At 36.7% G+C, this 64,113-nt stretch overlaps 3 protein-coding genes across 21 annotated transcripts; 2 read left to right on the forward strand and 1 right to left on the reverse strand.

Annotated features, from left to right (window-relative positions):
• The first annotated feature begins 2,796 nt into the window (after positions 1-2,796).
• On the forward strand, positions 2,797-21,785 carry LOC18428725 (RNA polymerase II C-terminal domain phosphatase-like 4). 18 transcript variants are annotated; one of them, XM_088856504.1, is made up of 10 exons: positions 2,797-2,997; positions 3,082-3,153; positions 3,899-4,130; positions 9,967-10,043; positions 10,246-10,391; positions 11,201-11,399; positions 12,484-12,773; positions 15,475-15,663; positions 15,977-16,015; positions 21,142-21,785. In XM_088856504.1, the coding sequence occupies exons 3-10, from the start codon at positions 3,928-3,930 to the stop codon at positions 21,457-21,459; spliced, it is 1,461 nt and encodes a 486-aa protein (XP_088712630.1). In that variant the 5' UTR covers positions 2,797-2,997; positions 3,082-3,153; positions 3,899-3,927; the 3' UTR covers positions 21,460-21,785. The 18 variants fall into 18 exon arrangements, with proteins under 18 accessions (XP_088712630.1, XP_088712629.1, XP_088712638.1 ...); XM_088856503.1 differs by having other exon boundaries at positions 3,088-3,153; XM_088856512.1 differs by having other exon boundaries at positions 2,797-2,869; positions 9,967-10,105.
• Positions 21,786-25,772: 3,987 nt separating this feature from the next.
• On the forward strand, positions 25,773-60,325 carry EDA25 (CCAAT-binding factor). Of its 2 annotated transcripts, XM_006838023.4 has the most exons (16): positions 25,773-26,662; positions 38,645-38,720; positions 40,607-40,726; positions 41,289-41,364; positions 47,455-47,523; positions 47,679-47,759; positions 48,232-48,303; positions 49,639-49,731; positions 50,554-50,703; positions 51,441-51,524; positions 51,696-51,839; positions 52,274-52,363; positions 52,464-52,546; positions 52,683-53,093; positions 55,647-55,884; positions 59,257-60,325. In XM_006838023.4, the coding sequence occupies exons 1-16, from the start codon at positions 25,948-25,950 to the stop codon at positions 60,049-60,051; spliced, it is 3,297 nt and encodes a 1,098-aa protein (XP_006838086.1). In that variant the 5' UTR covers positions 25,773-25,947; the 3' UTR covers positions 60,052-60,325. The 2 variants fall into 2 exon arrangements, with proteins under 2 accessions (XP_006838086.1, XP_088712627.1); XM_088856501.1 differs by lacking the exon at positions 48,232-48,303.
• LOC148778963 (uncharacterized) lies at positions 29,776-32,325 on the reverse strand. The gene has a single exon (XM_088856516.1). The coding sequence runs from the start codon at positions 32,301-32,303 to the stop codon at positions 31,350-31,352; it is 954 nt and encodes a 317-aa protein (XP_088712642.1). The 5' UTR covers positions 32,304-32,325; the 3' UTR covers positions 29,776-31,349.
• Positions 60,326-64,113: the final 3,788 nt, after the last annotated feature.

Below are 64,113 nucleotides of genomic sequence, written 5' to 3' on the forward strand. Positions count from 1 at the left end.
TCAAGCAGATCTATGAACACTAGAAAATTGATGGTCCGAAATGAATTCTAGGATGCACTATGTCCAAGACTTGAAATATATATTTTCTCAAGTCTATACATCTTGAGGTCGAGATGATCAATTGAGGATTTTTGGGCATCAAAACAACGTCTTTTAGTAAATTTTTGTTCTCCACCTTAATTTGATTGTTTAGGGTCTCACCCTTATATAAACTTTTCCATTTTTTTTTTTTACACATGGAAGTCACAACCATTTTCGAATCATTAGATATCAAATTGGATCTCTGATCCGGACAGCCGATATGCCGATCTGGATCGGTTTGGAAATACGTGATATGAGTCACCATTATGTTTTTCCAAGCCTTGAAATAGACTATTAAACTTTGTTTCTGGATCATTCATCACCGTTCATTTTAATTCATTAAATCATCAAATCTTCATAATATTTTGAGCTTTAAAATCATGGATCTGAAAGCGAAAGTGCACGTACGGTGACCTAGGATATGTTTCCTATCCATAAAAAACATAGTTTTTTTTGGAAGGGGACTGAATATGAAAAGGATCTCATTCAAACTTGCCCCTCTTGTGCTTGGGTTTGTGTAAATTTATTGCCTTTTGTTCCTGTCCATGAAGGTAGAATATGGTGGAAAAAAGTCTCTCAATCTTAATGACCCAATCACAAGCTGGGACTCTTCACATCTCAAGGATGTGGAAGATGACATACGAGTTGGTGCTGTTTGGGTCCCTGGATACGTAAATTCTGGATATGCCTCAAAACCTAGTTATTGTAGGCTGTTTGGGTCTTTGTATAAACAAATCTTGAATATACCTGAAAACTTGGTTACTTACAAGATAGCAAGGTCCCTTTGAGAGGGTCACCTGGTATAGAGTTAATGCATATGGCCCTAATTCATGTAACATTTGACCTTCAAGAGATCAAGTTGATTGGAAAGAAGCTCTATTAAGGGTCATAGCTTCAGTGATGCTATAAATCTCCATATTCTTCGAACCACGTCCTTTTGTCCGTGCCTTTTATCCGTTTAATAAGTGTTGTACTGGGTCTGCACCACATTTGGCTAGCCCAACTTAAGTCTACCCTCTCTCATCTTATCACCTATCGGTGCTACACCTGAATTTTCTTGGAGTGTATTCATTTTGAATTCTATCCCTTATTGTCTTGTCACTCATCCATCTCAACATCCTCATATCCATTACATTCATTCTATGGGTATTTTGCTTTTTTAACCACACAACATTCCGAATATCTTTCATAATTATTTAATATTCTTTTTACTTTCGTAATTATCTATTACATTTTGTTTTTAGCCTATTTAAAACCCACATGAAAGAAATGGCCTTGAAAATAGGCTGTGCAACTCAAAACTTATTTGTTCAATGCATGTTTTCTCCTAAAAACTCTCTCTACACAAAATACTTATGTGAGTGTGACCTGAGCCAAAAGCAAAGCACATGGTCAGGTAGTGCGTTTTTCCCCACAAGAAAAAAGTCAAGTTTTTTGAGTTTTCCCTGTCATCAAGAATAACTTAACTTTTCTCTCCATCTACCTTGCTTGTGTCTGATGGTTCAATAAATATTTGGCTTTGTGCACTTATTTTTTTACTTGTTGGGAATACTTTAATGCTAGACTCTTTTTATTTTTATTTTATTTTTGTTGGGCATATCTTCAGGCTGAATTCTTTTTACTTATTTGATTTTTTTATTAACTTGTAGTTTTTTTGGGGTCGGGTTTATTAGCTAGAACAATCACTATTAAGTTCAAAATATCGCAAGAATGTATTCTTTATATATTTTGGATTGATTCAGATAGCATGAGAAATAATCTGAGTGTGGAATTGGGCTTTTATTGGCACATATTTCTCTATTTATTTGGATAACTAAGATATGTAAGATAAATTATTGATTGTAAAATAAATGTAATGGGCAACAAATACTAACATATGATAAAAGTTCTCAGTATTAACACATTTTTTATAAAATAATGAAAACTAATATGCAATATTACCATTTTTTAGAAACTAAAAAAAATATTCTTAAGGCTTATTATTATTGTTTTTTTGAAATTTTTTAAAGTAGGATTTTGCCGATCTGGCTAATTCTCCGATCCGGACCGTTGAATTGCAAATCTAACCCAATTTTCTAGATGAAACCATTTACTTTTTCACATTGATATCCCAATTATTTTTACTCATTCGAGGTGAAATCCAAGTCTCAATATTCAAACATTTTTATTTGGGTGCAGTTGGCATACGGATGTATCCGTAGGTGTAGAGGAGGTAAGGTGCACATTCAAAATTTATCATGGTATATAATTATGATGTAAAATGTTTTTGAGATTATCTCAAAATTTATTTTTATATTTAAATATAAAATTTTAAATTTCAAAAATGGTTAAAATCAAGTAGATCTATAAACATATGAAAATCTTGAAAATGGACGGTGTAAATAATATGTTGTAAAATGCACTATTTTTGAGACTTAAAATCTTTTAATTTTTCATGGTCATACATCTCGATGTCGAGATGATCAATCAAATGGTTTTGCAACATTAAAACTACCTTTTATGATGGATTTTTAAGGTGTACTCGTAGCTCTACATGATAAGGTTGAATCATTATATAAACTTTTTTTCCTTTTTATAAGGTTGAATCTTTATATAAACTTTTTTTCTTTTTTATTTTAAACTTTGTGCCTATCGAGCGGCACATCTTTCACCCCTATTTTACATCCAATAATGAACAAATCCATATATAAAAAAGTACACGGGCACTTATACCATGCTCAACGCATGCAAACCGTGTGATCCTTTCCCGCTCTCCTGACGGACAGCAACGAGCCTACTGATAGAAGCAGTAAGTCCTGTTCCTCTCTCCCATTTCTCTCACAGTTTCTCTCTCTAGGTTTCCCTCTCTCTGCAATTGCTCTCTAGCTTTCTCTCTCTACAAATCGCTGTCCTGCAATCCTTACATCTTACTGGACGGTGAGGTTTCGTGCGGGCATGCTATGCTGTTTCAATAGTAGACAAGCATGCTTTGTTTCACCTTACAATTGTTTTAATCTAAAGTTTCAGGATTGAAAAGTGAATTTGCGTGCCCTAAAAATTGAAGTTTTTGTTCCTGAATATCGCTTGATCGCGGTAAATCTTTTTCTATATCTCTTTTTCTTTTTTAATGCAACTAGGGTTAGGTATTTGTTCTTTCTCCCCTTTTTTTCTGTTATTATTATTTTTCTTTGGTTCTCCAATTGAATGCTAGACGCTAATTTTGCTGGTTAATAGTTTTTTGGTCTGTTTCTCAGTTTTTTTCGGTTTTTGTAAATTTTTTGATTTGAAGTTTTGAACTCCATGGCTTTACATATAGATGCCCTGATTTGACAGTACATTAAAACCCGTGTTATGAGCTCTTTCCATTGAGTTTGAAAATGAAGATATTTGCTGCCTATAATAAAATGGAGAAGGAAATGCGCTTAAGATTGATTATTTCTTTTTGAGAGGTAGTATGCTAAGCATATAGCTGCAATCTTGGAAAAACTTAAGACATAAATTGAAAATTAATTTTCTTGCAGTGACATTAACAGTTAAAATTTCCTCATTTTGTTGTTTTCAGTAGTTTATCAGAGGACTATATTGTACCTTAGTAATTGATTGATAATTTTTCGACGTAAAAGATGATTGCTTATCAGCTAAAATTCCTTTATCTTAAGTCACTTTAGATTGGCAATTTGAAAGTATAATCAATCAAATATTGATTGTTTATCACATGTAAAGTGTAAGTATTATATGATTTGGAGAATAATTACTCATTAGTTACATAATATCGGAGAACAATATTAGCGAGTAATTAGTTGGGTGAAATTGAATATTTGCTGCATTTATGGTGCAGTATGCGATAGTGTTGGGGTTTTTTCGGCCATGAGTTTGGCAGCTGAGTCTCCTGTTCACTCATCAAGTAGTGATGATTTTGCCTCATTGCTTGAGACTGATTTGCTATCAAATTCTTCTGGTGAATCACCTGAGAGAGATGAAGATATTTTGGATGAGATTACTTCAGAATCTGTCTCTGAGAGATCAGCGGTTTGGGATAGTACGGACTATGAGGAAATTGAACTAGAGAGGTATTTTTGTGAGTTTCTTTCATATTCTCCTGGACTTTTTTGGGTAGGTAAAAATTTCCTTATTTTTGAGTCCCATTTATGGGGGACTTCATCTTGTTTATTTATGTGGTTTTGTTCCATATCCATGAATGAGGGCATTGGTTGTTTTGGTGTTTGTTCATTTGCAAATGCATTGCGATTTCGAAAAAAATCGAGGTGATGAATATTGTAGTGCTCTGTTAAAACCTACTATACTTTGTGCTTTTATTCCTTTTCCTTGAAAGACAAAAGGGGTTGCTTTGATGTTTATTGATGCAAAAGGAGTTCGGAAAATTAAATCCGGCCTTCTTTCGATCTTAAAGAAGCAAAAATTTAACAATAATGGAGGAATAATATGGCTGTAAATCAAACCATGGGAAGAAGAAACTCTATTTCTTCATTCATAAAAAATCTCTATAAAATATCGAAGTCTCCCTCAATAGGGCGTCCCCTTTCCTTTTTATACAAGCAATGAAAAATAAAACAAAATAAAATTGAAAAGATATACATCTTTCTATCCCACTACAAAACTTTTAAGAAATATTTTCCCTCCTTTCTACATTTCGTACTACTTATGTACTCAATCTCTAACTCTCCTATTTTCTCTCTCCTCAATCCACTTTTTTAGAATCCCTCTCCCAACACCACGTCTCTCTCTCTCTCTACGATTCATTTAGTTGCCCATCCATACAATAGAGGAATGTGGCATCACGTGGCTTCCCCTCATACTACGTTTCCTAAACCGACTAACTTCCCCACAAATAAAGCACTCTAAATCTAAGCTTATCCCAACTATTAAGGAAAGGATCACGTTTACCCAAAAATAACATAAAACTTCTTAACTACCCAAGACAATTAATAAAACTCCTTTGAATCCCTTCACTCAATAAAAGATAGAAAAAACTTACCCATATCCTTAAAAATCAAAGTTTAAAATAAAAAATGTGTCAATCAGTTTAATTCTTGCAAGCCTCGATGCTATTTGCATCATACTTCTTGGGTTGGAAGAAAAACTCGTCTCGAGTTTTGCTGCGACATCATCGACTTCCCTTAGCTGATGGTGAAGTCCAACATCTCCACGCAAATGTTCAGGCATGAGATTGAACACTCTAAAGAATGAAGAAGTTCTCCATCCACCTAGCCAATTCCTGGACAAACACCCAAACACATTCAAATATGGGCGCACGGAATATGCTCTTTGACTAATTCTATCTGCCAATTGATTCCCTATGAAAGAAACATCTTTATTCCAACCAGCTTTCTTCATCTGAGGCTTCTTCTTTGTTTGTAACTCTTGTGATAACCATGCCTTGAGTTGTATTTTTATCAATTTGCTTAGAAGGTTGCAACTCCTATTGTAGATTTGACATGAGCCTCGTCATTTCATTGTATCCCATTCCCATGAGGCAAACATTACTATCAAGGCATGCAACTTCTAAGGTAGTTGACATGGTTTTGCTAAAGCCTGTGTAGCCAACTATCACATCAATTGTCTTAGCAAGCTTGTTAAGGGGTGAATTCCCTTGTGGAATTTCTAGAATAGATTTTCCCTGCAACGATACCATAAAAATCACATGACCATCTTTGGTTTTCACAATTATTAAACCCATGTTTTGTGGAGAATAATAACAGGGAGAAACTGTGTGAGTTTCTATAGTCCCCCCTTGAAAGTTAGCATCAATAACTTCCATGCATTCTCCAACCATACAACTGGCATGTGCACAAATATTTTGCAGTTTAGCACCAAAGGCTTTAAGCACACATCCAATAAACCCTTCCCATTCACATCGCAACCAAAATGTAGATGCTTAAAATTCATACGATTGTGCCTAAGCTGACAATCCTCCCCAAGGGAAAATTTTAACACATCAAGAGAAAATTTCAAAACATGCGTGGCACATGGAGATGTTATCTCCACAGTAGCAAGATCATTGTCTCTTGCAATAATTTTCTCAATCTCTACATAAGCACTTTTCATGTTATTTCCCATGGACATGAAGACTTTGATTGCAAAACCAGTCCCTTCACTTGTAGGGGCCATATAAGATTTGTTCAGTTCCAACAAAGCTGACAAAGAGATGACTCATATCTTCTTGTGCACGCATAATAACATCATTCACTCTTTTAATAAAACTCTCAAACAATTTGATAACTTCTTTCATGAGCCAAATGCCATCAGATGGTTTTCGTACTTGACTAGGAGGTTTTTTTTCTTGGTAATTAACATCAAATCTAATTCTAGTGCATTGACTAAACATCAACATACTCCCACTGCAAATTGTCATCCCCACATCTCTTGAAAATCCCAAATCAACAACAGTAATCAGCAGATGCCACACAAAATGATGTTGTTGAAACCATACTTCAAAGATTTCACACCAATTATGAAATGGTTCCAATAAACGACCAAACCATCCAAATTTATCATAACCATTCCACACATCATGGTTAGGCTTTTTCAGAACAGACAACTAATCACAATTCACCATGTTCGTACCAACATTCTCATCACCTCTACTAGACAACTCCAATGCGCACACATAAATTTTACCACCGGCACCAACATTACCCACATCATCCACTACAATCTGGATATCATCAACCTTTTCCGTAATAAGTTGCTGAATAGAGAATCGAGCCACACCCTCCTCTTTAAAGTGGAGTCTCATCACTTATTGGCAACGAAGATAGTTCATGTCTGATAAAAAACCACTATCTTGGTTTTCTCATCCAATCCCAAATCCCATTTTATTGTAGTCAGGTTGCTCTTTCATATTCACACGGAAGGAATCATTTGAAAATTGAACATTGTCTTTAACAGAAATAATGTTAAAAGTTAACATTTCCTTCTGATCAGTACAATGCAAAATTTCTTCATTATCAGACTTAGAATCCTCCATATTTTCATCAATAAAAGTACTGGGCATATCCCTAATTATCTCTTTTTTTTCATCAAATTGATCTACAATTACATCTACTCTTTTCTCATTAGATTTAGGACACTTTGTGTCTTTCAAAGCATCAACCTCTCTAGTGGAAAACATAGGATTTTCATTTACCATGAAATCACATACCTTTCTTTGTTTATTTGTGTGATGCTCAGGTTTTGTCGTAGGGACAACAACTCCCCGAGTTGGAGCGTTGGTTTCCTAACTTGGGATGATCCGGATTTGGGGGTCGATCTAGATGTAGGAAAATTCTTTTTTTGCCAATGACATTGACATTGGCTTTGGCGTTGTCGGTTACCCAACTTTTCTCTGCATTCATGCTCCCGTCGATGCCGTCATGCATCGAACCCATAAGTGTGATCAAGCATTACACCAGGCCGTTCCCACTCAGACTCGTGCTTTGATCTACGTCGATCTCCACTAGAACTCGCTCAATATGGATCTAACATCGTAGATCTCATCTTGTTTGATGTGCGTTGTTGCAATCTTTCTTTTTGCAACAACTTTTCAACCATCTCTGTCAAGTTGTCGATATTCTTGTGTATTTGGTCATGCTAGGCATTCATATGGTTGCGACCTCCACGACCATCCGTTGAAGTCACTAACCCTTTTCAAACCATGCTCTGATACCAAATGATGCGAAAGGAGCCCGGGAAATTAAATCCAGCCTTCTTACGATCTTAAAGAAGTTAATATAGCTGTAAATCAAGCCATCGGAAGAAAAAACTCTATTTCTTCATTCATAAAAAATCTCTACAAAATATCCAAGTCTCCCTCAATGGGGCGTCCCCCTTCCTTTTTGTACAAGCAATGAAAAGTAAAATAAATTAAAAGAACAAGCCCGTCAGTCAAGGCGCGTTTCCGTAGATCTAGACTAAACGAGTTGAAAAGATGTACATCGTTCTATCCCACTACAAAACTTTTAAGAAATATTTCCCTTCCTTTCTAAATTTCGTACCACCTATGTACTCAATCTCTAACTCTCCTATTTTCTCTCTCCTTAGATCCACTTTTCTAGGATCCCTCTCCCAACACCACATCTCTCTCTCTCTCTCTCTACTATTCACTGGTTGCCCATCCAACAATAGAGGAATGTGGCATCACTTGACTTCCCCTCATATTACCTTTCCTAAACTGACTAACTTTCCCACAAATAAAGCACTCTACATAAATCTAAGCTTATCCCAATTATTAAGGAAAGGATCACGTTCACCCAAAAATAACATAAAACTTCCTAACTACCCAAGACAATTAATAAAACTCTTTTTAACCCCTTCATTCAATAAAAGATAAAAAACCTACCCATATCCCTAAAATCAAAGTTTAAAAAAAAAAAAAAAAGTGTGTCAATCAGTTTAATTCTTGCAAGCCTCGATGCAATTTGCATCATTTATGCACTTGATTATGCAGTATGAATTTTGAGTAAGATTGTGATGCTGAATGTTATACCCCTGAGATAAAACGTACTACTGCAGTGTTCTATTTGTAGCTGCAGTTTTGTTACTTGAATAGTCCATCTTTTCCTGGTAAGCTGATTATTCCATTGTTTGACTCTTGAACTTACTGGTTTTTACGTTCATACTCAGATCATACATTTATTCAATGAGTTGAACTGATACTAATGATATTGCTATAGTTACCTACTGGTTGACAAAGAAAGCCCTTATAGTAACTCTCCCAAGAATGAGTAGGTGACAACCAATTTTCTTGACAGCAATTTATGTGAAATAGGAATTCAAGCATATACTTCGTGGCCCAAGGCTAAGAGTTCTCTAGAACTATGTTCTTCAGAAAATAATATAGGCATTAATATGTAGGTAGGACAAAACCTGGATGGTAGAATATTGAAGCAAGTCATAAGGAGTTAGGCCATAAGCACATTAGTTTACAGAAATGAGTGCAGAATGGGTGGTGCACTATTGAAGTTGGCAAAAACGTTGCAAGAAAATTTGTTTTTTTGTTTCCATTGCAACAAACAAGAGTTGGATCTGGGAATATAAAAACAAATTACTCTTCTTATGATAATAGATTGCAATAACCAAATGGCCATGTATATCGTTTCAAATCCAGTTCTCTATCGAGAATGACCATTGAGGTGAAATTCCTTTACACTATGAAGAAAGTGCCTTATAAATATAGTCAAAAGCAATGTAAAATATGAAGACTCTTCGTAAAAATAAATGTGAAGATTAATTTGCTGAACTGCTCACAGAGGCACTTGAAAGGAATGGTTGCAATGCAAGTCATTTTGGGTGAACTGTACATAATTGACATCTGTGCATTAAACTGAGGGGTATTTCAAGGGTTTGTAGATATGGTATATTATGTCGTAGTAATCTTTATATGCCATCCCTCTTGTTAGAAAGACATTTCTGTCCAGTTTTAAATTGTACCCTTACATAAGTGATAGATCTATCCTATTAAGGTTCAATTTGGCTATATTCTTTCTAATGTAATAGAAACCTGCTGGCTGTACTGGAATTGCCTCATCATGTCTTCCTGTATGATGCATACTTTGCGAAAACAAGGATAGAAATTTAAAGGCATTTGTTCAAATTATGTGCCTGTAGAAATGGATCTATTGGTGAATGGGTCAATTGTTTTCTTGGACTACTTGCTGGTAATGGGTTGATATTTTTCAAACTTATCCATTGTGTAGGGTTTCTATGTCATTCACTTATTCTTTTTATGTCTACTAACTTTGAATCTCTATTGCAAATATGGGGTATTCTAAGTTGATTGAGTGCTTAGATGCATTCCTTCAACATGGACTATGATGATGGGCATCATGACAGATTCATAGAATCCATAATTATCTTATCACCACTATTATCTCTTTGGGGATATTGACTTTGTATATAAAACTGCAGAATAAAAAGGCCAAAAATATGTGAAGATGAAGAAATAAAGGAATCGCAGTCATCAAATGCCAACCAGGGTGAATTAGGTGCTCCAATCTAACCCAAGAGGCAATTCATTGCTTAGGGTTTCTGCTGACAGATGGACTATGTAAACTATTTATTGCCTAGTAACTTATCTATTTATACTATTGGTAGATGTTGGAGATGGCGTCCAACTTGACATGCTTCTGTCTTTTTTCTTTTTGATAGTTTGACAAATAGCCATACTCAATGCCATACTTTTCACAGATAATTTCAAGGAATCTACTAGTGAGAAAGTTTGCCCTCCTCATCCAGGATTTTATAAAGACATGTGTATTCGGTGTGGTGAACAAAAGGATGATGAAACTGTGGCTAGAAAGGAAACTGCGGTTGCATTCAATTACATACATAAGGTATTCTTTGTTAGACAAGGGCAGATTTGGGACTTCTATTTTCCTAGTTGTATGTTGTCTTTGTAGAGGAATTCTGCCTGACATTGCCATTGAGTTCAATGAGGGTATATGTCCTATTAATTTATTAAATTTTATTAGATAATTCCATTTCTTATGGAAATATATTTTTCTTTTAAAAGGTTGACTGTCCATTAATTTAGTATCATTATACAGTCACAAAAAGGGCACCCCACCATTAGGGTAATACTAAGTAAACTAGGCAACCCACAGGTCAGGTGGTCAAGTACTACAAGAAAACTAACAAACCAAACAAGGTGGAGTCCTCATGTCCGGAAAAAAACGAGGGGAGGGATCCCCATGAGTTTAGCACTCAAAAGAGGCTATCTCCTTGTGTTGCCACTAGCAGTGTTCTCGGCCAGGGTGTCAATAGCTGCATTGGCCTCGTTAAAAATGTGGTTGTGCCCTGACCTCCATGGGCACTGGGTTATCATAGAAGCCCACAAAATTGCATTTTGGGAATTCCCTACCTTTTCGAGGAGGGAGCCATAAGAAGGGTCAAATCTCTCAAGTCCTTAGAGCAGAGTGATGGTTTCAGCGAGGCAGCAAGGCCAATGTAGCGTGAGACGAAGAGTAGGGTATGAGGAACAAGTTTTGGACCCTTCAAGCCCTTCATACATATTGGATATCAAAACCATACCAAATAAATAAGTAAAGTTTTTTTTGACATGGAAATATGTAAAGTTATGTTTTGAACTATTTGTTTGTAATATATTCTTTCAATTCATATGGAAACTTGTCCTCGATTGCAGGATCTAAAACTTGGTGCTGAGGAAGTTGCACGCTTACGGGCAACTGATTTAAAAAACCTTTATCGTAGACGGAAACTTTACCTAGTTTTGGATTTGGATCATACTTTACTCAATTCAACTCGGCTTGTGGATGTCTCACCTGAGGAAGAAGCCTATCTCAATGCAACATATTTGAATAAAGAAACAAGCTCATCTAATGGTATGACATAATTTTTGTTCCCTGTTTTCTGTTTCTAAATTGTTGGTTGTGGGTGTTAATATCTGGAAAGAATGATTATGGTTGGAATATATTTCTTGTGAACTATTTTGGATGCCTAAGGTTTATGCTTGAGTTTATTGGCTTACTATTGCCATATGAACTTTGATTCATGTTTAAAATATATTGGCCGGAAAAGGCTTTGACGATGATGATGATGATTGGCCTGTTTCATATTTTGGTTTTAAAGTGTTAAAAAAGAGACTCCTGCTCTATTTAATTCGTTTGGCTCACTACAAGTTAAAGCATGAGTGAATTTAATGTACTGTTTTGAATCGGTTAAACATGAGAGTGTACTACACCTAATGCCGTTCAAGTAATTTTGTGGTTCCACCTGCAAATATTCTAGTTCCACAGAATTGCTTAGCACATGAACAAGTAGGCCGAATCGAATCGGTTGAACATGAGAGTGTGCTACACCTAACACTATTCAATTAATTTAGTGGTTCCACATGCAAATATTCTAGTTCCACAGAAATGTTTAGCACATGAACAAGTGGGCCGCATCAGCATGCAAATCTGTTAGGCATAAACAAGAATGTTGCTTCAAAGCTCCAAACAGTTACTTAGGTGACCAATATGCTTAGGCTTGCAAAGTATCATCCTCCAATGTGCCCATTGCCTCTTGTGAACTTGTCATAGTTTATGTAGTTTTCAAATAATGAAATGCCTTTATACATTAATGAAACATTTGTTAACTATCAGAAAAAAAAGAATAGCATTTTGTCATTTCTGTTCATTAAATGTTGTATGACAATGTTAGCTGCCTAGTTCAGTGTAACACAACCTATTACTTAATGAATCGGAAACACAAGCTTTGTAACTGGGAACATGTTTTTTTGCAGGCTGAAGATTATACATACTAATGCTCAACTCCTTTTCAACTTTATTTCCTATCAATAGTAGAAAACATTTTTACCATGCTTCATTCCTTTATTTGTGGATAAGTCACTTCCGTACCTAATATGTTGCAATGAGAAATACTGATCTTTGCATGGCTTTCTACCTGCTGTCTTTCCAATTTTAGGTGATACTAGTGGCACTCTATTCAAATTGGAGCCCTTGCACATGCTCACAAAGCTGCGGCCGTTTGTCCGTACGTTTTTGAAGGAAGCAAATACTATGTTTGAGATGTATGTCTATACCATGGGAGAGCGTGCATATGCCTTGGAAATGGCCAAACTTCTTGATCCTAGTGGAGTGTACTTTGGTTCTAGAGTTATTTCACAGGGTGACAGTACTGTGAGGCATCAAAAGGGCCTTGATGTTGTATTGGGATCAGAATGTGCTGTAGTGATTCTTGACGACACAGAACATGTAAGTGCAATTGTCACTAAAGCTTGTACAATATAAGTTTGTTTAAGTGTAATAATCTCTAAAGGTTGTGCAATTTATGATTTGTTCTCATTTTTCAATGAAATGCTTGATATCTTCCGTTTATTACTTGTTTGGCATTGCTATACTTTCCCATCGAAGCATATGAACTCTTCCTGTTCCATCTACATTGGGGAATTTGTACAAAGTTTCTTAGTCAACAAATCCATTTAGAGTGTTGTTTTCATCATTTAGAGAACATTATTCTCTTTGTGGACATTTAAAAGCTTCAAACATGTATAAATGTTCTTTTACACATGTAACCCTGGTCAAAAAAAAAAAAAAAAGTATAACTGTTCTCCAGCTAAGCATATTAATCCCTAGTTGAATTCATTTGGAGCATTCTTCTCCCTTATGTAGTGCTCATAAGAGCTTGCTAATTTCATTTATGTATGATGTTGTATTATAAATGGATGCCTCTATGTTATGTTACAGACGGCACTGGTTAAAGCACCAAAATAATGTGGGAATCATGGGCCTTGAGGGGATTTTAGATCGTGTCAGAGCCATAGTTGTTAGGACTGGGAGAGGCAGTGGGGGATCATGAAAGGCTAGAAGATCGCTATGGTTGGATTGTCATCGGTACAATGCATATGTGACGGATCCCAAATGTTAGGGGTCTGGATCCCTACCTCGATCCTAACCATTGGGAGATCCTGCTTCTAACCTTAAAAAGAGTATATGTAGTTTGGGATTATATGTACTCTTTAAACTAGGGATATCTTTATTTATAGCCTTCAAGCAATGCAAATAGTTGCATTACTAGCTGACTACAGATAAAAAAGATCATCAGTTTGGTTGTTATTTTGGTCTCTATAGTGGGAATCGAGACATGTACTAGTCAGAATCGAGTCCCAAAATTCAAAAATCGATATCCCTTGAGATCACTTTTCCCGAGCACCGGAGCTAGATTAGGGAGCGGGATCGCCATGTAGGTTGGGAGATTCTGGCAACTATGGTCAAAGCTATATCTACAAGGAAAACCTTTTTTATCTAGAACCTATCAATTTAGAAAACCCATGCAGAAGCCTATCCACAAAAGGATATTTGAATTTATATTTTGTTTTGAATGGCTTGACATGGCCTATTTATTTTGTTGTGTTGCCCATTACAGCTTTGCAAGAAAATGTACTTGCAACTTCCCTAAGCATCAAATGAATAACTATTTATATACTTGTATATTAGTTTCAATTGTCTTACGTTGATCTAAAATATAATGTTATGGCATAGTTGTTTGTCCTGAATGTGACAATTATTCTATGTATGACAGACACTTGTTATAGACTTCAATTGACTTTGTAATGCACTTTCAGTGATCATCCTGTATCATTCATTTTCTACGATACACTATAAGAATCTTCCAGCAAGTGTACATTTCCTTGCACTTTAGACTGGAGAGGCTCCTTTATCCAATTGGATTGATGGCAGGTGATGTGATTGCCCTCTAATCATAATACAAGGAGACCAAATATGTAGGTTTTTTTCACTTTAATGATAAGCAACCATTATCCAAAGTAAAAAGGCACAAATACAGGCATTGCTTGAAGGTTTGGTCTGATTTGTCTTGACTAGTCCAGATCGAGATATGCTCTTGCCAATTAGAAGCACACTTTAAGTTCTGCTATGCAGAGAATGGAGAAAGTCACCCGACCTTTTCCCTGTTTTATTTTTATGGCATATATATGTTGCTCTTTTACCTAATATTTATAGCATCAGTTGTGTAGGAATGTTTTGTACATGAACATATTCAAGAACTAAAAAAACGGTGAAGTTACATGCATGATACATCTTGTTTATGTATATTATACTTTTGAGCTCTATACACGTTGCATAGAAACATTTAGTGCATACTGTTAAAAAAAAAGTTATTGTAGAATTCAAAATGAATACATTCGGGAAAACTTAGGTGTGGCTCCAATAGGCAATAAGATGAGAGAAAATAGATTTAGCTGGGCTGGGCATGTGCAGCGCAGACCTAGTACAACACTTGTTTGGAGATGTGAGTTGGTTCAAGTAGAAGGCTAAAAAAAGGCAAGGGTTAGGCCTAAAAGGACATGGTTGGAAGCAGTGAGAAAAATATATCGGGATTTATGGTCTCACTAAGGGTATGGCCCCTGATAGAGCAGATTGACAAATCAGGATTCGTGTAGCCGACCTCAAATAGTTGGGAAAAGGCTGTGATGATGATGATGATGATAATATCTTTTGATGCTTCTAATCAACTAAGAAAGAAAAAATTTACAATTTTCGCACGTATATTTTGGTGGAAATTGACTGGAAATCTGCTAACCCTCCCTCCCCCATCTCTTTTTCTTCTCTTTTTTCTTCTTCTTCCCCCCACCAAAAATAAAATAAAAATAAAAATAAAAGTTTAGGTTTCTTACTTTTATTTGACTCCAAACAGTTAGGATAAGGCTCAGATGATGATGATGAAGGTTTCTTACTTTTGTATGGCTGATGAAACATGCCTTGTCTACAAATATTTGCTTAGGAATGGATTTATTATGTAATCATTTCAAAATTTGTATTTTGAAAGATTGGGTGAAAAGGAGTACATATTCACTTGAATTCGAGATGAATACTTCAGTTCTGAAACTTGGCAATGACACATGATTTGTTCTCTGAGACAAATGACATATTGTAGGTGTGGCACAAGCATAAAGAAAACCTGGTTTTGATGGAGAGATACCATTTTTTCTCTTCTAGTTGTCGACAGTTTAACGTTCATTACAAGTCCTTGTCTGAATTGAAGAGAGATGAAAGCGAATCAGATGGCATGCTAGCCAGTATTCTTAACGTTCTCAAGCATATACACCAGATGTTCTATTACCAGGTTTGCTGCTCCATAGAAGTTTCTTGTGTTCTTTTACTAGTTAGAGGAAAGTATATTGTCTTCTTTTGGCGAAGGGATGTTGTCAATAATTCTTTGGGGTCATCACTATTCAATGATATGATGGATGGCGATGAATAAAAAGTTGGAACCACCAGAATGGCACCTGTTCAAGCATGTGCCTTAATCTTTTCCAGGTGGTCCCGTGAGATTTGAACTTTCTGGAGCACTCGCATGTAGTCATGTTCTCCAAGCACTGTTTTAACATTTTCCCTAATATTGATCTATTGCTTTCTGTTCTTTTTAATACTTTCAGGAGGTTGAAACTGATTTCAACGGAAGTGATGTAAGAAAGGTACCCACTCCTGTTACCCCTTGATGGTTAAAGTTGTTAATTTTTATTTTCATATAAAGCAGATTGTTTTAAAGAATACTTTTTTAGGGAGCAAAATATAAAGAAAAAGTTTGCTAGCACTGTAGACTTCCCATTTCATAGGAATGCAATTCTCACTATGCTCCATTTCTGACAAATTTGCATCTGACAAATTTGCACAAGGAAAAAGGGCATCTCTGCCCAATTTGGCCAATTAGTATGTAGTGGTAACTTGTCGCCATTGCCACAAACTTTAGTAGAGATGGACTTTTGACTGAAAGCCAAATGGAAAATTAAGTGAAGCTTGAAATAAGCTTCAATTAACTTTTTGCCATTGCCACAAACTTTGGAAGAGATGGACTTTTGACTGAAAGCCAAAATGGAAAATTAAGTGGCCCTTGAAATAAGCTTCAATACGTCACCATTCTCTGAGAACTAAAGTGCACAGTCAGCAGCTTCAAAAAAAAAAAATGTCAAGCCTAGAGGCAGAAGCTACTAGAATTCGTGAAGGGAAATGATGGGTTCAGAGTCTCTCTGGTGTTCCTCTCTAGATGGGATCCCAAACAAAGCCCTTCATTCCATCAAATGGAGTGTGGATCCTTTCAATGGAGATCCCCCTTCACATTTGGATGGTTAAGGTGTTCTGTGAGGCTGCAAAAGTTTGTGGAAAGTTCTGTAGAATTTACTGGAAAACAAATGCAGGAGAGAGTATGCGATGGTTAAATTCCTGATTGGGAAGAAGGCGGATATGTAAATACCTCATGAAGTTAATTTGGTCGCATATAACCTGGAGATCAAGCTTAAGATTTGGGAGGAGAGGCGAAAAGCCTCTAAGCCATTGACCTAGGAGGGAAGAACAAACTCCAAGCTCCCACAAACTCGCCAAGAGGTCCAGATTGATGGCAGCGAAGTGGATGGTGGTGTCCAATGTTATCAGATGTGGGATGCAGACTTGATGCGGTTAAGGGTCCCATGTGGGATGGTGATTGACGTGGCCCTGGCAGGCTTATCACATACTGTGTGGTCAATAAATTTAAAAACTTAGAAAAAGACACAAAATATAATAACGCATAGAAAGACACAAATGTATGATGGTGGAAATTTCAGTTTAGTACTTCTCTTTAATATATTTGATGCTTGAGTCACTTGATAGCATTTTTCTTTAATATATTAGATGCTTGAGTCACTTGATAGTTTGATAGTCGGGCAAGAGTAAAAGAGTTTGTTGTGTTACTTGTAAAATAAAGCAATCCATTTCATCCTAATAATAACAACAATTAACAATTCAATAACAATAGTTAACAATTTAACATAACATATAAAGACCAAAAATTCTTCAAAATGACCACAACTTCAGATCCCAGCCTGAACATAAACCCAAAGAACAAAGTTCGTTAACATATAAACATAAAATTAAGTACACTCAAGGTCAATGAGTCAATTTGACCACTCTCAACTCTCAAATCTGAATTAGATAAGTCATGTGTTAATCATCACATGCATCTACCAATCCAAACTCAAGGCTAGAGGGTTGTCATCATCAGTATCATCGCTCTCCTCCGCATACACTTTTCCTGCTCTGTATTCTTTGAGTCAACCTCCTCGATCTTTGGAACCGATGCCGATGTGGATCAATTCTTCTCAATTTATGATCTAATGCTAGGCCTTACTTCTTCTCCAGCCCTCGTAGCGTGCTCAAAATCCAACCAAGTAAGGTCCTCACCCTCGAACACCCGCCCATATTGTGGTTCTACTGTCCACTCGCTTGTGCCCGCAGGTTCTAGAAAATTGAAAACTAAGCATATAAAGAGACATTCTGAGTGCGCTCTAAACACTCGCAACCAGATGAGCTACATATGTGGCTCAACACTCAAAAAGCTGGACGACGGAGATTTAGTGTCTTGCTCCCATATTATGCCCCCAATTCAGCTGCATATTACAATTATAAAAATGTAAATAAGTAACTTTAAAGTCAACAATGTTTTAGTGAAATTCAAACTTCAGAATTCAAAGTTTGCATTTTTTTTTGGTTACCTAGCTGTGTGGTGTCTTTTTCCTAAATCGCGATATTATGTCCAAAGTTCTTGGATGGACACTTGAACTTGACCAGCACATGGCTTTGGACCTCATCTGGAATAGAAGAATTAGGGACCAATCTCTCGAGTCCATCTAGAAGTTAGAATCCTCCATTTATTATATGATGCAATTCAATGAAAGGCTATTTATAATGAAGAGATGGATTCAAAAAGTACCCAGTTGCATGGAGGTATCTCATCTCCTATCTACAATCTCAATTATGGGATTGTATTTGGTCTCATCATTCTTTAAATTTGCCCTAATCATGGCCTCATTTATGTAGACCATTGCGGGCTTTGCATCTCCATTCACCAACTGAAGAACTTCCACTGAAGGGTTGTTAGTAGCATTGGGTCCAAAGGGACGTGTTAAGAACAATTTTCTTGGTTTTCTCTCATCTTGATCCCTTGACCATGTTGAAGTGAACATGCTCCATAAGCCATCTTTTTTTTTACATAGGCTTTGAAGAGTGAGAAATATCGTGGCAAATCTAGGCTCTCACGGTCTCTTGTTTTTGTAGACCATCTCATTATGCTTAGGACTAGGGTATGGCTATAGATCAAACAAATGACAAACTTCGCTTTTGGGATTGCCCCCTTAATTGTAGATGTCTTTGCCATGTCCTCAAGCACAATCAATGTACAAAAACTCGGCTGCCCAACTGCCTAGGCAGCCTGTTTCTCAAACTGCCTAGGCGTGGCCTAGGCGGAGGGGTCCAGGTGGGTCTTGGCACCCGCCTAGTGCCACCTCCTTATTTTTTTTTTGTTTATTTAGTGAGAGAGAATTAGGTCTAGGGAATGAGAGATTTTTAATTGTTTGTACTTCTATTCATTTATTTTAGAGAGAAAAAGTATCATTTTTTTTTTGAAGTATCATTTTTCAATAAAAGTATCCTTTCTTTAATTTTTGTTCATTAAAAAAGTAAAGTACCTGGCACAGTTCTTAAAAAGTAAAGTATCCTTTTATTTTTATTTAGTAAAATACCCTTCTTTAATTTTTAGAAGAGAGAGAGTGTACGTTTCTTAAAAAAACACACATGTGGCACATTTACACAATAACACATGCACATAGTCATGATATTAATATTACTTTGTTACAAAACTGCATATTGCTTGGCATTAAAATTAATTTTTTATACAAATTGAAACCATAAAAGAGAGAGAATGCTCCTAGGGATGCCAAGTATTTGGGCGCCCTCCGACTGCCTAGGTGGTTTGAGCCCCTGGCTGCATAGGCGGCCTCCTCTACCTTCTTGAGCATTGAGTACAATCAAGACAGTGAGCTTCATAAGGAATCCAAAACATATGCTTCCTCTTTAAAGTCAAGAGTTTCCCTAGTGCAAAGTAATTGGCATCATTGTCAATAATAATCTGTACTACATTCTTTTCCCTAACAAAATCTACAATATCATCCATCAAGCCACACAAGTAAGTTGCACCTTGTGACTTATCTAAATTATCAATGGATTTAAACAAAAAAGTACCTAAAGGACAATCCATCATCATCCGACCCTTATCCAAACTATTTAGGATTGGCCAAATGAATTTTGTTATGCCACTTTACTCTATCAAGAGCCCTACCTTCAGTCAGATCCTAAGTCACCATATCTTTTTTTACTACTTTCATCCATGTTTTTTTGGGCCTTCCTTTTGCCTTTTTAGCGCCTTCCACTTGAACCAAATTTTCCCTCTTAACCGGCTAGATCTATGTTGCACATGGCCAGCCCACTTAAGTCTACTTTTTTCTCATTTTATCACCTATTGAAGCCACACCTAATTTGCCTCGGATGTATTCATTCCGAATCTTATCCTTTTTTGTGTTGCCACTCAACCATGTTAATATCCTTATCTCAACTACACTTATCCTATGGTGTTGTTTATTGACTGCCCAATATTATGTCACATAAAGCATAGCTGGTCTTACAGCTGTCTTATAAAACTTCGCTTTCGGTTTCATTGGTGTACGGCGATCACATGAAACTCCGAATGCCTATCTATAGTTGTGCACCCAGCTTTGCTTCTGTGCGCAACAATTAGCAAAAAAATTAATCTATGCCTGAGAGTCTTCATCAAATTATCGATTACACATGGTGGTCACCCCATACTTCTCCCACGTTTCTTTTTGAGAACTCAAAATTTTATTTGCATCCTTGAATTCAAGTGGCCACAGGCAATCATTGAGGGTCATTCCGGCAATTTCATTGATTGAGCCAGTGGGAAGGATTCCTACGTCATGCTTGTTCAAGGAGATTCAGGCCTTTGCAAAAAGTATTAGAACATATGGAGGGAAGCTAATTCAGACCTTGATGCCTTGGGTAGTGAAGGTCTCTCCACGACGAGCTGACAATCTTTTGACTACTGATCATGATTACCGTAGCCATTTAGGAAGGGTATTTTGTTTGTAGAATCTGTCATGTAGGGACTCAATTTTGCATGTGACATGAGAAGACACTTTTATACCAATTTTTTAAGCAAGGAAAAAATGGTTAACTAATAAAGAAAACTGTGAAGCTAGTAGTTAAATTAAATTGTTACGTTTTACCAAGGGTATTTTGTTTGTAGAATCTGTCATGTAGGGACTCAATTTTGTATGTGACATGAGAAGACACTTTTATACCAATTTTTTAAGCAACGGAAAAATGGTTAACTAATAAAGAAAACTGTGAAGCTAGTAGTTAAATTAGATTGTTACTTTTTACCATTTTGAGTCTGAAATATGGTGGATGTATACCTAATCTGATTGACTGTGGAGACCCATTAAATGAAAAGATGGATAATGATGGAGTGTGGGGTGCACCAGAACATGACATGTACTTTGGTCTTCCTTAATCTGACGAAAATATCCGTCATTTCATTGATCATTGATAACTGCCATGTACTTTGTTCTTAAATCCATCAGATAATGGTACACTTTCCCAAAATCACTGATTTTTTTTCCGATGGTTGTACTAAATTTTGGCTACAAATTTTAGATAAAATGATCTCTTCTTAAAAAATAAGCTTCTTCTATTATGTAACCCCGATTCCTTTCAGGTGTTGAAAACCATTCAGTCAGAGGTTCTCAAGGGATGCAGGCTGGTGTTCAGTCGAATTTTCCCAACCAATTACCCGGTTGAGAACCAAACATTATGGAGGATAGCAGAACAACTTGGAGCATCATGCTCCAAAGAGCTCGATGAAGCAGTAACTCATGTGGTTTCGCTCGATTTAGGGACTGAGAAGGCTCGTTGGGCTATACAGCGAAAGAAGCATTTGGTCAATCCAGGATGGCTAGAAGCTACCAATTATTTTTGGAAACGCCAACCTGAAGACCAATTCCCAATTCCATCAAAGAATGGAGGAGGATCTTAATTCATGTTTTTTTCTTTAATAATTTTTTTTGGGATGAAATGTGATTGACCCATGTTACACAATCTTTTTGTAAACTGATTGTGCCTTAGTAAGGGTAATGTAGGAATTTTGAAGAGGTATGGTTTATGTGGGAATGTGTAACCCTTTTGGGGTTTTCTTGGGTTTCATAAATTTTGTTTGCTGGGGGGATGTGGTGCTTTGAGATGATGGGAATGTGTAAGCATGAGGGGGTAATGGAAACAAAAGTGGGGATGTTGGATCACATCAGTTTGTAAGGGCAAAAGTATTGCTTGATGATGCATACACCCGCACATTAGGATGTGAAATTGTTCTCCTCCTCTCTCTCTCTCTGTATGTGTGTGCGCGCTTGCGCATGTGCGTGAACATGCACATTTGGATACCTTAGAATCTCTATTTCAATTGCATATGCACTGGAGATAGGTTAAAGTGAAGAGGTAGGAAGCGGGAGACAACTTTTGGGGACATATAGCATGTATAATTAGATGCTATTTTGGAATGAAAGTTACTGAAATATTACCAATTTTCAGAAACTACAAATTTAATTTCCTGGTTGTAGCTTATAGTCTCATTTTCTCCCACTTTACTATTTTGGATATAATGTTACTGAAATTTTACCATTTTTCAGAAATTACAAATTTAATTTCCTGGTTGTAGCTTATAGTCTCATGCTCTCCCACTTTACTAATTTGGATATAATCTAAATATTTGGGGCTATCATAGCTTTTGGGCATTCTTATTAGAAAGGGATGGCAAAGTTAGGTCCATTGTAGCTTATGGGCATTCTTTACTGGACCCCAGTGTCTTGTTTCAATATGGATACCTACTCTTCATTGCAAAGAATTTGAGGATTGTATATTTCTAGGATTGTTTATTATAAGACAAGGAGATCACAATCACTATTAACAATTGGATGTGAAATCAAAATCATTGAAGTGTGTTACAGCAATCGAGAAATGTTGTTTGGACTTTATACCCATTAATGCATTCCTACAGACTCAATTTCACATCTAATGGTCTATAGTAATCGTGATCTCTTGGTATTAAAAATAAATAGTCATATAATACATTTCTATTAAGTTGTTTGTTGATTCCAAGAATTTGGTCATAAAACTTTGAATTACTCATTGTTAGGCATGTAGTATTCTAAGATTGTTTCATTTGGCTGAATTACCTATTAAAAAAAAGGGATAAGTTTATATAGAGCTGAGGCTCTAAACACACAAATTAGAGCCTACCTCAAAAATTTTACTAGAAGAGGTTGTTTTGATGCCCCAATATTGTCAAATTGATCATCTCGACATCAAGATGCATGGACATGAGAAAAAAATAGATTTCAAGTTTTGGAAATACTGTAATTTGTAACGCATTTTTGAGCAGTCAATTTTCAAAATGTTCAAGTTTTCATAGATCTGTTAATCTACATTATTTTTTAGGCTTTAAACTTTATAAATAAATATAAAAATATATTTTAAGGCTATCACAAAGATTTCCAGTATTAAAACCACATTTCTCGACACTATTTTAAGGTAGGTTTTAATTTGATTGTTTAGAGCCTAGGCTTTATACAAATTGCACCCTAAAAAAAGGCTACGCGGTGTTCCATTCATTTTAAGAGTCAAACTAAGTTATTTTCCTTCAATTTTTTTTTTTTTTGATGAAAGTCAGCAAATATTATTTAGATTTTAAAAAAAAATTACATGGTTAGAGACTAAAATCTATGTGAAAAACATACCATTTCTTGCTAAACTATCGGCGAAATCATTACCTTCCCCATAAACATGGACAAATGAGGGAGAAAAAGAATTGGACATATCCAAAATCTATAGCAAAACCGATCGCAATTCTCATGATACTTTCTTTTCCCCTTTACACCAATTGATAACATTGAGGGAGTCACCTTCAATAATGCAAGTCGATTCCAAAAAATCGGCACCAAGAAAATTTAGACCATGAAGAAGAGACATAAACTCAGCATGGTTAGCGGTTTTCTCTCCCAAAGGCTCAGCATAAGAAAACAAAACCTGTCCTTTCCAATCCCTCAGAACTCCTAGCTGGACTTAGATTGCCAAGCGAACTCTCATCAAAATTTAGTTTCAAACTGCCTATTGGTAGAGCAATCCATCTCCCTTTCGCCCTACACTTCTTGTAACCCATTTAAAAAAGACTGTATAAATTTGTTCTAACATCCACTTCCAAAATATCTCTCTCACCTTTGTGATATACAAATACATCCGAAGCTGATACTTAAAATTTAGACTTCTCCAAGATCATTTACATAGTAAAGCCTGATTAACCAGCTTAATTTTCCTAATCCCCATATCACCTTCCCCTTTTGGTGTATACACCCTATCCCATCTAAAAAGATGGAATTTTTTTGAGTCCCCTAAAGAACCCTAAAAAAAGTTCATGATGAGCATCTCAATCTTTCTGGCCATCGAAAAGGGAATATGCAAAATAGACATTTTATAAATGGGGAGATTAGATAAACAAGCTATGCAAAATAGACATTTGATAAATAGAGAGATTAGATAAACAAGCTTTAATCAAAGTAATCACCCTCCCTCCCCTCCTCCCCACCTCCCCCCCCTTCCCAAGATATTCAGGGGGGGAGGGGGACTTTTGGGGGTGGAATCAGGCCAAGATGCATTGATCTGGGTTTTACTATACCCGAATTCCTTGTTGAGAGTTTGGCCCTATCAATACACAGTCGCCGATTTCACAGTCGCCGATTTCACAAACAGGATCTCTAATAAATGGTGTATTGGAGGGCATGTGTGCATTTTTTCCTTCAATTGACAACTTTCATTGTGCCCCCCAAAATTTAACAAAAGAATACCCCTAAATGTGTAAGTGTTTAGATATTCCTTTCCAACTTACTATTTGGATATTAGTGAATAAATCTCTGATGCATGTGAGCAAGCCATTTTATGAAATTATGAGGAATTTTTTGAAATGATCCAATATATATGAGTACAAAAACATTTGTATATTTTATATGTATACATATGTATATACATCTACATATATACATATACATATATACATATAAAATGTGTAAAATCATCTTCGTATATTTTTTATTATAAACCCAGGTCCATTTCAAGTATGGATCTAACTTTGGCCTAGTCAGGTCGGTTTAGACCCGAACCGACCCATTCCTACCCCGACTTTGAAGGTCTACCCTATCACCTAAATTGTAGTGTTTACCATAAGGGAAGTATGAGGGACTAAAAGGCGGGTACTTTTGCATCTCATGCATTTCTCATAGGACCCAGTTTCTAAGCGGCCAAGCCTGCATATATAGAAATGCGTCTATTAATAAATCTATTTTTGGGGGATTTTTAGATTTAATTTTTAAGGATATGTAATCTCTAATATGGAGATCATGAATATGAAAAAATAAATAAATTTTAAAAACTATGAAAAATAACTCTAGAAAGCAAACATTTAGACCGTTAGTTTTCAATGTGTTTAGATGGAGCACTTAATTGTATCCATCTTTAAGATAGATGCTTTACACTTTTTTTTACTGCATATGTAGTCATGCGGTCCAGCCTGCATGAAACAATTTTCCTTTCTCATAAGAGATAAAGAGAATAAACACTGTAGCCTTTAGGAGCTTTCAATTTATCGGTGCTGACCCAAAACTTGACTATAGTCCTACCTAAAACAGAAGAAATCTAAATGAGGTCTTATCCAAATGCAATCCCCTTCCAAAATCCATATTAGAGACGGTTTTAGGATTTGAAATACATCCTAAGCCACTTTAGATGAATTTTTATTTTAGATGTAGATATGACTTTCAATGAGGTAACACGAAAGATGATGAATAATTCAAAAATAAGATTTAAACAATAAGTAGTCTATGAGTCGGGGGACCCAATTGTACATTTGTGTCCGCCGAGGTATCAAACATCCATAACAAAGATGTATGTAATACTGCAGTCCCTTCAAGAAGAATAAAATCTAACCATTCAAAAATTATCTCCAAAAAATTATTTGTTAGCTTTCATTTTTTGTTTTTTTTAATGATCTCCATGTTCGAAAATATATATATCTAAAAAATTAGATCCAAATTTCATATAAAGCATAGAATAAAGAAGTGGGGTAAAAAATTAGATCCAAATTCCATAAAAAACATAACATAAAAAAGTGGGCTACATATACGAGTCGTAGGACCCATAGAGCCCTCGTCCTTTATATAGGTTAATGATCTGCAGCAAACAAAAATACACTTACTCGGTCGTTCCAAACACACCGTAAAGTTTTAAACCGACGTGAATTGCACAGTTGTACCAGTCTTCTTCTCACTGGAACCCAAAACCCTAATCAGTATCTATAGCTGAAGAAAACGTTCCATAAGATAGGGACACTCAGATTTTAGAGAGAGAGAGTACGCGAATGGTTCCAAAGCTGGATTTCGTTGTTAAAATCCACACCAAAAACCTCTGATTTCTTCTCTGTAACATGGCCATCTCCAAACTTTTAACCTCTGAACCCAAACCCAAAAAAACTCGAAAAGGAGAAGATATCGATCAGCTTCGATCAGAGGTGACTGAGTTCGCTTCAAAACTTGGTCTTGGGTCTGCAATTTCCTCTGGTTTCGATGATTCAGACTTTCGGAAAACTGGTCCCATAAAGCCCTCTGGTTCTTCGCCCCCTTCAAAATCCACAAAAAAGAATGAAATTAGGGCCTCAAACTCTGAGGAGAAGAGGAGCTCGACTGCCTCAAACTCTAACCAGAAAGCCAACTTTTCAAAGAAGGATAAAAAACCAAACGGAATTAGGGCTTTTGGAGAGAAATCAAACCGAAACAATGAGACCGTCATTAGTAGAGAAGCTATGCCTCCAATTAAGAATAAGCTTCCTTTGATGAAACCCAGCTCCTTATCGGGGCAATGGTATGTGGATGCTTCAAAATTGGAGTCGAAAATTGTCAAAGAAGGTGTAGGCATTGGTACAAAGCCTTCTGATGAATTGGTTAAAGAGAAATGGGAGGTTGGAGGTAGATTAATGGGCCAATATGTTGCTGAGTATGAACAAGCTTCTCAAAAGAGTGGAGATATGAGAATGGTAGCAACTGCTCAAAGGTCAGGTACAGGGGCTGATAAAGTGGCAGCTTTCACTGTGTTGATTCAGGATAACCCAATTGCCAATATGAGAGCTGTCGATTCCCTTTTAGGTACATTTGAATACAAAAGTATTTGGTTATTCATTCAATTTGATTTTGGGTAACGATTATTGGATTTTATAGTTGATGTGCAAATTGTTGAATTTATGTTTTTGTATAATTTTTATTTTGTTTTTATCGTTTATGGATGATTGGTACTTAATTTTAAAATTTGGGTATTATTTGTTTATTTTTGGGTTTTGGGTGTTTTCGTTTTTCACTAATTGATTGAGTTTTGTTTTATGACTTTGTATAAATGAATTGATTTGGAACTTCAGATGAGTAGCTTGATATAACACCCTGTTTTTGTTTGATGTTGTCTCTGTCTTTGAAAATGTAGCGTGTCACATATATTAAATCATGTTGTTACAAGTCTGGTTATCTTTTATTTTTGAATTATTGGGGGGCTTTATGTTTGTATCAGGCTCTGGATGAACCCAACTGCCAAACATGCCTTAGGTTTTTTAGGAAAATAAGGGGATTATGGATTGTTATGGAGTTTTTTTCATCATTTCAGATGTAGATACAGAGCGCTGCTCCTTTTGTTTTGTTGGTCAAGTGAGATCTATACTCCAAACATTAAATTGGGTTACTAGGGTCTTTTTCTATAGTTAATGATCTCCTTGGTTATTTGTTATTCATGTTTACAAATGTCAATTTTTAGTAAGTGAAATATGAATTTTCTTTCTTTAAAGTTTTTTCCTTTCTCCTCTCTCCCCTGTAGCACATCAGGTGGCTACTGCCATCAAACACAAAATCTCTCTACACAATTTGAAATCAACGACTTTTCTTGCTTGTGTGCAAAAGTAGAGAGTTGGTTGTTGTGGACTTGCTTGTCATTTTTCAATTTATGTATTATGTTCTCAAAGAAATTGAAATTAGACACTGATGGAGCATGAGAAGGAGAAGTATCTAGGCTTAGTCATTCATGGATTATTTGTGATTTGATTTGTGTTGATTAATCTTGTGCTTCATCTGGTCTATTTATCTGATCCTATTTCATTGGGTTTTATAGAAATTGATTTGCATGCGTAAAGTAGCCTGTGCAATTTCAAATTAATGAATTGTTGACAGCTATTGGTATCTGAATTTAGGTTTTTTGGATTTAAATTTGCTACTTGTAATTGTGTGTTGGCTGACCTTGTGAAATATAATAAGATGGTTAAAAAGCAAACTGTTTTTTCTTTTATATACCATGGATCATTTACATGTTATATGACCCAAAAAAAAAAAGAAAATCCTAAGAGAACTTGGTGATGGCACAGCATTGAATGATAGAAGAAAATAGGACAATTGTTTTATGATTGACATAACTTATTGGGTGCTCTTGAATTGCTTATAGATATGTTGCACAAAGTTTTTGAATTAGCCCATGATTTATTGTTCGTGACCAAAAAGAGAGAAACTGTAGAAAATTTACGGCTAAGAGCAAATTGTATGAATGTTATAACTAAACAAACTGAAGGAAAACCTAAATTGGACAAACGTGTCCATGGTTCATGGCATGTATTGAGTATTGACACACCTAGACACACTTTAGGTACTCAAAACTTCTACTTACCCTATTTTAGTTGGAAGATCACTCATATTGCACTCAAAGTTATGGAAAATACCACTTGATTGAAGTGCCTACTCAAACAAAACTAGGCAAAAGTGAATAATATGGACATATCACGAATATCAATTTGCTTTCATTTTGTTTGGGCTATACCATTCATACAATAATATTTGTCCATAGAATTATATTTGGTTTATCTTTTTTATTGCAATTCATATTTATTAGCATAGTTATATGATTCAAACATTTTTTGCAACCTATCTAATTTGTCTATACTAGATAACACCCTTACATGTTACAAGTGAACTCGTCCTTCAGCCATTTGTCTTAAATTTTTCTTATTATTAAAGATCATGTCATCATCATATTGTCTTTATTTTCTTGTTGGATGACATAAAAGATTCATTTCATTTAAAAGAAAAGCAATTTATTTTTTTATAATGACAAGTTGTAATCATTTAATTGATCAATTTTGATAAAGTCAACCAACATGATTTAGTAGTCATTTATGTCCAAATAACCATGCTCTGACAATTTGATGCCAATAAAACCTTCAATTTAAAATAGTATTTCGGCTACTTTAGTCATGCAAATCAATATATACCAGTAAACATAAAATTTATTCTGAAATTGATGAAAATCACATCGCAAAGAAAATAAAGAAAAACTAAGCCTATATGCTTATCCTTCTCATGCTCTTTTAATCCCCTACTTTGATTTCTTTGAGCAGATAACAAGTAAATCGAAAAATGGTAAGCAAGTGGAAAACAATAAAGTCGTTGGTTTTTCAGATAAGCAAGCAGGAAATGTCGATTTCTCCAGTTCATATAGAGAAATAATTTGTGGTTGATTGCAGTAGTCACCCTCAGGAAAGTGGCATGAGATGGCTGATTATATCCTGGAAGTGGCAAAAGCAATTTTAGGAGAATCTAGAGGGAAAATAATCCCAATAGGGAAACTTGGCGTGGAATGATAAGGTTCAAAAGGCTATTAACGAAAAACTATCATGATAAAACTTGACAATGTAATAGAAATGATCCAAATTTAGAAGAATATAGAAATGCTAATAAAACACTAAGAAATAATAAGTAAGGTTAAACTTAAGGTATATGATAATCTATACAATAAACTGGTACAAGAGAAGGTGAAAAAGATGTATTCAAACTAGCAAAAAAGAGAGAGAGGAAGTGTAGAGATCTATACATTAGGAGTGAGGATTAGAGAGTTTTGGTGAAGGATGATGAGCGAAAGGTGGCAAATTTATTTTAAAAAAATGTTAAATGACCAACATTATGGGAGCACAAAAGGTGGCAAATGTTTTTTAAAAAATTGTTAAATGATGAACACAATGGGAGCACATCGTTAGGAGAAACCTTAGACATAAATGAGATCATAGATACATTCACAGGATTAGGATATTTGAAGTGAAATAAGCTTTGAGAAAAATGAAGATATTGGAAGTGCATGGGAGAGATTGACATATTATGGCTGACCACTCTGTTCAACAAGATGTTGAGAACAAAGAAAACACCATACGAATAGATGTGGTAACTATTTTCAAGAACAAAAGAGAGATACAAAACTTTTAAGAACTATCAAGGAATCAAGATTATGAGACGCAATAATAAGCTGTGGGAGAGAGTGATTGAACAACAACAAAGACATGAAACAAGTGTATCAAAAAATCAGTTCGGTTTTATGTTTGGGAGGTTAACAATTGAGGCTATTTTCCTACTTAGGTAATTGATTGAGAAGTTTTCTGTAGTAGGAAAGAGACCTCCACGTGGTCTTTATTGGTTTAGAGAAAACATACAATAAAGTGCCTAGAGAGTAGTGTTTTAAAATGCGGGATGCGGCCCTGATGAGGTGGGGGGCCGATGCTGCGATGTGGCCCGGATGCGGGTGCATCGCGATGATGCAGTCAATAAATGTAAAAAATTCTAAAAAATCTAAAAACATAAGTTAATGCATAGGAAACAAATATGAAGGTGATATATGTGATAATAGGTATTTTAGTTTAATTATTAACTTCAAAACTATTAGCTGTCGGAGATTCTGTATCCAGTTATCCACTATCCCCTGATAGAAACTAGAAACTTGAAACCAGCTTCATAAAGCATTCAACAATCAACAACCATCAGCACAAATTTGCGCCATAAGCACAATTATAATTAAGCACAACCATCAACAACCATAAGTACAAAATAACGATATTACAAAATACAAATCAAAAGTCAAGCTCAAGAAGAGTTAATAGTTAATAAATAATAACTTAATACAATCATCCATTTTGAGAGTCAATTTTGAAATTTGAACTTCATTATTTCAAATATCAATTAGACAAGTCATCTTGAGAGTCGTCATGCGCATCATCAATATCATCCTCGACGGCCTTCATGTATTCTTCTTCATCGGTCTCCTCTGAGTCAACTTCCTCCTCGACCTTTGAAGCTAATGTGCGAGTGCGACTAGACCCAGCAACTCCTCTACTCCTTTGTGCTCTAGTGTTAGGTCGATCTTCTTCATTAGCACCTGTTGCTAGCTCGATATCAAGCCATGTAAGATCCTCACCCTCAAACACACGCTCTTGTCTTGGATCCATGGTCCACTCACTTATGAAATCACCATCAGCTTCATATAATTGAATAGGGTTGAGCTTCGTGCGATTTTTATACCTCTCCCTAAGCCGCTCGTTATACTGTATATAAACCAAATCATTCAACTTTTTCTGCTTCAACCTATTTCTTTTGTATGAAGATGTGGTAGAACTTTGAATTCAGATAAATTAGATTTTAGATTAGAAAATTGAAATTCAAGAAATAAAGATTAAGGAATAAGGAGTAAAGGACTTACGTGCTCAAATGCACTCTAATTGCGCTCCAACCAGATGAGGTACATGTGAGATTCAACACTCGAATAGCGAGACATTGTAGATTTGGTATCTCGCTTCCATATAATGCCCATCATGGTATAATATTTTATATAATTAAGGGTATAAAATAAACAATGGAACTATACATAAAGTAAGAGACAAATAAGATTATTTTTGAGCTTTTGGCCTTTACTTGGATCTGTAGTGTCCCTATTTTGAGTGGCAATATCTCTCCCAAAGTTTCCCAAGGCTAACTTGAACTTAATCAATTAATGGCTCTGGATCTCATCGTGGATATTTTTTTTTGACACCAACCTCTCCAGCACAGCTAAGAACCCACCATTTATTACACGATCTGATTCAATGGATGGGTGCTTATAGTGAAGAGATGGGTTTAGAAAATAACTGGCTGAATGGAGGTGCTTGTGAAGCTGGGTATCCCATCTCCTTTCAATAATTTCAAGTATAGCCTTGTGCATATTTTCATCATCCTTTAAAACATCTTTTATTTCAGTTCTTGCCCTAGCCATTGCCTCATGTATGTAGCCCATGACGGGCTTCGCATCACCATCAACCAGTTGAAGCACTCTCATTAAAGGGTGAGCCACCTCCAATGCAATAATTATTTGACTCCAAAAAGATGTATTCATAATAATTTTTTCAGCCTCTCTCCCATCCTTATGCTTTGACCATTTGCTTTTACTCCATTGCTCTGAAGCAAACATGGTCCTCAAGGCACTTTTTTGCTTGGCTAGGTTTCGAAGAGTGAGAAATGACGTGGCAAATCTAGTGATACTTGGTCTCACTATTTCTCTCTTCTTTGTAAAAGACCTCATCATGCTTAGGACTATAGTGTGATTGTAAATAAATCCAGCAACAAACATAGCTCTTGAAATCACCCCACTAAAAAAAGATGTTGTACCCCTTTCCTTAAGCATAAGATTAACACAGTGAGCTGTACAAGGAGTCCAAGACATATGCTTCCTTTTCAAAGTCAAGAAATGCCTAGCTGCAGCATAGTTGACACCATTGTCAGCGATAATTTGTACCACATTTTGCTCCCCAACAAAATCGACAATCTCATCCATCAAGCCACATAAGTATGTACCATCATGTGACTTGTCTGCTGCATCAATAGACTTAACAAAAAAAGTACCTGTTAGGCAATTAACCAAAAAATTAATGAATGCCCTTGATTTCCCATCGAACCAACCATCACACATAATAGTGGCCCCATATTTTTCCCACCCTTCTCTTTGAGAAATCAAAATTTTATTCACATAAAATACAACATCTTTCAACAAGGGCTCCTTAACCTCATGTAGTGAAGGAGGAATAAGTCCTGAGCCATATTGCCCAATTGCCCGGACCATACATGCAAAACTATCCAGAGTTATAGTATTAAAAGGAATGCCTAGCATGTAAATCCACTTTGCAATCCACTTACATACCGACCTCCTTTGTTCTTTCTTATACTTGTTGTCAATTGTGGTTTGTTTTGTTTTTTTCTTTCTCTCCTGAACCACAATTTCGGGGCTAGGGGTAAAAAAAGAATCCATTGGTCCCTTAGAGAGAGGTGTTCTTCTCTCAGCACTACCACCAATATTTATAACCCTCTCTTTTGAGGTTGGAGTATGAGTACCCCTTTGCCTCATAGCAACTTCAGACATATCATCATCAAATAATTGCATATCATCAAGTAATTCCTTTCTTTTTTTCCTTTTTTTTCTCTTTTATCTTTTTTCAATCGATCCAAATATTCTCTAATCTCCTTTTTTATATCATCTGTAGCTTGTGGGCATGCTCTTACATTCCCAGAAATTCCGGCCAAATACTCTTTTTGTCGAAAAATACCACCCATATAAGTATTTCCACAGAGCATGCATATGACACAATTTCTATCTTTCGGATTTTTTAGTTTAGCATATTTTCAAGCCGGATCCTTGTTACTAGAAGATTGGGAAGAAGATATTGCCCCAAAAATAAGTATAACAGTATTGTTATATAATAAGGAATAAAAAGTTATCTACTCTGTGAAGTAGTGCTCAATTTCTTCACTGCCTCTGAAATCCCCAATTTCTTATCATAAATTCACCTTAACATCCCCAAATCAACAATCAAAGGTATCAAATGAACATCCAAGTATCAAACAACCGCCAAATCAAAGATTTGGATGAAAAAAAAATTTTCATCAAAATTTTTTTTTCCCTCGATTTGATGCAAAAAAAGCCACAAAAGTGGCTGGAAATCTTCGTTTAGGAGGTATAATAACCCCCCCAAACAGTTTCCCTAAACTTTGAAGTTAAAAAAGACCATTTTGCCCCTCCTCAAGGGGCAAAATAGATAATTTTTTCAGCGGAAACAGATGCGGGATGCGGTGCATATGCGGCTGCATCTGTCAAAAGCGCATATGCTCCAGTTCGCGACGCGGATGCGAACTCATTCTGCATGATGCGGCCGCATTTTAAAACACTGCTAGAGATTAAATTTGGTGGCTGTTGGAAAATAAAGAGTTTCTAAAGGATAGTATGACATGGTGAAAGATATTTACGGGGGAGTGCTAATTAGTATGAGGACAACTAGTGGAGAAACAAGTGAGGTTTTAGTGACAATAAGCCAATCTCAAGGGTTAGCGTTGAGCCCATGTTTCTTTGTTTTGGTTATGAAAAAGGTAATTATGCATCTATAGGATGACATACCTTGGTGTATGTTGTTTGCAGATGACATAGTTTTGATTGATGAGATTAGAGGCAGAAAAGAACTTTGGAGGGATGCTCCAAAATATAAAGGTTTTAAATTAGCTGAACTAAGACAAAATATATGAAATATATGTTTAGTAATAATAAGAGTGGAAACAAGGAAGTAGTTAAGAACTTAATATTGATGCCCAATAAATACCTAAAACAGATTACTTTCGATATCTTTGGTTGATGATCTAGGAGAATAGAGAGATTGAGGAACATGTTGTGCATAGAATTAGAGCTGGGGCGAAGTGGAGATGTGCATCTGGAGTTTTGTGTGATCGTCGCATACTAATGGAAATGCAGGGAAAGTTCTATAGGATTGTTGTAAGACCAGCCCTGCTTTATGAGAAGTGAAATGTTGTGCAGTAAAAAAAAGCACATATCCATAGGATGAATGTAGCTGAGATGAGGATGTTGAGATGGATGAGTGGCAACTGGCAATATAAGAGAGGTTAGAATTCGGAATGAAGACATTTGAGGGAATTTAGGGTGGCTCCAACAGACCATAAGATGAGAGAAAATAAACTTAGGTGGGTAGCCATGTGCAACTTACACCTAATACGACACTAATTAGGAGAGGTGATTTGGTTCAAGTAGAAAGTTCTAAACAGGGAAAGGGAAGACCCAAAGGACATAGATGGAAGTAGTGAGAAGAGAGAGGACATATGGTCTGATTGAGGGAATAGCCCTTGATAGAGCAGAATAGTGGAACATGATTCGTGTAGCCGACCCCAAATGATTGGGATAAGGCTTGGATAATGATGATGATGATTACGACAACCACCCTTCATAGAGATGGGTCACCAACAATGATTAATCAAGATAGAAAGAGATTTACCAAGAGCTAGAAGGTTGTATTAGAATGTTCTAAATGCCTTACTGAAAAGCCCTTTATACGACTTTTGAACCAAAAGTGGATAGCAATTGCGGATTCTACACTCTAGGCACCTATACAAATTGCCATGTGTTCTTTGAAAAAAAAACAAGCCTAGGTGGCCTCCTAGGCTGATACTGTGGTGCCCTTGGTTTTTTCTTTTTTTTTTGGGTGTGTGTGTGTGTGCATGTGTGTGTGAATTAAGGTGCACCTCAAAAAGTTTGACATTTTAAAAAATTAAGGCGCACCTCATAGTTTCAAAAAGCGGACCCCCCAACGCTTAGGCGGTCCAGAAGGCCTGGGCGCATCGCCCAGGCCTAAGCGGTAAAACTGGGCGGTCCGTCCCTGGGCGTACGAAACCCGCCTAGGCAGCCGCCTAGCACCTAGCCCTGGGCGGCCGCCCAGGGCCTGCGCCCCGCTCAGAGGCAGAAAAAATGATTTTTTTTTTGTTTTGTTATTTTGAAAGATTTAAAGGTTAAGAACGATGGCTTTTAGGTTCATTTGAACCTTAAACCCACAAGAAGCCCTTTTAGACTAAAAAAACCCTCCAAAAAATTACCTTTCATTGGATCGATCATCGAATTGTTTCTCAAAGTTTGGAGTTCAAGAAACCAAAGTAAGTGCATTTTTTAGATTGCTTGCTTTATTTTGAGATGTCTTCTTCAGGAGTTAGTCGGAGTGGAGATCCGGGCTGGAAATATGGATACAACCCAAATCCAAATGGTAAAATTTGCGTTAGATGCAATTTTTGTGAAAAAGATACAAAAGGAGGCATAAACAGGTTTAATAAACATCTTACCGGTATTAAGGGGGATGTTGCCCCTTGTAAAAATGTTTCTGAAGCTGTCAGAGAGGAGATTAAGAAATTTTTAAGTTATGTAAAACAAAAACAAGAACAAAATCCTTGTCATAGATCTATTTTTGTTACTCCTAGAAAAAGCGATCAGCGTTGGAAGTATGGATATAACTCAAAACCAAATGATAAAAATTATATAAGGTGTAATTTTTGTGAAAAAGTTACCAATGGGGGTATTAGACGATTCAAAAAACACCTTGCTGGTGTTAGAGGTAATGTTGCTTCTTGTACAAAGGTTCTTGAAGCAGTTCGAGATGAAATTAGACATCTTTTGAATTTTGAAGAATAAAAAAGGGATGAAAATAAGCCTTGTTCTATGGAAGTATCTTCTCCAGCTTCTAGTCGTCGGAGTGGTGATCCGGGTTGAAAGTATGGTTATATCCCGAATCCAAGTGATAAAAACCGTATTAAATGTAATTATTGTGGAAATGATACTAATGGGGGCATTTACCGGTTTAAAAAACACCAAGCCGGTATTACAGGGGATGTTGCCCCGTGTAAAAATGTTCCTGAGGCTACCAAAGAGGAAATTATACAATATTTGAGTTCAGAGAAGCACAAAAAGAAGGGTACAACAGCCAAGACTCCTAGGGCTTCATTTGCACAGACTACGCATACTAGTAAGAGGAAGGTAGAAGAAGAAGAGCAAGAGGCCGATTCAGAAGAAATAGAGGAGGATGAGTGTTATATTGAAGAGGAAGATGACACTAATGATGATGGCCTCGACTCTAATGCATATGATGAAGCTTGCGCTACTGATATTCCTTTTGATGATAATGATTGATGACTCTTGCCTCTTGGTTTTGATCGTTGAGTGTTGAGTCTGTTGACTGTTGTGTTGAGTCTGTTGACTATTGTGTAACTTGTGTTGAGTCATGACTGTTGACTTTTATTAGATTGTATATTTTCTAAATTTTTGTATATTTCTGTTGTGTTAGGTGTTGACTTTTATATCACTTGTATGGTTTTACAGTTTACTGTTTTAACAATATGGATTATAAAAATTCTCTTCTCGACTTCTATTTTTTTTTATTTTCAAGTAGGATTGTTGGAATATGGTATGTTGGGATTTTTATTTTTTTTCATCTGGGCAGCCGCCCAGGTCCGCCTAACGCTTTTTGATACACTGGCGCACCTAAAAAATCCCTCAAAAAAAATGTTGTTTTGGTGTTGGAAAACATCTAATTGATCATCTCGATATTGAGATGTATGGCTATGGAGAAAAGAAATATTTGAAGTCCCAAAAATAGTACATCTTGCATCACATTATCTTGACCGTCTATTTTCAAGATTTTCATATATTTATAGATCTATGTGATTTGAACCACTTAGGGAGTTTAAAATTTAAAATTTCATAATTAGAGATGGAAAATAGATTCTCATGCCATCCGAAGGATTTTCGACACCAAAATTGCATCTTATGACAAAGTTTGCAGGTGTGCCTTAATTTGATTGTTTCAGGTTGCAACCTTATGCAAACCACACCAATGTGTGTGTTTATGCGAGGCCTCACATCAAATACTTAAAGTTCATCTTCTTTTTTCTTATCTTTATTCTTATCTTATATAATGTATGTGATAAAGACGTCTCACATCAAAACACTTGGAGGACATGTTCATCTTTTTCTTTTTCTTATATGTACTGAGTGAATATAAGTTTGTGATAGAGGGGGGCATCACATCGAACACGTGGAGGTCGTCGTCTTTTATTTCCTATTATATGAGAAAGAAAGCATATGGGTCCATGTATGTGTTTGTGTGTGCGGGAACGAGAGAGGCCTCGCATCGAACACTTGGAGGCTATCTTCTGATATGTAGAGAGAGAGTGCATGGGCTCATGAGCAAGAGAGAGAGAAGGGCCTTAACCATGTTTATAGGCCTTAATTATTATTTTTTTCTTCTAAGGGGACATGTTTTTATTTATTTGTTATTTTGCTTTTAGAAACGGGATGGCACTAGGTGTATATGGTTTTGGGGGCCTAGAATGCCTCCCCAAAAACTTTACCCCACCTTTTTGGGGGGAAAAAGTACTTTTGTGACCTTAGCCAGGGGCTTTTTTCTTCCCTCGGCCAAGTTGCATATAGGCGCCTAGGCCGGCGCCTAAGAGCTCACCCTCTAGGGTTGCCGCCTAGGCGTTTTGGCAGTCAAGCAGCAACATTGAATATAGTCAGTGAAGATTAAAAGAAAATAAGAAGCCACTTTTATGCCCATAGCCCTTGATCGTGGGCTATGGACATGCGCATGCATATGCGTTTAGCTCTTCATAGAAGCTCTTCAAAAGAATTAAGTGTAGTAAGAAGGAATATTTACAAAAACAAGGTTGAGCCCTTATGGTCACAAAGACCTATGCCATTAATAAAATTACAAAATAAAATCAAAGGACCTGATAACTTGGGTGATTTTTTTGCTAGTTATTATTGTGTTTATTCTTTAAACAGCCTTTATAAGAAAATAGTTGATGGGGTTAGGGGACATGGATATTTCGTGGATAACGTACATTCTTTTTTACCTGCGTTTGATTCTTCTTCTAGTTCTCTAGCTTGCTTCATTCTTTGCTGCGTACTTCTATTTGCTGCAGCTGTGCCATTACTACCAGAATGCATGTCTTACATGGGAAACTATGCTATATTCCTTAGAGGGCATATTATAGCATATACACTAGGTTTGTCCTTCCAATTAGAATTGGATGGTAGTGATTGAGCTGGGTGTGCATGACTTATCCTCCTAGTCCAGTATTCTCGATCTATTCTGATTGGATGGTGGATGCTCCCTTGGGGGCATGCTACAATCTGCCCCTTAGGGAGGATTGTATAACCCCCCTTGTTATATTTTGAATTTGTTTTGATAGTCCATTTTTGCTGTGTCGGAGTTTTTGTTTTGATTTGTTTGTGCTTCTTGTCTGACAACCAGGTTCTTTACCATCTTATGTGCAACCAAATTTAGAAATAAATATTTTTTATTTTTCTTAGTATGGAAGGGTTTATGATTTTTAAGTATAAAAGGGTTTTATTTGTTATTGGCAACTATTTTTTTTCTGAAAAAGATTTCATGTATTTCTCTTTGGTTGTTAATAAGGTTTTGTATTTTACAGCAATGGTGACATCTAAGGTGGGCAAGCGTCATGCACTGACTGGTATCGATGCATTAAGGGAATTATTCTTGATGAGGTATGAATGCCTGCTTATTGCGACCTAGTAAATGAAAATTCTAGTGAAATTATCAGTGAATGAAAATTTGTCTGCCTTGCCACCTAGGCGGCCTGGTCTTGGCGGGCATGCCTAACGCTGGCGTCCAAAAAAAAAAACAGTAAAAAAAATTCAAATCCACCCAAACAAAAATAAGGCTTGGTATTGCTCCTCTCTCGCTCTCTTGGGTCCATGTGCTCTCTCTATCTCTCTGTCACACACACACACACAAAGATACACATGGACCTATATGGTCCCTCTTTACATGTAAAAAGAAGAAAAAGAAGAAGATGACGTCCAAGTGTTCAATGTGAGATCCCTCTGTCTCCCAGATTCTTTCTCTCTCTCTCTCTCTCTCGCTCTCTCTCTCTCTCCATATCCTGCTAGTGTTCGAGACCTCTCTCTCACAAATATAGGTCCATAAAAAAAAAAGAAAAAGAAAAAAAGAGGATCTTTAAAAATTTCATACGAGACCTCATGCACACACATAGGTGCGCATGCATATGCACGCACAGAATACATACACACACACACATAGGTGCGCATGCAGATGCACGCACAGAACACATCCACACACACATTCACAAAACACAGATGCACAAAACTACATATGGCCCCCACCCCCGCCATTTCCCTTAGGACCGCCTTTGTGTCTGGGCGGCCGCCTAGGCGGCCCAGATCCTTTGTTGCCTAGGCGACCGTCTCCGCCTTTTTAAACATTGGAAATTATCAATGTCACATGATCTATGTATTGTGACCATTTTATTTCTACTATGTGTTTCTAGATAAATTATTTATGCTCCAATAAATTCATTAATGAAACATTTGAATGAATAATTATGTCACTTCATATTGTTCTTGTTTTTATGTTCTTCGAATAAATCATTGGAACATAAATTACATTATGAAATATACTTCTTATAGCTCGGAGATTGTATCATCCTATTAATTCCCATTGGATTTCTGCTTTGTGGCTTGTGTCTGAGTTTGAGAGAAGAGGTTGATCTTGATATCATATCTGATCGGAAACAAAAATGATTTAAATTCGAAACTGCAAATGGTAAGAAGGGATTTGGAATGTGATTCTTGAACAAATCATGCATACCAATGCAGCAGTCCTTTAAAAATATAATTGAAATATGGAGTGTCTGACATAATAAGTAAGTTACAACTAGAGCTGTTTGGTAGGAAGATTAAAACTCTAGACCAATGTCATGGAACCAAAAATTACCTGAGACACACAAATGCAAACCTATGAATTTGAAGGAGATAACAAAACCTAGCTTAGATACGAGATATTGATGTATGGGCAAAATACTATGGAGCATAACGTATTGTGCTAACATAGGGAAGATCAGTTCTGAAAAAATGTTAGAATATGTAGTGTGCGGTCGTAGCTCTCTATATGCAATTTATATAACTAAAAAATTATCATTGTAATCTTGGGGGCGACTAATTGTCATGCAGTGCATAAAATAGCAAATGACTCGTTACAATACACTATGAACATCCAGTGGGACTTTCCCACTGTTCCTTGGTCACTGCGGCCTTCATGACTGGAGTGATTGGCTTCGTCTTCCTTCATTCCAGCAGCAAGTAGTTCCTATGCTTCCTCCGAAGATAGGGGCCTGAACTAGCAATCAGCACGTATGTCACTCTGGGCTAGGAAGCCCTCGGCACGTTTGGGAGGATCTACGTCCTTCCTCCCTCAGTCATTAACCTACGTCACCTGAGTGTTTTGCTATATCAAACACTCTATAGCATCATTTAGACTTTTGATTTCCATTTGCTTTGTTTTTATTGTAAATTTTGGTATTCTGTTGCAAACACTACTATCGTGAAGCCTTGATCCAAATTTTGGTTGTCAGTTTGTTGCCAGATCGAAAGCTGAAATACTTCTTCCAGCAGCCATTGAATTTTTTGCCTGATACAAAGGATGGATATTCCTTGTTGCTATTTTGGTATTGGGAGGACTGCTTAAAGAAAAGGTACTTCCTGGTTAAGCGTACCATGTCTTCTGTTTTACTATAGGAGCAACAATTCATACTAGGTGGTTGACATTTGTACGAATAGAGTCATTCTGATGGCTATGGTGAGATCTGAATGTTAATTTCCAGTGGCATCATGAGGATTCGAGGCCTTTTTTATATAATTTGCTTAAAATATTTCTCCATGGAAGTCTGTATTTGGGTTTTTGAAGCATATGAGAAAGGCCTTTTGTCTTTTTGGCATCATTGATAATGAAAAGGGGAAGAATCTTGGAGTTTAGGTGATCTGGTAATACTTGTATCATGTGGAGGTACACAAGTTGACTAGTACCATTCTTATTAACTTGGTTGCTATTTCAATAGACCTAGCCAGCTTTTAGTAAACCTGCTATGGATGGATAAGTTTGTTTGTATAGGCTTCCTTTCTTCAATTGTTGCAATTGCTGCCCTTATTTGTTTAATATTTTTTTTAAAAAAAGATGATCAGTTCCCTTGTTTCTTTAATCTTGTAAACCATGTTTGTCTGTTTTCCTCTTTCATGATCATTGGTTTATGATTATAGGTTTGAACGCTTTGTGCTTGCACTAGAGGAAGCACTTAAAGATGTGTTATCCGTTCTTAAGGATAAAGCTTTGAAGGTAAACTTACTGTTGCCTCTGATTTCTACTTACGTAACCAATCATTTGGTTCATTGTGATTTTCTTTATTTCTTTTGGTAGTCCTATCTTGTTATGTTTGACTGCCTGCATATGTTTTTATTTAGACCCGACCAGCATACACTTTCTGGATGAAGCAAAACTATTAACTATGTTAATTTTCAAATCAAATATTCTAGATATCTTTGTTTATCAATCATCCTCATGGATTGTGCTAAAGAGTTTCTTCCCTCAACTTTAAAACATAAACAATATTTTTTTTCTTTTAATGAAGGACAATCTTTTATTTGAATATTGATTGAATTTCATTGTCGTTTAATCATGATAGTTGCTTATCTAAATAAGGTTTCTATGCATTATAAGATAACATAGATAGCATATTGTCAACATCCTCCAATAATTTGTTGAGCATCTAGGAAGGTAGTCTCCGGTTATGTGAAAAATGAATCAAGCCCTTTCCGTGCGAGGCTTTCTAGGATCGTGAAGTTGTTGAGTTAATAATGATGCATGTCTCTCACACTTAATTGTATGGAATATAGTTATTGGAAACGCTTGTGACTTCAAATCGTTTCAAGAATTAGAATCACAAAATCCCTCGTGGCTAGATGATTCCTAGTGTTGGAATCACCATCCTTATAATGCATATCACACGATGCAAGATTGCTACCATTTGGGAACTACGCTCTGATCCAATAGGAATCGAGATTCCTAACTTTCAGGAATCAAACACAAAACCACTTGGAACCAGTCCGGAAATTATCAAGAAATGAGTTCCAAAAGGAAAAAGGTTTAAGGTTCTAAATTATCTCTAAGCTAGAATTCCTTAGTATCGGACTCCATATATTGAATATGCTTATTATTGGAGTCGATATCTTTGACAGCCCTCCCTTAACACTGGAGTGGATGCATTGAGGGCCGTTTATAACAGCTCTCCATAAGTATTGGTAACAAGGTTGAGTACCCTTAATTAAGTACTTTCCTATAAGTTTTAGATTGAATAAAGTAAATAACAATACTTTATTTATTAATAATCTATTTTTAAAAATAAGTCATTTATTATAACCTCTCAAATATTCTGAATGATGTAAACTAGAATTTGTAGACACACTGATAGAGTTTCTAGATACTGATCTATATTAATTATAAAAAAATTTAATTAACAAAAAATTTAAAATAATTTCTCAAATAAAACAAAAAATTTAAAATAATTTTTTAAACATTCCAAACGTTTCTTAAAATTTTGGCAATCATTTTGATGTTGTGGATCTAGATTCCAAATATTTCTAATCACTATCCCTAAAAATTGGAAGTGAAGTCTCATATTGGTCGAATCATTGTCTTCTGCACCTATTAAACACAAACTTTGTTGAGGTGGAATCTAGATTCCAAAGACATCAAAACGGGATTAAAAAAAAGTGGAATTGTGATTCCTAACTTCTAAGAATTGGGATCTATGACAATTCCATCCCGGATAAGCGGAATTGCAATTCCAAACCGGAATCACTACCTAGGTTGGACAATTCCGGTAAATATAGTATGGAGGATGCACAAAAATCATGAAATCTTTGTCGCATTGAATGGGCTTAGTGCTTTACGAAATATGTTTCAATCCTTAGTTTGAATTCTTGTAATGTAGAATATGTTTTCAAGTGCCACAACTTGTCCTGGTGCTAAAAGATGTTAAGGAGAAAGACCAGATGAAAAAACAGGCAAAAGTTGAGAAGTAAGGGGAAAAAGGTCTGTAGGAGCTTCCCATTCCTGAACATCTGTGCATTGTTGAAAAAACAGGCAAAACTGGTTTGAATTCTTGTAATGTAGAATATGTTTTCAAGTGCCATAACTTGTCCTGGTGCTAAAAGATCTTAAGGAGAAAGACCGGATGAAAAAACAGGCAAAACTTGAGAAGTAAGGGGAAAATGTGCAAAACTTGAGAAGGGGAAAATGTTCCGTAGGAGCTTCCCATTCCTGAACATCTGTGCATTGCTGAGAGAACTGGTAGCAATGGGCCTATCCTTTCATCGTGCCCTCTATAGATGAGTTTATAAGTTAGAATCGTATTTGTTGGGAGTGGGAGTAGGTGCAGCAAGGGGAGCATGGGGTCGACCCCTAGCTCAAGCTCCCTACGCTAGGAGCTCCTTTCAAGGAGTGGCTTGGGAGTGATCCCATGTATACAGGAGTGGTGTTGTTGTTGTTGTTGTGTGTGTGTGTGCAGCCTAGAAATGATTCCTCGATATATGTACTTCATGTAAATGGAAGTGCTTGGGTAGCGCCTTTGTGCGGCCTGGGAGTGATCCCTGATACATGTACTTCATTTATATGTGAGTGCTTGGGGCGTGCCATTGTGTGTGTGCATGGCCTGGAATGATTCCATGACATATGTACTTCATGTATGTTGAATATATGGGAGTGCTTGGGGAGCACTATTGTGTGTGTGTCTGCGTGTGTGTGTGGATGTGTGCGTGCGCTCGCTTGTACATGATGTGCGTGTGTGTGGCCATAGAAAAATGAGTAATCTATAGTTTTAACATTATCAATATTCCAAACACATGCACAATGAGAGCTTCATTGTTAGATATTCCAATAAAAAATCAAGAGAAATGAGTAGGGGCATGATAGGAATTGAATATCTGTTTATCATTAGGCCACTAATGTGTTCCATTTACATGCCTTTAGTGCACATGCTAGTGAGGCATTCCAAAAGAAAACAAACAATAAGAACATAAAAGCTTAAAATGGCAATGACCTCAATTGGGCATTTTGTCAATCTCTATCTCATCCCATGGGCAATTTTTTTTTTAATCATCTCTTTCTCTTTGTCAAGGACCCCAATAGAGTAGCTTGTAGTCTTTGTTCCACAAACGAAGAGGGACCTGATTTAAGTGCAGGCGGATGTGGTGGCTGAGTAGTAGAAGGGGGAGCAAGTGGAGGAGGTGGCTAGCTAGTGGAATGGGCAATAACATCATACTAGTAGAAGTTGTTGCATCTGATGGATGGCCACAAGGTAACCTTGTGGCAGGCACAAGCCCGACATATCATCTTCAGCGTCAAGTCACGGATTTAATGCCATTACTACCTCATCATCCTCAAGTTGGTCGTCGTTAGGGTGAGCATCCCAATTCCCATAAGTTGACTTGTAATTCGCATGCAACGTACTCAACAACCTACTATTATAGTGAAATAAATTGACGACTCAAACTTGACACAAGGACTATAAGCTGCTCGATTAGGGTCTGTAAAAAAGAGAAAGAGATGAAGTGAAAAGAAAATTGCCCATGGGATGAGATAGAGATTGACAATCCGCTAGATTGAGGTCAATGCTATCTTGGGCTTATGTTTTTAATTTTTGTTTTAATTTGGAATGACTCCATGGCATATGCATTGAAACCATGTAAATAAAAAACTATAGTGGTTTAATTATAAAACTATGTTCATTTCCCATCATGACCCTACTTTCTCTCACTTTTCTCAAAATTCTTATGGGACTTTCTAGCTATGAAGTTCTCATTGTGCATGTGTTTGGAATATTGATGATGCACATGATTATTCATTTTCTAATTTTTAAAATCACTTTTAACAAATAAAATAACATGTGTATATAATACAAAGGCACACTCGTGCGGACACTTACACACACACACTAGGGGCTTTCCCAAGCACCCCCACTACATAGCAAAGATCGCTCCTAGGCCACTCCCAAAACAACACTCCTAGGATAGAGGCTTCAATACCAAGCTCTCGCTTCCGCACTTCCTCTTGTTCCCAACAACTATGAGTTGGCCTACATGAGAAAAATGCGAAAATCTTGAAAAAAAAGAAAGAAAGAGAGATCACCTTGGGACTCCCCATTTGTCTCGCTGGTTCCAGGTGGGCCAGGTTCTAGGCATGTTTTGTTAACTAGACAATCGTTACAAATCAAATAATCAACACAAAATCTAAGATTGTCCACTTGTGGTAGTTATGTAGACAAACATTAAGACTGTCTAATACAGCTTGTTTGAAATTTTGAAATTTGAAACTCCCTCGGGATTGAGATCCCTTCAAATCAGCGATGCACCCGTTTTCTTTGGAGATCTTAATCCCCCTTCCATGGGGATTAAGATCCCTTTCAATTGAGGATTGAGTTCCCTTTTTGTTAGAGACTGAGATCCTATAGGTAGTAAATGAGATCCTTAAATGGCGGGAAGTGAGCTCCGCTTGGTCTCTGGCTTCAAAATCACCACTAGCAAGATTCCAAGGGGCATTCGCAACCCCCTGACCATGATCCCCACAACTATGATTACAAGGCCTTTGAATTATTTAGGATATCTTGGATGATGCTACAACTAGTGGCACTTCTTGTTAGCGTTCAGTGGGTTGTTTAGAATACACGATCGCAACTAGCCATCATTTGGGCCATTTGGAGAGGGAGGAAGAACCTTATATTCAGGGGCCCTTTTGCACTTGCCATTAGACTAGATCTTTGATCTCTTGGCCCATTGTTCTGCATGAATTTTCGAGGTATCAAAACTTAGGACCATGTTTTGGACTGGAAGATAGTTGTACGAAGTGAATGTTTGGGTGTTGTTGGACTTTATACATCAGATCTCAGTTTGGGACATTGAAGATTCATTTTGATCATAACTAGTTTGTTGACCATGATCTTTTTGGGGTGGGTCGTAGTGAGACACCATTAAGGTGTGATTAAAATGGTGACTTTCGGGTTTCTTGGGATTTGTAACTTGACCTTTCCAGTTACTGGTGCTTCTCACTTGTCTTGCATCTACCGATGACCCTCCCATGGTTTAAGGGGATATTTTCAGGTCATCATAAGGTGACTGGTGAGATTAGAGTCAGCTGCTCTTTGTGGAAGAAAACCTGGACACTTGTCCTGTTTGTGGGGAAAATGACTTTTTCTTGTCCTTTTTTGAGCATGAATATTGTTTTGATAGCAGGGGAAGATGTGCAAACTTGCACATATCATAAATTGTGCCCAAATGGGCCGTAGAGGAAGGCCTATTAATTACGAAGGTATTGCTGCTAGGCCCTTACTCTGCTGAGGCAAAAGCAACCAAATTCACTTCTCGCCATATTTTTGCGAAGGAGTTGTGTATTGTTAGAGTACCAAAATTTCAGGCCCATAGAGCACATTCTTAGAATCCCCTTTTCCACTTGAAGGGTAACACCCCAAGTTTGGTGCAATAGTTTCAGGCCCTCCAAAAGGGCAGTGGATGAGTCTGTGATCTCAATGAACCTGAGTAAGAATCAACAGCCCCCCTAGTTTCTAAAAATACCATCCACATCCAACATGCCTGGGTTGCCTACAAAGTGAGTTTTATGATCCTGGGGGACGGGCCGATCATAGGCTTGACCTAGAAACTGCCATTGGTCTGGAATTGCGGATTATACCACACTTTTGAAAATAATCCAAGGTAGAACAAAACTCCGATAGCAGGTTAAAGAACTTCTTATGATAGCAAGCCCAAAATAAATCCATGGATCTAATCTTCCCCTTCCCTTTCACTGCATCTGACCCCCTTTACTTGCTCTTGAAGATTCGAGAGTTACATTCAACCCACAAAGACCAGATTGACACTAAAATTGTAGCGCATTGAAAAAGCGATCGACTTAGTGATCAGAGAGTTCTTTACCATGGCTATCCTCCCACTGTCTCAGAGTTTTTCCCTTTAAATTTTCCCTCCTTTCTTTTTTTTTTTTTTTTTGCTAATTTATCTTTTCTGACCATATGCACATCTCCAATTTGGTGCAACTTGATGTGAGAAGCCATTGGTTTCCCATGAAACAGTATCTTTAGGGTAGATTAGTGGGGTGCGAACCAACAGCTCAAGGCTGATGTGCGCTTTAGTTGAGGGTGTGCTAGAAGCCCCTTAAGCCATGAAATGATACTTGTCAAATGTGTGTTTATGTATGTGTGTGAGTGTGTGTGTGTGTGTGTGTGAGAGAGAGAGAGAGAGAAAGAGAGAGTGTCTAGAACTGTATTTCTTTTTTGGGGGTGAACAGCTATTATTGTATTCTATAATTGTTGAAATAGCTTCATAATTTGTAGTGCTGACTAATTGACATATCACTCTGCAGACATTGTTTGCTCTTCTTAAGAACAAGCCAGAGCAAGAACGCCGTTTACTTTCAGCTCTTGTTAATAAAGTAAGTTTATATCTTCATGATAGTGTTCATGTTAGGAGATTGAATGTTTTGAAAGGAATTTGAATGTCCCAAAAATAATCTAGGCCAATAAGGCATTCTTTGTGGTGTGTTTCTCATTTTGGGCTCTCTTTTTTTATACATGAAATTTGATTCAGCTAGGTGATCCTGAAAGGAAGGCGGCATCCAATGCTGGGTATCAGTTGACTTGTCTTTTGTCTGCCCATCCAAACATGAAGGTAAACTCATATTTATCTAGCTGTAATATGTTTGAACTTTCTAAATGCATTCCTGAAATAGGCAAAGATTTTGGAAACTATGCTGGTGACCTTAAAGCTTGATCAACAGATGTCGTTATTGATAAGAAGCTGATATAATGCGCCTTGCCACCTACTAAAGATGTTGATATTGATGAAGGAAATGGACTTACAATCTCAATTGATGTGGAAACTGTGAGATCAATAAGATCAACTGCAATATTATTTAGGTGGCATATTTGATAATCAAACGGGCCATGGAAATATCATGGTCTGGTCGGTCATCGTCATCCATTGAAATGGATGGTGATGGATTAGTAGGACCTACCAAAATAGCACATGTATAGTGTTCAAGTTTACATGTTTGTGCATACTAATGGATTCTTTTATACATTGTATTATTTTTTCTGGTACTTTGGATCTCTCCGTTGAATGATAATATTGTATCTTTTAGGCCGTTGTGATTGAAGAGGTAGATTTCTTTGTCTTCCGTCCGCATGTGGGTTTGCGAGCAAGATATCATGCTGTAAGTCTTTGAGAACAAAGCACTATCACTATAACTTCAGTTTGAATACTTCTGTATTTACGTTTTCTTCTTTTTAAAAATTGTATAAATAGATGCATTTCAAACTTGGTTTAAAATCTACTTACTTAAATCTATATACATGAATTCGTTATTGATATAAAGCACTCACATTCACCCAACTAAAACGCAAGGCACTATCACTATAATTATGATTTGCGTACTTGCTTCTGTACTTCTCCTACCTTTTTCTTTAATGACCTATATGCATGAAATATTCCTGGCTACTCATCAGTATGATCCTTTGGGCATCTACTTGTGTTTTGTACTATGGTAGCACACACTTGGTGCTTAGGATTGTGGAATCTGTAATAACAAGTCCCAGAAATTTGCATTTTTAGGTCTTTTAGTGATCATTATGACATCTAGTGCCCCTGTTCCGCACGGCCCCAAAAAAAACACCACAAAAGAAAAACCAAAAAAAAATAACATTCATGGAGATAATTTCACTTTTATGGATTTTTTGATACAAGGAACAATGGGAAAAAAAAATTCTTGAAGATAGTTCACTTTTATGAATTTTTTGATACAAGGAAAAAAAGAAATAAAGATTAAAAAAAAAAAAATTCTTCTTTGAACCCCAATCAAATGAAAGATCCTTCCATTGTTGAATTAAATTCCAATTTTTTTTTTTTGTAAAAAATTTCTCTTTGGGTACTACTTATCCATTCTCCTTCGATAATAGTGTTGTAGCAAGTCAAAATCAAAAGGCTCGCATTGACTTTAGGGATAATCATGCTCGAACTGATGACTTCGTCCATGTGAAGGTGACACACTACCACTGAGTTATATCCCTTTGCTGCACCCATCGAGACTTTGAACTGATTAATCCTTAGTCAAAGGGTCGAGAAACTCAAAACCACTATTCAACTATTCCAAAGCAACCCACAACCGGGCCTTCTTTTCGCATCATTACGGATGTGGAAATAATGGGAAAATGGGATTCAATTTTCAAAATGCTACAATCTTATTGAACTATTCTAATGAAACATAAATGCTACAAATACTTTTGAGCAAACGGGTCCTGAAACGTAAATGTAAGGATTTTCTTGTGACATTTGTATTGCTTGGAGTTGATGAAGAATGCCTACTCTAATTTCATGTGATACATTATATGCCTCTCTCTGGAAAAATATTAATTTTCCCTGCTGTAAAACCCTGCCTGTACAACTTCGCTGGATGAAGCAATGTGCTTCTTCTCCTGCTTCTGGCACATCACATGGTTAAATAAAGTTGTATATTGAAATTTACCGGCTATTTTGATTGTTTCTGCTGCAGGTTATCTTCTTGAATCAAGTCCTTCTCAGCAACAAGGGAGATGGACCGAAACTAGCAAAGCGTTTAATTGATATATACTTTGCTCTTTTTAAGGTATTGATGTTGGATCCTCCTATTATGTCTTTGATGTTTTCATGTTTCAATTAAGGCAAATCTCATGTTTTTTGTGGATGAATAAGGTTAGCTGTGTAGTGTTGCTTATATGCTCTCAGGACCAACCCGATGGGCCTGGAGGCCCTGCCGAACATAGGCTGGGTTGGGGAGCCTTCATGGGCCCATTGGGAGTGGCCAGGCCAGTGCCTTAGTATTAGGGCCCTGTGGACCTTGTTATATGTAAGTTACATACAAATTATGCATAATGTAATATAAATTTGTAATGTAATATATGTAATTGACATATGTAAGATATATATCTTATATGATGTAGTTTACATGAGATATGTAGTTTGGTAAATTGCATAATGTGACTTACGTAGATTACATATTATCTAAATTGCAATATTGTTTATAATATCCCATGTTTTGGGTGGATCACTAAAGTCTCAATTTGTTGTTTTTTTTTATATTTTCATTGGAGTTATTTTAGTAATCCACTTTTAAAAATTATTTGATATTTATTCTTACTAACATTACAACCCCTCAATTTGTTTATTATTCCACCCATGTTCTTGGTTGGATTAGTCAATCCCTAGGATGTATGCAGTCATGTTATGAATATGATATAACAATTATGGATGAAGCGTGAAAGATTTATTTGTTGCAATCCACAAATAAATTGTGAAAAATACATTGTAATGGTGTAGTGCTTATTGTTGAGGGCAGGGGTGGTTTCTCAGAGTAAATGAAGATTAGTTTTCATGGGAAATCATACCATTTTTCTTGTTTTTGTTGATTGTCATTTTGTTTGGATTTCAGGTTCTTATTTCAGAGGTGAGTGAAGAGAAATCTGACAAGGATGGTAATAAATCAGCCAAGAAGTCTGTGAAGAAAGATAGCAAGGACGGAAAACCTTCTTTTGAATCCCCTGTTGAAATGGATTCGCGACTTCTATCAGCCCTTCTAACTGTAAGTATCAATCGCTGCATGAATTCACAAAGCTTTCCCACTCCCTCTGCCCTCCATTAAAAAGAGACGACTTATAGCATACTCCTTTGGTATTAGATATGACACTTGCTCCCTTGGGCAAAAGACAATAGGGTTGGAGTATTTTCTCGATGAAAATTTGGGATGCACTTCAGAATTACCACGTGTATTTCTTAAAAATGAAATTTGAGTCCTTTAATAGCTACATTTGGCCATCCAAGAATTGGATGTTTTCTGTTTCTTAACGTGTGTATTCATTTTTTTAGGTTGGTTGTCAGGTTGAGTATGTTATATCCCCAAATTTGGGATCCTACTCCTTGCTTGCCTGAAGGAGTAAATGTACATTTTACTCCCTTGGTGCATAAAAAGTTTTTACAAAAAAATACTTCACAGCTCATCATATTCTTTTTTGATGTAGTTCTACATTTTATGGATGCATATTTTATTTGATTTCTAGTTTCAATGTTCGATTTAATATTGTAGGAAATTTTGTTTCTCAATTAATGGCCTTCTAATTTTTTTGTGCCCTATATGTATGGGACTGTTACTTCGGATAATAAATAAAGATAAGAGCTTGATAAGCCTACATCTCTTTCATGATCCTCATAAGTATATGTGAAGTTCTGGGTGTGGCTAGTAATCATCTATCCATTCATTTATCAGTCAAAATATTTCTTTGGATTATTTGGATGACACGGGCTTGATTACATTCCTTGCAGGGAGTAAATAGGGCATTTCCCTATGTTTCAACTGATGAGGCCGATGCTATTATTGAGCAGCAGACTCCAGTTCTCTTTAAATTGGTAAACTGAAAGATGATCGCCAATTTAAATTGTATTTGGAAAAATGATTACATATTTTTCATATTAAAAAATCAATGGTACTTGAAAATAAAAAAATTTGCGATACTTTTAAATAAAATGGGTAGTTTGTCTTATCACTCCAACTTTAACATACACTGATCTTCTGTGCAGGTTCATTCAAGGAATTTCAATATTGGGGTTCAGGCATTGATGCTTCTTTATCAACTTTTAGCTAAAAATCAGACTGTTAGTGACCGCTTTTATCGTGCTTTGTATTCAGCTCTGTTGGTGCCTGCTTGTATGAAATCATCAAAGGTAATTGTCCTTGATGTTTTGAACCGGAGTTTCATTTTTGTTCATGTTGTTTCTCTGTCATTGCAAAAATATTTTCTCTTGGCACTTCATCAAGTAATCTGTTCTTACTTGCTATGATAGCTTATTTCTTTTTCTTTTTTTCCTTCAGTGGCCTTTCCATTCATAGGATGTTACTTTTCTTAAAAGTCAGGGATACCTAGCTCTGTCATGGAAACTGTTCCATGCTAAGGTGCCCAGCTGGAAATGTTTTTTTTTTAAAAATATTAGATACATGTTTGGATATGTACATGGGTCGAAGTGCAGGAATATGATTCAGAGTTTACCAAAATGCCTCTTTATCCTCTTTTCCCAAAATTCAGGCATTTCCTTCTGGTTGATAGATGTATTTGTTACTTGGCTAAGCTAACTCTCTCATTGTTTGTGTTGCTTATCAGACAGAAATGTTCTTAGGGCTTGTCTTCAAAGCAATGAAAAATGATGTGAACTTCAGGCGGGTGTCTGCATTTTCGAAACGTCTCTTGCAGGTACACAGAAAATGCTCTGTAATTATTCTTTTTAGTTTTTGGCAATGGGTATTGCTTTGCTAGCTGTTTGAAGCTCCCTTATATTCTTTACAATCAACAGGTTGCACTTCAGCAACCCCCACAATATGCTTGCGGTTGCCTTCTGCTTCTCTCGGAAGTGCTTAAAGCAAGACCACCTCTATGGTAAGGAGTTTGAGAGAAATTGGCTACCTGCTAAATTTCATCTCAATATGCTTGGTCATTTTTATCTACTGCCATTACCTTTGGCGTCTCTCATTTTCAGAAGTGAGTTTTTGCTGAGAAAGTTATGGTTTTACAGGAATACTATGCTACAAAATGAGTCTGGTGATGAAGATTTTGAACATTTTGAAGATGTCAAAGAGGATGGTGAGAATGTAACTGAGAGTGCTCAAGAGGACAGTGAGAACATAAATAGTTGTGCTCGAGATATAGTTACGCCTGATGGCATACCTACTGAAAAAAATGCCATAGAGAGTGATGGTAATTCTTCTGATACGGAAAATAGTGAAGTACCAATTCAAGAATTACATTCAGATGATGATGGAAATGATTCTGTAGAAGATGACTTGCTTGGAGCTGCTGTGAATTCATTGCCATGTTTTGGGAAACCCTCCAAAGTTGCTTGCCCTGTTGGCGAACCTGCTCAATTGCCCAAGACAGGCTGTCAATCTGGAGGGTATAATCCATGGCACCGGGAGCCAGCTTACTGGTAAAATTTCTGTCTCTTTTTGCGTATGGAATGTCTGCTATAGTCCAATGTAGTATAATATATGATTGTGTTATATGGTACTTCTGGAATACATTCCCTGCCAATTGCCGATGATGGATGGTTGGAGATAAACTTTACCCCTAGAGGACATTTGCCAGGGTACAATTAATCTCCATCGGTCTATGTTAGGGGTGGCAATGGGTCGGGCCGGATCCAAAAATTTAATGTGGGACGGGAACCTGACTCGGACCCAATCCAAAAATTAAAATATTTATATATTTAAGTATATTTCATAAATTTGTTAAATATATACATGCATTATTTAAAGGAAAAAATTTATATAAGTGCGAGGCTCTAACAATCAAATTTAGTCGCACCTGAAAAATTCATTCAAAAAGGTGGTTTCGATGCTGAAAAACCCTCAATTCGATCATCTCAACCTCAAGATGTATGGACATGAGAAAATAAAGTTTTCAAGTATTGAAAATAGTGCATCTTGTAATGTATTATCTAGACCGTCAATTTTCAAGATTTTCAAGTGTTCATAGATCTGCTCAATCTACACTAATTTTTAACTTTAAAATTTATTATAAGAGATGAAAATAAATTTTCAGGCCTACACTATTTTTTAACTTTAAATTTTATTATAAGAGATGAAAATAAATTTTCAGGCCATCATAAAGATTTTTAATATTAAAACAACATATTTCGATACTATTTAAAGTGCGCCCTATTTTGATTGTTTAGAGCCTCGGCCTTATACAAACCACACCCTTATTTAAATATTATAACTAAAAATATACAGTTATATTTTATTTAAATGTCAACACTTTTCGGGTTGGGTCTGGTTCTGGTCTACATGGACTTGGACCTGGACCTGGACCTGGACCTGAATGGTGTTTTTGGACCCGAACCCAATCCACTGGGTCCAATTTTTGGATCCATACCCGGACCCTAATCGGATCTAACCGTTCGGTGCCGGGTCAGGTCTGGGTCCATTGCCACCCCTAGCCTGTGGAATAGATGGTGGGTGTAGCCTTGGAATACCATGTATTGTAATCCATTGACCATGTTTCATATTAGAAATGAATATCTAAGTGCTCTACTGGTTTAAAATATATACGCGCCATAGATTCTCTCATTCTTTGTGTTCTAACTAATAGTGAAAACGTTGGGTCCCGGGTCGGGTCCTGGTCCATTGCTACCCCTAGTCTGTGGAAAAGATGGTGGGTATAGCCTTGGAATACCATGTATCGTAGTCCATTGACCATGGTTCATATTAAGAATGAATAACTAAGTACTCTACCGATTTTAAAATATATACACACCATAGATTCTCTCGTGCTTTGTGTTCTAACTAATAATGACATATAATACTTCATCATACCTAGTGGGACCCAATCTCATTACATTGTAATCTAATTTCTAATAATTTATACAAAATAGAAAAATGCAATAAAAGATATATTATTAGAATGCTTTCTAATAAGAAATGAGCGTGCCAAATTAAATTTGTTCTAACTTTTAATGGAGAATATGAGTATACTGCCAAACTCTAATATTTAATTTGAAATAGTCCCTTTGGAGAATTTGTGGAAAGCCCAAACTTCTCTATCAATTTAAGGTAACTTTCTCAAAAAATTAAAATAGTCCCTTTGGAGAATTAATTATTAGAGATATTCTAATTTATAACCTCTAATATTAAAAAGGAATATACACTGAGAATATTAATTATAAGAAAGTCTATTGTATTAGTGTGTCACATTGTCTCATATAATGAGCTCACTGAGGTTTTCTACAGCACTTTTACGGAAGGCCTCTTTTGATCGCATGTAAGCCACCAATGATGTGATTTTTATACTTGTATCCCATCCTATTCACCATTGATGGGCCAATAGCTACAGAAAATCAGCCCCTCTTATTTGTAAAAAATCGATTGTCAGGTATGAGGGCATGCAAAACTTGAAAAAACTGTTCGGCCCCCATTCCTGATAGCGCGGCTTATACACTGTAAATTGGCCCAAACTGCACCCTGCTTTGCACTCTGAATAGCAGATGACTGGCACATGTCCTTCCTTTGCTCAAAGTTCGTCACAAAAAAAAAGAAAGGAATTGACTATAAGCAAAATCACCCAGCTTTCCTTTGTTGACATCTAACAGGTGTGCTCATTGAATACATTTCTTTTTTCTTAGTTTTATGTTACGAAGTGGTCATGGCTTAGGGGGTAAATCCATAGCTAGGATGAAAGCTCAACGTAGTGGAGTCAATCAATGTATCATGGATGGGATGGTACTATTGTAGCAATGCATTATGGGAAACCCATTGCTCCCTTGTTTTGTGACAGTCTGAAATGGTGGACAATTATGGAGAGAGTGAGACCGACCATTGGGGTCTTGTGTTCTGCGTTACCACTCTTCATTAGTGTCCATCATTTCCTTGGACGGTCATGACCCAAATGGGCTAAGGTTTCCCCTCTCCATAAGATTTCAGTATACTTTTCCATTTTGGGTTTGGACTATACTTCTGATATGTATTTTTGCATCTGTCAACAGCAATGCAGACCGTACCAGTTGGTGGGAATTATCGGCATTAGCATCACACGTGCATCCATCCGTGGCAACAATGGCAAAGACCCTTCTCTCAGGGGCCAATATTGTTTATAATGGAGATCCTCTGAATGATCTTTCTCTAACAGCTTTCCTTGACAAGTTTGTTGAAAAGAAACCGAAGCCAAACAAGAAAGCGGAAGGGATATGGCATGGTGGCTCTCAAATTGGCCCTGCTAGAAAGGTTTTACTCATTTATTTTACTATTTTTTATTTCTAATTTTTAATTATCCAAAGGAGAAAAGGGTGTTACTATCCAAAATCTCTCTCTCTCTCTCTCTCTCTCTCCCTGCACTCCCCCGCCCTCTCTTCTTCTCTCCTGTGCTACTGTTACTTTCCACCTGCTCTCCGGATGGCTCTTACCAATGGCTTCCATCTAATGGCAATGCCTCTGTTTTATTGCTTGGGCATATGCCGTATAAATCCTAGAAATGACCATGCTATTCTTTGATCTCCTGCATGTTTGGGTTTTGTGTTAGTGTTTTAGATTTTTTCTACAGTTTTTCACTTAATTTCTCTTAGCGCATGTAAATTTCTTATTGTCCACTTCTCTTTCGCATTGCCTTTTATTTATTTATTTTAACATTTATTTTTCTCTTGTGCAATATGCTTGCTATCAGTTTGACTTTCTTTGATATCTATCGCAATTATAGCCCTTTGCTTACACACGTTTCTGTGGACTGAACACAAATTATTGTCACTTTTTTATTGGTATTATTGTTTCCCCTTGTATTTTATTTTATGTTTAATCTATCACTAGAAATGGCCATGCTATCTTTGACCTCCTGTGTGTTTACTGTTTTAGATTCTAATCCAGAGGTCTTCCTGGAATTTTTAGTTCCACCAAAGCTGACATTTTATCCCTCATCCAGGAACTGCACTCCATAATAGAAAAATAGAGAACTTTCCCAGGATGAAGTAGCGAGAAGGACCCAAACTAGCTTGCAGCTAGTCTTGAAGAAAGAGGAGATCTTTCGGTTTCAAAGGTCCAGGCCAAATGGCTTAAGTGTGGTGACTGTGACACCAAATTCTTCCATATGACAGCAAATCTATGATGTAGGAGAACACCATTACCTAATTTCTGTTAGCAGCCATACCTGTAGCCAACCTGAAGAGTTGGACAGGGCTATCTTCATATACGCTCTTCTCAGCACCGCCTTCAGACCCCTGCCATGGTTGATCACCTTTCTCCTCCTTCCATGAGACAAGTCTGAGTGGCTTGAAAGACTGTTCTGCAAGGCAGAAACCTTTAAATCCATAAAGGATTTGGGTCAGGACAAAGCCCCAGGCCCAGACGGCTTCCTGGTCACCCTCTTCACAAGTTTCTGGGACTCCATGGTCCGAAATTCTTAATTTTTCAGTGAGTTCCATGAGAGATAGAATTCACAAAGCCATGAATGCTACCTTCCTGGCTGGTTCCCACAGACCTCAAGGACTCTAGGCCCATCAGCCTCTTTAATAGTTCCTACAAAATCCTAGGAAAGTTCTTGTCTGCCTGAAAGAGGTCCCTTAACTGGGTTGTTTCATCACTTAACTAGGTCGTGTCACCCAACCAAGGGGCCTTCAACAAAGAAAGGCAGATGCTTGACAGGATAGTTATCGTACATGAGTGTATTCACTCTAGAAATCAAGCCTAAAGCCGGGTGATCGTCTCTATTGACTTTGAGAAGGCCTACAATCATGTCGAATGGATTGTACTTGATGAAATCATGTCCAAAATGGGCTTTGGGCCCAAATGGAGGCAATTGATCAAAGGCTGTACTTCGGGTCCATGCTTCTCGGTCCTTGTCATAGGAGCCCCCAAGGGTTTCTTCCCTTCCTCCAGGGATCTTCACCGAGGAGACCCCTGTCCCCATTTCTTTTCGCGTTAGTGGCTAAGGTATTCAGCAGGTCTGTAGATAGACTGTACCGAAACGGTCTACTAAAGGGTTTCAGATCACACACTTATAATATGCCGATGAGACTTGCATTTTCTGTGGAGCTACCACCCAAAAAACGGATACCCTTTGGTTGTTTCTCATAGATGTGGCTATTGGTCTCAGGTTTAACCTTGCGAAGCCCAAACTTATGGGGGTCACTCAGTCACTCTAAACCACCAAGCGACTGTAATGTTGGCAAGCAGATTGGGGTGCGGCAGCAAAGATCTGCCCACAAAATATCTCTGTCGTCCCCTGGGGACGACGAGCAAGCAACAGTGGACCCTCATTGTAGAAAGATTTGTCTGCAAGCTTGCACAATGGAATGTTAGATTCCTTTCCCGGCCCTGTTGCATCACCCTCACACCATTGTCTAACCTCCTGGTGTGCCAAGTGTCTCTACTCGATATGCCAGCCTCCGGAGCCCAACGTCTTGAGAAACTCATAGCGGGACTTTTTGAGGGCAGGGAAGCTAAACCTGGTGTTCTATTTGACCACATCAAAACTATGATCATTCTTTGGGCTCGTAACCGTAAGATCATGAGAAACCACTCCACATCGGATGTCCTTAACAGTTATGGGAACATCATGACACTCGAAGTGGCTAGGATTTCTTGCTCATCCCATTGGAGACCCCCAAATACAAATCAGATAAATCCTCATTTTGATCAGATAAAGCTTAATTTTGAGGTTTTATCACTCAAAAACTTGGGGCCTGCTGGCTTTCGGGCCTCTTCAGAGACCATAATAGCAAGCCTCTTCTGAGACTTTAATAGCAATATCCTTCTCTCTTTAGCCGCCTAGGTCACGCGGACTCCACCTTTGCAGAGTCGATAACACTCCTAGGAGGTATCAAGAGATTCAACCCGAATTTGGGGGAAATCTTTGGTTGTAGAAGGTGATTAAAAAAATGTCATAGCGTGGGTATCAGGTGCCTCTACATGCCTGTAGTGACTCCATTACATCTTTTGGCATAACTTCTCTCTTTGCAGGCATATTCACATCTCCTTGCAACATACCCGATGGGAGGCAAACTCTAGCATAGATGCATTGGCAAATGGGGGAGCTGCTACTTGTCAATGGAACCTAGGCAGCATTGTTGGAGTGCGGCTCCACAGCTTTGCTGTTATTTGACTTGTGTGTTAACCTTTACTTGTACATTGTGCTTGCTGTCGCGCCATTTTCTGTATATCGCGTGCTTCCTCAGGAACTATTTCTTGTAAATGGTCTCTGAAGCTGGCCCTTTCATCTGGTCTATCCCACAAATGTATCTTTTGATATGTAGTTATATAAAAATATCATCAACATTTCAAAAAGAAATTTTAGATTTTGTTTTATTTCAGGTTTTTCGTGTAATATTTTACAACCTCTCTTTTTTTTTGCTTTTTCTTTTTTTTTGGGAGCCTTTTTTTTTTCTCTTGTGCAAACACTTACCATCCATGTGGCTTTCTGTGATTTCTATTATATAGCCCTTTGTACTACGCATGTTTCTATTGATATAACTGGGTCATTGTTCCACACAACTTAGTGTATTGTTTTTTTTTTTTTTGAAGAATTATTGGTATTATTATTATTCTCTTGTACTTTATTATATGTTTAATCTTTCTACGAGTTGATCCTTTTTTTCCTTCTATTTGCAGTTGGTGATGAACAATCGACTAATTGGTCCCGAGATTCTGTCTCTTGCTGAGGAAGATGTTCCCCCGGAGGACCTGGTCTTCCACCGCTTCTACATGACCAAGAGCACTAGCTCTTCGAGAAAGAAACTAAAGAAGAAGAAGAAGGATAGAGAAGAAGCTGGAGAACTATTTGAAGTTGATAATAATGGGGAAGAGGAGGACTTAGAAGAAGAAGAAGATGTTGAAGAAGTGGACGAAGTAGAAGAAGTGGATGGCGGTGATGATAGCGAGGATGAGGAGATTGATGGGTTACTTGAGCCAGAATTTGGCGCCCAGAAATCTCTGACTGTATCTGATGGTGAGTATGACTATGACAAGCTGGATGAGGTTATTATGGAGGAGGATGATGAGTTAATTGCTGATGATAGTGATGGTAACATGGATTTTCCTAATGATGATGGTGGTGATGGTGGTTATAGTGATGGTGATGATGACAGTTATGTTGATGAGGATGATATGGAAGCTTCTCAGAAAGTGGATAGGAAAGGTAATAAGCGAAAGTCTGGGGCAAGGTCGGGTGCATCGCCATTTGCTAGTCTTGAGGAGTACGATCACCTGTTGAATGATGGCGAGGAGATCGGAGAGGAGACTAGGCCACAGAAGAAAATGAAAAAGAAGAATAAGAAAGGATTGAATGGTGATGAAGAGATGAGAAGGAAGTCACATAAGAAGAAGAAAGGGTTGAATGGTAGTGGGGAGATGAGAGGGGAGTCTGGGCTACAGAAAAGGAAGAGGAAGAAAGGTTCTGATTATTGATTGTTTGGTTAAATTATTGTATTGTGCATTTAGGGAAGCTTCTCTCCCTCCCCCCATCTTTGGGGAGTTTGGGAATGGGAGATGAGAATGAGGTCTGGTGCAGCAAAAGGAGGAAAGCCTTTGTCTAAGCGTGTGAGAAAATTTTTGGCGACTTTTATGTAGGTGATATGGAAGCCTCTGTTCTAGAGATGCAGAGAGGCCTGCACCGGCAAAGGAATATTTTGCAACAAGAAATGAGAAAATTTTATGGAGTTTTCATTGCGATTACAAGAAATTTGATCTCTCTATCTCTCTAGAATTCACAATCACATCCATTTAGTATCCCATAAATAGTTGCTTTCTCTCTATCTGTCAGTTGATCTTTATATCTTGAGAGAGAGAGTGTGAGTTTAAGTTCTCAATTAATAGAATACCCTACTAATTATCCAATGTGATGTGGAAATAAGTTGTTGCGCTAAGGGCAGCTTTCTATATTTCCCTTACTGCATAAAACTTATATATTTTTCTTTATCCAATCGTTCATTCTGAATGGACGGTTGAGATGGTTTCAATCATAATGTCATGTCTCTATAGTATTTTATTTTTAATTTTTTTCTATAAAATATTTTGACACCGGATTTTGGGCATCCACTCTTTTTCTTAAACTTGCACTTGTAAAAAATATTTTCAATAATATAAAATAATGAAAATACCCTTGAAATTTTAAGGGATATTTTGGTCATTATATTTTAACAAAAAAAAAATTAATATATTTTAGGTGCGTTCTATTGAGAAGATGGTATGTACCAAATTTCATATTCATACAATTTTTAAAAAAAACTAAAAATAAAATATTGAGGTAGCGGATTTAAATCAAATGATCAGTGTTTCACTTTATCTAAATTGGACGGCTGGATGGGAGGAGCTATATATCTTATATGCTGTAGGGGAAGTGTAGGAACATTTTCCTAATAATGGGCAAGAATCAAAATTTTGATCTAAACCATCTATTTTGTAGTTGTAATAAGAATGTATTGTCTTAAAAATCTATTTTATTGGACAAATATCAATATCATGTCTATGTATTTTTAATAAACAATTCACAACGAACATATTTTTTTTTTTTTTTATAGATGCTTAGGTTTCTAGCTTTCTAGGTGAAGATAATTTTCTCCATAGATATTTATCTCATTAAAAGAAAAAAAAAAAAAGGGTAGGACATAAGTTTTACCATAGTTAGGAAGCTTCGTAATGAAATACACAAACGGGGCAATTGCCTAATTCTTTCTATTTTTCCTTTAAAGTCAAGAAATTATAAGCTAGTTCTTTGGCCACAACGTCATTATTTCAAAATGTGGTATAGACATAAATTTCTCTTTCATCGCATCACAAACATTAAATATGGTGCGGTTTCTATACGGTTGCAATCTTTCCGATAGATTTTTGAGATGCATCTATAATTCTATATTTAAAATTGCAACCTTATATAAACTGTTCCCATATATAAATACCGAGTTCCTAAGAGCAAAACAAATATTGCTCTCATGATTTGTTTTTAAACGTGCCTCAACACAAATATTTCCTCTCTCATTTAGAGAGAGAAAGACAAAAGCCCATAAAATAATGGGCAAAAACACAACCACAATGTGATAAACTGGCATTGAAATCTCAATATTTATTTATTTTTGTAAGATAATAAAAATTCATAATGCATCATTTTTAAAAAAAACCCAAATAATATTATTTATGATGATTTTTATTGACTCTTTGTAATTTTTTTTTAAGGATGAATCCTATCAATTCCGATTCGAACCAATTTCTCAAATGAACGATATGAGTCATCGATCCTTTTTTTAAAAAACATTGAAAAGCACCATAAATTTCATCCCATCACCGTCCATTAATCCTCCCAATAAAATAAAAAAATAAAAAGGAAAAAGAGAGCACTAGCTTTAAAACGGAGAAGGACCATAAGGACTACTTTCGTAAATAAAGGGACAAACTTGGTCATCTGAACATTATTTTTCTCATTAAGAAGTCCATAAATTCTCAGGTTTCTTCAGGGCCCTGTAACCCTTTCTTATCTTCGATAGCTGGATTCGTGGAGGTCTCACGAGGAAGAAAACCCTAATATCTCTGGTTCTGCAATCGATTCCCACCATTTCTATTGATTATTCACCATAATTTCAGGTATTATTTGATCCTTCACTTTACTTGCGTCCAGATTTCCTTTCCAGGTTCTCATGCTCTTGATAAGGTTTTATTTTTCCTTCTATTTTCTGTTCTCTTATCATGTAAGATATTGAAGTAATCAATGAATTGGGATTTCGTTTCTCTTGTGAAATTTTTGTTATTTGTTAATGTTCAAAGAGAAAATTTATTGTTTTGATTGTTGATCAAATTCGTCTCGTTTGGAGGATTTCACATCAATTGTTTCTCATGAGGATTGAAATTTAATGTATTGAATTAACTTTTACTCAGGCAATCGACCTGATGCTCCTGAGAAGAACTCTGCTGAAATTTGTTGACATATGTTAAATTGCGAATTTCATGTGGTGTCTGTCGAGATGTATCACCTGGAATTATTGGAATTTTAGACCTCGATTATTTATTTGAATTCATTCAAACCAAAAAAATGGACATATAAGAGAAGTAATAGTCTTGAAGGTCTTTTTTTATTTATTTATTTATTAATATGATAGTTAGGATATTTATAGGTGATTGCTGAATCATGGGTATTGGGAGCTACAAAATTTGCTCGCAAATTTTCTGACCAAATTTAAAATTCTTAACAAAAAATTAACCATTGGAGAGGGATTAAAGAATCTCTTATGATTTGAGGACCAATAATTAACTTGTATCAGCTTGAATGCCTCTCAATTGACCGAAATATTTTCTGGTTACAGTAAAATGACCAGAATATCATTCCAATTGTTTTAAAACTTCTTGAGGGGGATTATGTATTCAAGTTGTGCACTTGGCTTACATTATCACTGTACTTAAGAGATTTTGTTTTGCTGGTGGGTTCAAATGAATTGCCTATTTGTTCCTGAAATTCTAGTATAACTCTTGCTAGAAGGATATTTCTCAAAAAAAAAAAAAAAAAAATGCTAGAAGCATCACATTGCTGGTGATTGCTTTTGTACATCACAGTATAATTGCGTAGTCTGACTGCAAAATTCTGAGGAAAATATGTTAGCCTTCACTGTTGAATGGTTCAGAAGCCAGGATAAGTAGAATAGATGCAAATTTTTATCTAGTCCGATCCCCATATGGCCATATCCGAGTTCTTCCACTAGTTTTTCCTCTAGTCTGAGACTGCATTGTTGAATATGAGAACAAATCGTATGTTATCTCATATGGATGGGGGACTTCATGGGATAATAGAAAGTTCTCAATAGTCTAGAATCGAATTACCTATCTGATCTCTTCACATGCACTAAACTACTTGGAGGAAATCAGTGTTGCATTTCCTATGATAAAAAGCCTAAATATATCTGAGATGAGGGTAAATAAATGGAGAAAGGTTGTCAACTTGCTTTAATTGTCCAGAGCTGCCTAAAAACCTTTTAGCAACCATTTGCCATGCAAGACCAAAATCAGATAACAACAAATTCCATAGTGCACCTTCTCCACTGAGCACCAAACTGCCTTTATGCAAGCAACTATCCATAGACCCTAATTTATGTGGTCTATATGCTCAAAGCTTCGCCTCCATGTAACTTGATTTCTGATGCTCTTGGGCTAACAAAGGATCACAACAATATCTTGTGCCTCTTAAAAGTTTCCATATGATGGAGGAATTATGGACTTTTAGACTTCTAGGTTTATATCTTATGCATACTACCCACATGGGTAAATCCCTCATTTAATCTGCCTCTTTGATCATCAGCATGTGAGTGATGAATTGTTTCATGCCCCCTTGTTTAAGATTCTCTCATACATATAGGGAAAGACATCCATCAGATCTAGCTCACAGTATCCGGTATCCCTGTAATCTTAAAAGATATGCCATATATACGCGCTCATACATGGATGATAATTGGGATTTGAGCACCTGGTTTGATAGCTTGGTGTTGATGA

The sequence above is a fragment of the Amborella trichopoda genome, chromosome 13 (genome assembly GCF_054954075.1).
Source record: "Amborella trichopoda isolate Santa Cruz 75 chromosome 13, AtrichopodaSantaCruz75HAP2 v2.0, whole genome shotgun sequence".
Taxonomy (NCBI): domain Eukaryota; kingdom Viridiplantae; phylum Streptophyta; class Magnoliopsida; order Amborellales; family Amborellaceae; genus Amborella; species Amborella trichopoda.

Excerpts from the sequence above, each read along its gene's own strand:
- EDA25 (XM_006838023.4), top strand. The coding sequence starts at position 25,948 with ATGGCCATCTCCAAACTTTTAACCTCTGAACCCAAACCCAAAAAAACT. Across the intron at positions 47,760-48,231 it reads CTGCCCATCCAAACATGAAG|GCCGTTGTGATTGAAGAGGT; the intron begins GTAAACTCATAT and ends TGTATCTTTTAG. Across the intron at positions 51,525-51,695 it reads CTCCAGTTCTCTTTAAATTG|GTTCATTCAAGGAATTTCAA; the intron begins GTAAACTGAAAG and ends TCTTCTGTGCAG.
- LOC148778963 (XM_088856516.1), bottom strand. The coding sequence starts at position 32,303 with ATGTGTGATGGTTGGTTCGATGGGAAATCAAGGGCATTCATTAATTTT.
- LOC18428725 (XM_088856504.1), top strand. The coding sequence starts at position 3,928 with ATGAGTTTGGCAGCTGAGTCTCCTGTTCACTCATCAAGTAGTGATGAT. Across the intron at positions 4,131-9,966 it reads GAGGAAATTGAACTAGAGAG|AATAAAAAGGCCAAAAATAT; the intron begins GTATTTTTGTGA and ends ATAAAACTGCAG. Across the intron at positions 10,044-10,245 it reads TGCCAACCAGGGTGAATTAG|ATAATTTCAAGGAATCTACT; the intron begins GTGCTCCAATCT and ends TACTTTTCACAG.